This window comes from Gobio gobio (genome assembly GCF_949357685.1).
Source record: "Gobio gobio genome assembly, chromosome: 1".
Classification (NCBI taxonomy): domain Eukaryota; kingdom Metazoa; phylum Chordata; class Actinopteri; order Cypriniformes; family Gobionidae; genus Gobio; species Gobio gobio.
The window spans coordinates 78242695-78312251 of NC_137097.1; the positions used below are offsets into that span (position 1 = coordinate 78242695).

Here is a 69557-nt window from a genome sequence, read left to right on the forward strand (position 1 = left end):
CCCGGGTAGTCGTGGGGGCAAAAAAATCGGGCCTGGGAGGAGTTTGGTGAGGCCATGGAGAAAGACTATCGGTCGGCCTCGAAGAGATTCTGGCAAACCGTCCGGCGCCTCAGGAGGGGGAAGCAGTGCCCTACCAACACTGTTTACAGTGGAGACGGGCACCTGTTGACCTCAACTGGGGATATCGTCGGGCGGTGGAAGGAATACCTCGAGGATCTCCTCAATCCCACCGACATGTCTTCCGTTGAGGAAGCAGTGGCTGGGGACTCAGAGGTGGACTCGTCCATCACCCGGGCTGAAGTCATCGAGGTGGTTAAAAAGCTCCTGGGTGGCAAGGCACCGGGGGTGGATGAGATCCGCCCAGAGTATCTCAAGTCTCTGGATGTTGTGGGGCTGTCTTGGCTGACACGCCTCTGCAACATCGCATGGCGGTCGGGGACAGTACCTCTGGACTGGCAGACCGGGGTGGTGGTCCCTCTTTTCAAGAAGGGGGACCGGAGAGTGTGTTCCAACTATAGGGGGATCACACTTCTCAGCCTCCCCGGGAAAGTCTATGCCAGGGTACTGGAGAGGAGAATTCGGCCGATAGTGGAACCTCGGATTCAGGAGGAACAGTGTGGTTTTCGTCCCGGTCGTGGAACACTGGACCAGCTCTATACCCTTTCCAGGGTGCTGGGGGGTTCATGGGAGTTTGCCCAACCAGTCCACATGTGTTTTGTGGATTTGGAGAAGGCATTCGACTGTGTTCCCCGTGGCATCCTGTGGAGGGTGCTCTGGGAGTATGGGGTCGGCGGCCCCCTGCTTAGGGCTGTTCGGTCCCTGTACGACCAGAGCAGGAGTTTGGTCCGCATTGCCGGCAGTAAGTCAGACCTGTTCCCGGTGCATGTTGGACTCCGGCAGGGCTGCCCTTTGTCACCGGTTCTGTTCATAATTTTTATGGACAGAATTTCTAGGCGCAGCCAAGGGCCGGAGAGTGTCCGGTTTGGGGACCGCGCGATTTCGTCACTGCTTTTTGCGGATGATGTTGTCGTGTTGGCCTCCTCGAGCCAGGACCTTCAGCGTGCACTGGGACTGTTTGTAGCCGAGTGTGAAGCGGCTGGGATGGGAATCAGCACCTCCAAGTCCGAGGCCATGGTTCTCAGTCGGAAAAGGGTAGATTGCCCGCTTCAGGTGGGTGGAAAGTTCCTGCCTCAAGTGGAGGAGTTCAGGTATCTTGGGGTCTTGTTCACGAGTGAGGGAAGGATGGAACGGGAGATTGACAGACTGATCGGTGCAGCTTCTGCACAGGGTTCCCGCGGGGTCTTAAAAAGTCTTAAAATGTCTAAAATTTTATTTTTTAAATTTAAGGCCTTAAAACGTCTTAAAAACGGACAGATTTTCACCCGAGGTCTTAAATTTAATTTAGTTAGGTCTTAAAAAAAGTGTTCTCCTCGTTCATTTTCAGAAATGCTGGCTGCAGAAAGTTATTAACGTTACACTGTAGCAAAAAAGTATCGAATCGCGAAAGCGGAGCTCTAGAGTCTTTGCTGCGCCGCCCTCAGAGCGTTCGTTCGGTGTGTTGTAGTTCTTTCTGGGGGTGTTGGTACACGTACTCGGTGATAAAACTACAAATCCCGTGATAAATGCAATTACCTGCCCGCAAAATACTTCTACATTTAATAACGTTGTATTTTTCTGGACCTGAAGCGGGCCATCCTTCAGCGGGTCGGCCGGACCCCAGAACAACACCGTCAGAGGTTCCGGACCCTGGGCCTCGAAGAGTCCGGCCGGCCCTTCGTCTTCGCCCAACAGCTCCGGGACTCCTGCCGCAAATGGCTGATGGCCGATGGGTGTGACGTCGAGGGAATGATCGATCGTGTGGTACTGGAACAGTTCGTCGCCCGGCTACCGAAGACAACTGCCCAGTGGGTCCAGTGCCACCGCCCGGCGTCGCTAGACCAGGCCATCCAGCTGGCGGAGGACCAAATGGTGGCGTGCTCCGGGGTCGGCGAACCCCTTCCATCCGCTTCTCTCTCTCTCTCTCTCCCCCCTGTTGTTTCTTCCCCCTCTCTCCCCAAACCTGTCCCCCTTCCCAGGTCGCGGCGCAGGACGATACCCAGACCGGCGCCGAGGTGGAGGTCGGGGGTTCTGCCCAAGGCCACGGCGGCTCCCAGACCGGCGCCCCGGGGAGGGGGAGCGACAACCGACCCGTTCCCCTCCTCATCTTCTCCAGCACTCTCTCCATGCCAATTCCCCGACCCACTTCCAGCCACTAGGGCGGCGGGGAAGCCTGGGCCGGCTTGCTGGCGCTGTGGGGACCCCGGCTATTTCATCAATCGGTGTCCAGTGATGGAGGTGGGGACACTGATCCGGGTCCCCGACGCGCCACAAGCCGCCCCCGATCAAGCTGGCCTGTACCAGATACCTGTGAGTATCGAGGGGGGTACTTATCAGGCTTTGGTGGATTCGGGTTGTAACCAGACCTCCATCCATCAAAGCCTGATTCAGTCTAAGGTGTTGGATAACCGCCGCATGGTTAAGGTGAGGTGTGTGCATGGGGAAGTGGTGAATTATCCGGTGTTGCCCGTGGATATTCAATTTCGGGGACAAAAGCATAGTGTGGAGGTAGCAGTTAACCCGCACCTCCGGCATCCGCTAATTTTGGGGACCAATTGGCCATCATTTAATAAATTGTTGGGGCATTTGTGTGCGGATGCTTCTTGGGGAAAACATGTAAAGGGGAAAGAGACGGTTGCTCAGTCGGGAGAGGTGGATTCGGGACCTCCGGGGGCCGGTCCGGGGGAACAGAGCGGTCTGGAGATGCCCATTCTCACAGACCGCGATGACTTTCCCCTGGAACAGTCCCGGGATGAGTCGCTGAAAAACGCGTTTAATCAGGTCCGTTCCATCGACGGCCACCTCCTCCAGCCTGACCAGCCGCTCTCTTATCCCTATTTTTGTATTTTAAAGGATAGGTTGTATCGGGTGACCCAAGACACCCAGTCAAAGCAGGATACAACCCAGTTGTTAGTACCTAAAAGCCACCGGGAAATGCTTTTCCAGGCGGCTCATTCTAATCCTATGGCCGGGCATTTAGGACAAACGGCTACACTCAACCGTCTAATGGCCCGTTTCTTCTGGCCGGGCATTCACGAGAATGTACGCAGATGGTGTGCGTCTTGTCGTGAATGTCAGTTGGTGAATCCACCGGCCACCCCAAAAGCACCATTGTGCCCACTCCCGCTAGTGCAGGTCCCCTTCGAGAGAATTGGTATGGACCTCAACGGGCCATTAGAGCGGTCAGCACACGGGCATCGCTTTGCATTAGTTATGGTAGACTATGCAACGCGATACCCGGAAGCAGTCCCGCTCCGCACTATTTCGGCGAAAAGTGTTGCGAGCGCACTGTTTTCATTCATCTCCCGGGTGGGAATCCCGAAAGAGATTCTCACTGATCAAGGCACGGCGTTCATGTCACGAACGATTCGCGAACTTTACGAGTTGTTGGGCGTTAAATCGGTTCGCACAAGCGTCTATCACCCACAAACAGATGGCTTGGTGGAACGGTTTAATCGCACGTTGAAATCCATGATTCGTAAGTTCGTTCACGAGGACGCAAAAAATTGGGATAAATGGCTAGAACCTTTGATGTTTGCTGTTCGCGAGGTCCCGCAAGCCTCCACGGGGTTTTCCCCCTTCGAGCTTCTCTATGGGCGCCAGCCCCGGGGGGTGCTGGATGTCCTTAGGGAGGCTTGGGAGGAAGGACCTTCAGCGAGTAAAAATGAAATTCAGTATGTCCTGGACCTGAGAACAAAACTCCACACTTTGGGGCGGCTGTCAATGGAGAATTTGTTACAGGCTCAGGACAAACAGAGACAGCTATACAACAGAGGCGCTAGGCTTCGTCAATTCACTCCGGGAGATAAGGTACTTGTATTACTCCCTACGTCGAGCTCGAAATTACTCGCAAAGTGGCAAGGACCCTTTGAGGTCACACGGCGAGTTAGCGATCTCAACTATGAGGTGATTCGATCAGATAGGGACGGGGCACGTCAAATTTACCACCTCAACCTGCTAAAGAAATGGTCTGAGGCAGAGTCAGTGATGCTCGCGACGGTGGTGAGCGGAGAGGAGGATCTCGGGCCGGAGGCGGTTCAAAAACCTCAATCTCTCGCTCTGGCCCCGGGGGGAGACCACCTCTCGCCCTCGCAGCTCACTGACGTAAAACATTTACAAGCGGAGTTCGCTGACGTGTTCTCGCCCCTACCTGGTCGCACCGATCTCATCCAGCACCACGTTGAGACTGAGCCGGGAGTTGTGGTTCGCAGCCGGCCGTACCGCTTGCCTGAACATAAGAAAAAAGTGGTTCAGGAAGAATTAGAGGCTATGCTTGACATGGGTGTGATAGAAGAATCCAACAGTGACTGGGCGAGCCCGATTGTTTTAGTGCCTAAACCTGACGGCTCGGTCCGTTTCTGTGTGGATTATCGTAAGGTGAACGCGGTGTCGAAATTTGATGCTTATCCAATGCCAAGGATTGACGAATTGCTTGATCGGCTAGGGACTGCGCGTTTTTATTCGATGCTGGACTTGACTAAGGGTTATTGGCAGATCCCCTTGTCTCCAATGACCAAAGAAAAGACCGCTTTCACCACGCCGTTTGGATTACACCAATTCGTCACCCTTCCTTTCGGCCTGTTCGGGGCTCCCGCAACCTTCCAGCGTCTGATGGACAGAATTCTCCGGCCGCATGCTGCATATGCCGCTGCCTATCTGGATGATATCATCATCTACAGTGCAGACTGGCAGCGTCATATGCAGCACTTGCGAGCTGTCCTGAAGTCGCTGAGAAGGGCGGGGCTTACCGCCAACCCGAAGAAGTGTGCAATTGGGCGGGTGGAAGTAAAGTATCTGGGCTTCCACTTGGGTCATGGGCAGGTGCGTCCCCAAATTGACAAGACCGCAGCTGTTGCGGCCTGTCCGAGACCCAAGACCAAAAAGGAGGTTAGACAGTTCCTGGGGCTAGCGGGATATTACAGGAGGTTTGTACCTAATTATTCGGACCTCGCTAGCCCGCTGACTGATCTAACTAAAAAAGAGGTACCAGATACGGTTCAGTGGACGGAGCGGTGCCAGCAGGCTTTTACTCAGATAAAGGCTGCTCTGTGTGGTGGACCGCTCTTGCAGGCTCCTAACTTTTCTCTCCCTTTTCTTCTACAGACTGACGCCTCGGACAGAGGGTTGGGCGCGGTCCTGTCCCAGGAGGTGGAGGGTGAGGAGCGGCCGGTGCTGTACATCAGTCGCAAGCTCTCTAAGAGAGAGACGATGTACAGCACCATTGAGAAGGAGTGTTTGGCCATCAGGTGGGCCGTTCTCACCCTTCGCTATTACCTCCTGGGGCGGGAGTTCACCCTCTGTTCGGACCACGCCCCCTTGCAGTGGCTCCACCGCATGAAGGATACCAACACGCGGATCACCCGTTGGTATCTAGCTTTACAGCCATTTAAGTTCAAGGTGGTCCACAGGCCGGGTGCTCAGATGGCTGTGGCTGACTTCCTCTCCAGGAGGGGGGGGGGGGGGGGGGGAGGCTGCAGGCCGGATGGCTCCCCGGCCTGAGTCGGGCGGTGGGGGTATGTGGAGGAGGGGGCGTGGTTTTGCGAGGTCTGTAGCGGGAGAGAGAGAGCAGGGCCGAGCTGTTGGTAAGTGGGTCAAGTGCAAATGAGTAACACCTGTCTCTGATTGCAGTAATTGGCTGGAGAGACTGCTTATAAGCTGCAGCAGAGAGAGAGATGAGAGAGAGAGAGACTCACTGGGACTCGTATGCACACAGCCACGCAGAGAGGAACTGCTGATAAAACCGACGAAGTGAAAAGAGAGTTTGATTATTGTTTTATGTTTTTGTGCGATGTGCACACAGTTTATTGAGTGACCGAAGGAGAAAATAAAAAGAGCACTTACGAGTCCCAGAAAGCCGACCCTGGTCTTCTTCCTTCCCACACCCACAAGAACCAAAAACTACTACAGATATCTTCCCCAAATCGTGCATCCCTAGTTTATCCTATCTCCCTAGTGCATCCCCTGTTCAATCTCTATTAGGCTATTAATATGCTGTTTTGTAATCTATTCTATTTGAGGGCAAGTTTGTTTTAGCCTATTTTCATTTTGGGCCTAAGGTTTTGGGCATTTGGCACGTTGTTGGCTGTGGAGGGTTACTAATGTCATTGCTTTTTTTATTATTTCTTTGATTTAAATAATTTTGGTAATGCGTCGTATAGGTCTTAAATTTCAATCTTTATGGTCTTAAAATGTCTTAAAAAGGTCTTAAATTTGACTTTCTGAAACCTGCAAGAACCCTGGCCTTACAATATTGCGTTACTCCCAACACTGGTCGTGTCTAGAACAGAGCGTTTAACGACTAAGCTGTGTTTCTCCAGGTTTCTCTGGGCGATGCGTTAATCACGGCTGGAGCTCGCCTTAAGGTTCTGGATCTAAGCGATAACGCCTTTGGACCCGATGGTGTGAAAGGCATCGAGAAGCTGCTCAAGAGCGCCGCCTGCCACTCGCTGCAGGAACTGCGCCTGAACAATTGTGGGATGGGCATCGGAGGAGGAAAGGTGGGCGGGGTTTACGATGATGTCATGAAACACAACAGCTGGGTTCCTGAAAGAAAAACTCCATTAATTTTCTCCATAGGGGACTCAGATTCGGCCCACATCTGGGAGATGTTGGATTCCACACGTACCAGATGTGGGCCAGGGGGTGTATTACAGAAACCTCTTAACTTTAGAATCCTTATCCTAATCTTATCTGTTTGGTAACCATGGCAATTTCAGTTAGGACTGCATTTAGACAAAGGCTATTACAGAATGACATTTCTTAAGTGCTTAATCGTATCTTAACTATGGATAGGAAACGGGTATTACAGAAGCATCCTAACTCGACAAAAAATACTAAAAGCTGTCTTAACTTTAGGACAACCCTACTGGTGTCCTAACTTCAAAACTTTTTGAAATCCAACGGTAAAAATCACAGTACAAAAGCCTTTTTCCAGAGAGCGTTACATTTATTGATTATATAAGATGAAGAGCAGCGATGTTTGATTGTGGAGAGATTTTTGGAGGACCCAGAGGATGTGCTGTAATTTGATGATAAAATGCTTGTAAATAATCACAGACTCCCACCACAAAGGTTTTATCAGTTAGTTGACGAATTGCGACCAACATTACCAACGAGCCGTCACGGAGCATTACCGGTCGTTCTTCACTGGCATAATGTTGGTTTGACGCTGGAGGTTTGATATTCGCAAATTTAAGGACCGACTCTAAAGTTACATTCGACATTGGTATACCTACACATTTCTAACTTCAATAGGATTTGAACGGAATATGTAAAATGTGTGCATCAAACACCTAGATGAACACTTTACAGTTGGTTTTGATACTGGAAGTCGTCCCCTTCAAATGCTATTGACGTAAGAAATGTGTATAACAATGTCGGATGTAACTTTAGAGACGGTCCTTAAATTTGCGCATATCGAACGTCTAATAACGTCAAACCAACTTTATGCCAGTTCATTCTTCAAGTGACTAACACCTACTTTTCTTTTTTGCAAAAGGCGATTTATAAAACAGGCTTTAACTTTTCAACGGAGTTTCAATTTCTGCTGCACTGGAATTAAAAGCACGCCATTTTGATTTTAGGTTTACCTCAGAAGCAGTTTGCGCGTTGTTGGTTGCTTGGTAACAGACCTGACAGTTGATTACCGAACTCTATGGAACGAGTTAAGATTTAAGAACTACAGATAAGATGAGATTTTGTAAAATAGGATAAGAATCCTAAATCAAGTTAAGATTTGTTTCTGTTATACGAAATTGTGAAAAATCCTAAATTAACTTAATCAAATCTTAAGTTAAGACCTAAGATAGAAAGTTTCTGTAATACGCCCCCAGATCTGGGCTGACTTTATGTTGCTGTCTGGGGAATTGATTTTTAACGATAACTTAAACTGTTTAAAGGGGTGGTAAAACACATTCTTTTGAAGGCTTGATTGTGTTTGTGGGGTGCACTGTAACATGTGTTCATGCTTCGTTTTTAAAAAATTGCATTATTTTTTATATATTTGACCTTTGTTCTACACTGCTCTGTCCCTCCTTGTAAAACGGTCTGATGCTTTCCGGGTTCTATGAAGCCAGTCCCTCAAAAATACGCAGTGGGCTCAGATTGGTTAGCTGGCCCAGTGTGTTGTGATTCGCTAACCGCCTAGTGCACGTTTGTCGGAAACGCCACGCCCCTTACCTTTACCTGGAGGCTGTGCTTTGGTGAGTATTAGAAACAATGGCGTCAATAAAACCATACCAATCTGAGCCCGAATCAGACCCAGACCATTTTAGTGAAGATGATCGAGCAGAACCTGTTCAGTCCTCAAGAGTAAAGACTGCGGATCTATAGTGATCGCTACTGAATGGCACTGTTACTTTTGTATTTTTAGAACGATTATAGCCAAATATCTGTCGCAAGAACTATTAACCCAAAACGAACACTAAATATTGGCTTTACTAGTAGCCAAATCACACACAGAACCATGCTTAGCATGCCTGTAGATAAACAATACATAAAAGCTCTAATCAAAGAATCATTTACACTAATGCCAAGTTCGCTGTTGAGATTTTAACGTTAGTGTTTGTTAGGTGTTCGTCGGATAACGTTAAGTATGAATGAGCATTTAACAGACTGGTTTGCAGAACAGCGTTGTCATCTGTTAACTTCCTTGCTACAACGTACAATTAACAATACGAACAATTACAGGAAAACACATCGACGAAAAATAAATCACACTTACAGGTTGTGGCCCGTAAACAGCTTCTGTTTTTAAATCCAGCTTTCAGGACAAGCCGTTGTGCGAATCCTGCATTGAACTCGCGAAGACTGTGGAAGCTTTCCTACGTGAAATGTGCAGCGGGAGCCGTTGTTCATTCACACTGGCAGTGTATTATATTGTCCATATTGTATTATAATGGAATATTGTCCATTATGTCACATTTTCCAGTCTTCTCCTCTGACCCGTCTGTCTGTCTGTCTTGTGCTTTGATTTATGATGGGCAGCATATATCTGCTGCAAATGCGACCTGTTCCCCTCTGTCTCATACACACGTGCATATAGCATGCTGTATGTTAAACGCTCTGCAACGCACCCCCGTCCCTAGGAAGGCTGAACAAAGCAAGTACCCCAGACCTGCAATCCGGATGAAAATAACAGCGTTTCGTCGGCATTGCAGCAACACCACTCCAGCCTACTAACTATACCACAACAACTCTTCCCCACAGCAATACAAAATGGCCTCGCCCCCCTTATTTAATATTCTCGGAGGAGGGGTTTATGTAAATATTGGGGCTGGTGATGTCAGCAACCCTGGAGGAAAGTCTGTAGTCGCCTACTGGCCATTTGCTGTAGTCCTTAGAAATTGATTTCTTTAAAAGCAAATATCTCCCTTTGCTTTAAACTTTGAACGTTGTAACTTTGCAGATGTTGTTTACGCTCAAGCAGCAACATTACACGCAAGCTAAAGTTAGAATAGTGAAATCGTGGTTTACCACCCCTTTAAGACAGACGTACTGTGAGCTATGAGGTTGTTAATCGATGGTACAAATTTTTTAAATAGTCATTTTAACATAAGGAAATACAACCAAATAAATCGGAAAATGCTAAAAAAACAACAACATGTGAACTGAACTGTAGCGCTCTGTTATATTGTCAATCTTTATGCCAATGGTGATGTGGTGTTAGCTTTCCTGTAGCTCAAACAGTAGAGCATGGCGCTAGCAACGCCAAGGTCATGGGCTCGATTCCCAGGGAACGCAAGAATTGACAAAATGTAAGATGTGTACCTTGAATGCAATGTAAGTCGCTTTGGATAAAAGCGTCTGCCAAATGCACAAATGGTGATGTGGTGTGACTGTCTTCTGTAGATCCTGGCGGCGGCTCTGACGGCGTGTCATAGGGAGTCGAGTGCGATCGGCGTCCCCTTACAGCTGAAGGTGTTCATCGCCGGCCGGAACAGACTGGAGAACGATGGAGCCACGGCACTGGCGCAGGCCTTTCAGGTGCTGAATGACACAAGAACTAAACCTCAACTACAATATTAACCATTTTCTTGATTTCCGTTTATTTTAAAATCTACCTGTAAGCCAGCCGATGTTGTTTGGTCCATTGCGAACGTTATTCGGTTTCCCTCATCTGATTGGCTCATTGGCGAATGCTTTATCTTCTCAGTTGATTGGCAGTCTGGAGGAAGTGCACATGCCCCAGAATGGCATCAATTACCCAGGAGTCACGGCTTTAGCCACAGCTATGCAGCACAACCCACAGCTGCGAGTGCTCAACCTCAACGACAACACCTTCACCAAGAGAGGAGCGATCGCTATGGCAGAGGTACACTGTGCTTTAGAAGAAAAATCAAAAAATGTATAATATATATGTACAACCCCAAATCAGAAAAAGTTGGGACAGTATGGAAAACGCAAATAAAAAAAGATAAGACTTAGAAAGCAATATTTGGCATGATCCTTGTCTTTTATTCCCGCCGTAGTAAAATTGAAAATGTCCTGGAAAAGTACTGGAAAATGGTTGCTGAAAAAGAGTGGGAACCCTGTGTAAAGTCTCTTCGTAATTTCTTTCTTCCACCCCACTTGCACACACGCAGTGATGACGAGGGAGAACCTGAGGATGAGGACGATGATGACGATGAAGACGTGGAGGAGGAAGAAGAAGAAGAGGAGGAGGAGGAGGGAGAAGGAGAGGAAGAAAAGAGTGAATTAAATCAGGTTTGCTAAAAGCTGTAGAATTCAACGTAAACATGACGAAAGCACGAGAAGAGAAATAACCGTGTGTCTGTGGGTGTTTGTGTAGTTCTCAACGCCGCCTTCAGCACCTCGTACTCCAGACGTCTCGTCTTTCCTGAGTTTTCCGTCTCCAGATAAACTGCTGCGACTCGGAGAAAGGAGAAGCTCCCTCATCCAGCAGCAGGTCACACTTTACACTGAACACGCTACAGATCTGGCACCTCAGGCCTCGTGCTGAGCGTTTGCGTGTGTTTCGCAGGTGGACGTGTTGGACGTGAGTAAGACCGCAGAAGCGTTTCTGAAAATCTCCTCCGTGTATAAGGAAGACGACGCTGAGGTGAAATCAGCCGTGCTGGAGAGTATCGGTGAGATGACGTGCACATCCGTCACATCTGGATCTGAGAGTGACGATTAAACTGATTCTCGTGTGTCTGTGTGTTTCAGATGCGGTGCTGAGTAAAGCCTTCTTCACTCCGTCTTTCCAGGGTTTGAGTTTTGTCTCGTCGTTACTGGTGATGCTTGGACTGCTGAAGGTAAAATCATTCAGCGCATTGAGACTGGAAGCTGAAACTGAGCTAGTTTGCGCACACATGTATCGTTTTTTCTTGATGAATAGCCTTTCTCTTGGAAATTGTCACCATTTTACTGTATGTCGGCTTTGTCGATTTGTGCATTTCTATACTAGTTTGGGCTTTTACAATTGTACCGAACCATGTTCTCTTTTTAACACCAAGGACTCTCAAATATGATGATCCCATTGCAAACTCAATTTTTACGTGCATCGGCCGGCCGATATTTGCAATTTTTACGTGTATCGGCCGACCGATATATATCGGGCCGATATTTGCAATTTTTACGTGCATCGGCCGGCCGATATATGCAATTTTTACGTGCATCGGCCGGCCGATATATCGGGCCGATATTTGCAATTTTTATGTGCATCGGCCGGCCGATATATGCAATTTTTATGTGCATTGGCCGGCCGATATATGCAATTTTTACGTGCATCGGCCGGCCGATATATCGGGCCGATATATGCAATTTTTACGTGCATCGGCCGGCCGATATATCGGGCCGATATTTGCAATTTTTACGTGCATCGGCCGGCCGATATATCGGGCCGATATTTGCAATTTTTACGTGCATCGGCCGGCCGATATATCGGGCCGATATTTGCAATTTTTACGTGCATCGGCCAGCCGATATATGCAATTTTTACGTGCATCGGCCGGCCGATATATGCAATGTTTACGTGCATCGGCCGGCCGATATTTGCAATTTTTATGTGCATCGGCCGGCCGATATATGCAATGTTTACGTGCATCGGCCGGCCGATATTTGCAATTTTTATGTGCATCGGCCGGCCGATATATGCAATTTTTACGTGCATCGGCCGGCCGATATATCGGGCCGATATATGCAATTTTTACGTGCATCGGCCGGCCGATATATCGGGCCGATATATGCAATTTTTACGTGCATCGGCCGGCCGATATATCGGGCCGATATTTGCAATTTTTACGTGCATCGGCCGATATAAGGATGCTGCGTTCGCCGATATTTTTTCCCCTGCATTATTTACAGACAGGCGTCCACAGGGCAGCTCTCACCGTCTTCAAACTGTCTTGCTCTCCCTCCCTCGCGCATATTAATCAAAATCTATTGAGAATTGACACGATGGTAAAAGGTGGAAAGACTGAAGTTTCACGTGGAGCATTGGGAGATTTTTTCCTGAATTACCGCTGGTGTTGCTCTACAAGAGATTAAGTTAAGTGCACCTACACTCTAAAAAATGCTGGGTTAAAAATAACCCAAGTTTGGTTGAAAATGGACTAACCCAGCAATTGGCCTAAGTAATCGGTAAGCCCCACCCCCCTTAGCTACTGTTGCTAACTCGGACAAACAAACAGAGTTTCTATATCTTACAATGCACAGCTGTCAGTGTGAAAACCTTATCCCAAGATGTTTTTGGACACAGAATGTGGCGTATATCCCGTCCGAATGATGGCCAAACTTTACTGATGGTTTATGAAGTTTATTACATAGTTTTTCACTCAAACAAATCATCTGAGGCGTTCGATGGGAGGGGCTTACCGATAGGTCAATTGGGTTGTTTTAACCCAGCGATTGGGTTGTTTTAAGCAAACATTTAACCTAACCGCTGGGTCAAAACAACCCAATTGCTGGGTTAGTCCATATTCAACCCAACTTGGGTTATTTTTAACCCAGCATTTTTTAGAGAGTAAACATTAAATGACTAGGTTGTAAATAGTTTTAAATGAAGTATAGTACAGTCAGTGTGCACTTTATTATGTTAAATACTGTGTGCAATAGAGTAATTATTTTATTTATGCTTAAATATTTATTTTCAGAATTTATTTTCACCACTGAACTCTTTTTTTTTTCTTGTTCTACCTCGCCTGTTTTTACTATTTGTTAAATATTGTTTTTTTTTAGTTCAATAAATGTTCCTTTTTTAAATTGTAAATGTTAAATTGTTATCATCCTGATCATTGTGTCATTTTTATGATGTAAATTGAGGGAGCAAAAGCAGTATCGGCTCAAGAAAATCGGCAGCCCGTATCGCTCATCGGCTAAGGCTGATGAAAAAAAATCAGTATCGGCAGCGGCACTAAAAAAATCCATATCGGTCGATCCCTAATATAAACCTCTAAATGTTCATGTAGACCCCAGATTGCAAACCCCTGTCCTATTAGAAATTATTCTCTCTCTTTCTCTGTAGAGCGAGGACAAGCTAAAGCCGGTGAAGGTGGTCCCAGGTCACCTACAGTGTTTGGAACATGCCATAAAACAGAGTTATTTCCCCCGGGAAAACATCACTGTCCTCAATGCTTTCATGGCCAGGTAACTCCACAATCAAATGTTTATGCATGTGTTTATTCTTAAAGGATTAGTTCACTTTTAAATAAACTTTTGCTGATAATTTACTCACCCCCATGTCATCCAAGATGTCCATGTCTTTCTTTCTGCAGTCGAAAAGAAATGAAGGTTTTGGATGAAAACAGTCCAGGGGTTTCCTCCATATAATGGACTTCAATGGGCTCCAAACGGGTCAAGGTCTAAATGACAGTTTCAGTGCAGCTTCAAAGGTCTTTAAACGACACCAGATGATGAATAAGGGTCTTATCTAGACAAACCATCAGTTTCTGAGAGAAACCCAGCAGTATTTATGCTATTATTTTTCCTCTTATCAGACGAACGTGATCATCTCTGAGCTCCGCCATAACTTCCGGAGAGTGAGGTCAAATTCGTTTGTGGTCATAGATATATAGATCGTAGATGCCTCATTCTACTGATCCGTGCAGGCGCTAATGAGGCATCTACGTATACATCTATGACCACGATCTAATTTGACCTCCCTCTCCGGAAGTTATGGCGGAGCTCAGAGATGATCACGTTCGTCTGATAAGAGGTAAAATAATAGCATAAATACTGCTGGGTTTCTCTCAGAAACTGATGGTTTGTCTAGATAAGACCCTTATTCATCGTTTGGTATCGTTTAAAGACCTTTGAAGCTGCACTGAAACTGTCATTTAGACCTTGACCCGTTTGGAGCCCATTGAAGTCCATTATATGAAGAACAATCCTGGAATGTTTTCATCCAAAACCTTCATTTCTTTTCGACTGCAGAAAGAAAGACATGGACATCTTGGATGACATGGGGGTGAGGAAATTATCAGCAAAAGTTTATTTAAAAGTGAACTAATCCTTTAATATGTGATGACTGAATCTTCTCTTTATGTGTTTGATTATTCTTCCATGTGCAGGCAGAATAAATCGCTGGAGGTTTGCAGCAGCGCACGAGACCGCCTGAAATTCACCCTGCAGAACCTCACACCAGAGAGCTGAACACACACACTGCTTCAAAACACACACATTTGCTTAAACGAGTTCCACGTGATTTGACTTTTACCCCCAATATTGTTTTTTTTAAATACTATAATAAATAAAGACAACTGAAAAAAATAAAAAATATGTTGTAAAAATTTATGCTGTAAATTTGGTAACAGGCCTTGAAACGTTTCCAATAATTCACAACATTCAATTTAAAAAGCACTGATATTCCCAGGTTTGCACTTAAAATATTGTGTACTAATGATAAATATAGAAAATATTATTATATTATAGCAATTTTCATGTCTTTTAAGATTGTATACAATTCTGAAACTTAACTTATTAATAAATAAATAATTTAAGTTGCATAATATTATAATACTAGTAATGGAAATTACTATAATACAGTGATATTTTCTATATTGATCATTCATATACAATGAATATTTTCCAGTTTGGATCTTCCTTTAAATATTTAATTTGCTCTGCATGAATATCAAAGATTTTTAAATGGAATGTTATGAATTATTATGAATTGTTTCTGGGCCTATTACAACATTTAAAGAATTTAATTTGTTTTTTATTTTTGTTTTATTTCAATTTAAGTTATGTATTTATTCAAATATAGGATTTAATCATTCAGGTTACAGAATTGTATCCTTATTTACATCCTTAATTTCTATAAAACAATGATATCTGTATTTCTTTCATATACAATAAATATTTGTAAAATGTAAAACTGGGAATGATAATGATTTTCAAATTGAATGTTATGAATTGTTTCCAGGAATGTTACAAAATGTAAAGAATGTCGTTTTTTTTTTTAAATACTATAATAAATAAAGACAAAACTGAAAAAAAGTCACAAATATATTGTAAATATTGTTTTCTGTATATCTTGTAACAGGCTTGGAAACAATTCATAATAATTCATAACATTCGTAAAATTTTAAACTGGGAATATTAGTGATTTTTAAATTGAATGTTATGAATTATGTATATTTCCAGGCCAGAATTTAATAATTTAAAGTTTCTTCGACAGGATTGAGTTTCTTATTTCAGCCAATTGATAAAAATCATAATTTATAGAACAGAATTAACATTTTTATGTCAATATAAATAAATATGTGAAGTATTTTTAAAATATTAAATGGTAAGCGTGTGACATCATAGGACATGCCGTTAATTAATCTCAAACATTAAGTATCATTTCAAACTGCTGTAAGTAATGAAATGCATATGATCGTGATTTAACGGTTAAAGACTGTACAAATGCTACGGTTAAAAACTGCTTAACAGAAAGTTTCCGTACTATATACGGTGAGTAACTGTAATAGAGCTTCTACAGTGTGTGACAATAATATTACAGGACTGTCCATACATTTCCCATCATGCACTTCCATTTACAGTAAAACCATGAATACAATACGTTGCTTTACAATTTATTGAAAAGAAAAACAGTTGTATTACTGTTTAATTACAGATCAATATTGTAATTTTACATTTGTATGTAATTAAAGAAAACAGAATAAATACTGTATAAAAATGTGAATGCCAATGTCATAATACCGTTAATAAACAGATATTGTTAGTTTGTAATTTTTGAGAGCAAAAATCTATTTTCCATAAAATTAGGATTTTTTTTTTTTTTACAGAGCGTTTAAAAAGTATATAAATTTGTGTATATATATATACTTTTTACAAGCAGCCAACGAAACGGCCACTTTATCTACTAGGGCTGGGTAAAAAAATATCGATTTCTCGATTTTAATCGATTCTCACTTTTACAAAACAATATTGATTCTTAAATCCCAAGAATCGATTAGTCTATTTTTTGTACGAAATTCAAAAACATAAATACCGTTTAGGCGCTGTGGCGTGAGATCGCTCTGCCGCTCAGCTCAAGATAACCGGAGCAAACATGAACCGATCTTCTCTTCCGCATTAATACCAGTAACAGCGCGAAATAAACACGAATGAGCTTCTGAAAGTGTGTTAAAAGATACAGGACAACTTACCGAAATCCGTATCATGTCACATAGAATCGCTCAATCAGTGTTTCAACCGCAGAAAGACGTCAGTAAAACGGCTTGTAAACAATGTCATGTAACGTCACATTTACCTCAGAAAAACCATATCCAGTGTCCATAAAGTCGTCAGTCAGCTAGAAAAATGTACCTAAAAATTTGGTAATTATATGCACCACATTACATAGGATATTCATCGTCAATGTTCTTCAATATTTAATAAATCTGGCAAGTGGCACCCTTTAAATGTTTTTATTTTAAAAAAAAAAAACTAATTGGAGTAGAATTATGATTATGTAATTGTAAAGTTAATATTATAACTTTATTATTATATTTAAAAAAAAACATAATTTAGTGTCATTTAAGTCTTTGTATACAAATCAGTTAATTTTTACCTTCAATATTAGTAGTATCAACTGACTCCTATAGTTTACGACATTAGTTTTCCTTAGAAAATGTTCCATGTATTATACCTGATACATATCCAAAATAATCCATATTGAGTTGAATCGAAAATCGGATCGAATCAAAAGCTTGTGAATCGAATTGAATACCCAGCCCTATTATCTACTAAATTTGTGCTCTTATGTCCTTCCTGCGTTACCTTTTCATTTGGTATTTTCATACAATGTTATATATTCATTTGGGGAAATGTTTTACCTGCAATAAACTCATTATATTTAAATACGTTTGTTATTGTTCGCCAAGCACATGAGACGTTCTAATCGTGACGTCACAGTCGGACAGGGATTCTAACAGTGGAGTTCTGTTCTCCGGTTATTATCAGTTGTTCTTTACTCACTCACGGAAAGTCTTACTCGCGCATTTTACACACACAGCAACATTACATTTACAGATGCAGCCTATCATTATAACGATGGAGAGTCCCGTGGAGATGGAGAACAGCAGCGGTGAAGTGTTCGTGGACGCGATGGAGAGTTTACCGGAGGAGAGCAGCGACTCCCGTGCGTGCAGCCCCGCGGAGGCGGACCGCAACAGCCCAGCGGAGGCGGATGGCAACAGCCCAGCGGAGGCGGACGGCAACAGCCCCGCGGAGGTGGACGGCAACAGCCCCGCGGACGCGCAAAACCCAACAGGTAACGATGATATTAACGCTGAATAAACTCTCACAGCTCGCGCTCCATTCACAGATCGGCCACTCATCAGCGCGTGAGTGAGAGCGCGGTCCTCGTTACTAATTCGTTACGTCCGATCAGAGAGTCGGCCATTTTAAGCGCTGTAAATTCTGAAGCGCGAAACTTAGGGTGCTTTCACACTAGCAATTTTGGTGCGCACCCGGGCTCGATTGATGTCAGAGTTCGGTACGTTTGGATGATGTGAACGCGGTCCGTACCAGAGTCCGCTTTAAAAGGGTGGTCTGGGGTACGGTTCATGTGAACTCCGGTACGGTTCGCTGCTGATGTGAACGCAATCGTACTAAATCGCGGAAGTGAACCGCTATTAATGACGGATGATTTGATAAAAAATGTGTGTTTGTGTGTGTTTCACTCATTTTCCTGACGAGCATGACTGACATACTGCAAGCAGAGAGCTGTAAACCTCATTTCTGCTCGTCTTCAGCGTTTTTTAGAGCATTTGCAGTACATTTGCGGCATATAGACGCAAGTGCCATTAGAAACAAAACCAAAACACTAAAATATAAAAGTGAGGTGAGCAACACTATGCATTTCGCCGCCTTCACGCTCGCTGTCGTTACTAATGCTGCCTTCACGTGCTATCGGAAATTTCCTAATTCCCACTTTAGAAGTCGTGATTACGAGCTTGTTGCATCCAAGTGCTTTGTTGTAGGAGTGAACAGGAATCATGGTGGACAGTTGACACCAGGTTATTCTTGCCTATGTATTGGGAAAATCTTATTAAGAACCAACATTATAGTCCCCCATGCACCGACAACCATATAAACATTCCAGGTAGTCTGCTTTCTGCTGATTCTGTAATTTCAGTCAAATGCAGGCTATTTTCGCTGTGTACCAAACATACAATACGCTTCATATGATAACTCTTACATGTAAATATGTACTACATTAATTTCAAGACAAGACGACATAGCTGTTTTGGGGAAAAAAAACAATAAAACCACACCTGCCACAGCAGTCTAGTTCTCTCCGCCACCATGTTTAAAGCTTATGACACGCCCATGTCGGGAATTGGGGTATCAAAATTATTTCCGACCTTCCCAGTGGTAAACACGACATCAGAGGGCGTTCATGTGCAATTTTTACCTAGGAAACTCGTATTTACGATAATTCCGATAGCACGTGAAGGCAGGATAAGCAACCGGGTAAACAGCTGCTGCTTTGATGACGCAAATGCACCCCGGATCGGATCCAGATAAGGGTGCTTTCACACTTGGTTCGACTGCCTGGACCGAACCCGAGTTCGATTGCTCCCCCCTCCCCCTGCCCCCGCTGGACTGTGTTCATATTATATTATTTGGATCCGAACCGGGGTGCGTTTGCGTCATATATAAAACAATATATAAATATAAGGACTATTATAAATCGCACAGTGTGCACTTCATTTTAAAACACTCTCCGTCCACACTGGCGTTATCAAGTGATTTCCAAAATGTTCTAGTCCACATAAACGTCTGGACAAAACGCTAAATTCACCGCACGGTGCATGCGTTAAACATCATAAAAGCTCATAAACATGACCGTCTTCACAGTATACTACACTACGATGGTTTCAAATTGATCCGCTTTCGAAAGCTACGTTTTTGTTGACTTAAGACGTCAGTGTGGACGGAGTGCCAAAACGCAGAGAAAAATATATGTTTTCAAACGACAATATATTAGTGTGGACATGGCCTGTGACTACTCACTAAAGATTTTTTACATAATTGTATGTGTGTTTGACTAAGGGAAAGCACTTAATTTGTAATGTGCGAGCTCTTTAGGCTTGTGTGTGTGTGTTGTTGGTATCAGCACAAAGAAAACTCTCTCTTAAAGAGCTCCCATACCATGTATTACGAAATTCTCTAAAATCGCTTGCATGTTCAAATTGGCGAGGTTTAAAAAGATGCTTCCGTCAGCTCTCCAGAAGTGACACATTTAATAGGTAGTAGGGCTGCGCAATATATCGAAATTATTGAAATATCGCAAATGTACATATCGCAATATGCATATCGCAAGGGCATGCAATATCTGAATGATTTTATTAGGCTATTTCAACATTGTGAAAAGTGTACGTTTTAGGTCGACGCATATAGCAGAGAATAGACTGAGCACATGACTGTTACTCATGTGACTTGCTTGACGTTAAAAAGAGTTATTAAATGCTATAACTTGCGAAAAACAACTTGCAGTCTCGCGCTGTCTGACACACACACACCGAAACGTGCGCACAAACCGTTCATTTTTTTGTGTCTTATTGCACACTCGAACTGTCAAATACACACACAGTTGTGTCAAAATGGCTGTCAGTTATCTATATAAAAGATATCAGTTGGGGAAAGAAATAGATTTTACACACTTAAAGCAATATCGTATCGCATATCGAATATCGCATTATTTAACAAGGATATCGCATTTTTCTTCGATATCGCACTGCCCTAATAGGTAGCCTAGACTGTGAGAACTAGAGAAGGGAGACGTGCAGTATTGCTGAAATTACTTCCCACAAGAAAGTTCACAAATGCTTGATTTGATGTGATAATCTCTGATTAATTTAATAATAAACTATTGCGGTAATTTCCCGCTTCACAAACCCCAAACTTGCGAGAGTGAGTAAAATTATGCACAATACGTATGGGGTGGATTTAATATCGGTACTTCGGTATTAGATTGTTGAAGCCAAAATTGTGGTATGGAGCAATCCCTAGTTCGTGTCATCTTCAAGCTTTAGACGCTTATGGAAACACGTCCTAGTGACTCACATTATTTGATTTCAAACCTGCGCTGAGAATGATCACGAAGACGACGCCACTGGATGGCCATTTCAATCTGTTGTGTCTGGTGTTATACTGGCCTCACCTGATCTGGTGTGTTTAGTCTGTGTATTCACATGTTGTTGCTGTGTGTGTGTGTTTCAGACGGCTCCAGCTCTGAGGATTACTTGAATATAACAGATGAATACTTTGAGCGTAATTTTGAAGTGGGAGAAGAACTGGAGTATTTCCCTGGAGCGCATGAAGGAAGAATAAAGATGACCGGCCAAAAAGTATGTTGCTCTTTCTCCATGACCAAACGCTCTTCCTCTGGTTTCCTTCTGTGACCTTTGAGTCCTGCCATAAACATCAGAGTTTACAAGATGTCAAGACCTCAGTTTACTCACGTTTGCAAAAATGTGCTTTATTTTTTAGGTGTTCATCAGATTTATTGAGCGGCGCCAGCGTGGAGAAACGTTGACATCGGTAAGTTGACTTTATTTTCATGAAACTCTCTATTAAGAATTCAGTTTGAGATGTGACTGAACTAGACAGAGAAGCCTCAGTTGTGAATTGCTTTCGTCTCTCTTTTGTTGGGAGATTTGAAATGAGCTAACCTTTTGTCAATCTCTTCTCTTTAGTTTACCAAACCATCTAGTGATGAGGTGTCAGCACTGTTGAGACTGCAAATGCAGCCAACCTGCGAGCAGATCATTCGATTGCAGGACTGCTTTATAATGGGCGGGAGGGAAGTTGTAGTCATGGAGCAGCTACCCCCCTACATGACACTGGAAGAGTTTCTCAAGCTCAAAGGCAAACACGTGGAAGAAAAAGACGTTAAAAAGATAATGTTACAACTCATGACCGCTCTCAATTACTGCTGGGATCGGGCTGTTTATTTCCCGATCAAACTGGAGGGAATCTTGATCAACCCCAACACCCTCCAGATAAAAATCATGGACTTCAGTCGTGCCCAGTTCATGATGAAGAGTGAGTTGGCTTTTTGAACACCGGTCACTTTATAACTTTATGATGATTAATGATGTTTTACTAAACACTGGAAATGTATTGCTTGCAGGGACAAACGAAGCAAAACTAGAGGAGGTGTTAAGAGAGAGTACTAAACTACGAGAGGCGGTGAACTTGTACACAGTGATGGAGGCACTCGTGAAGAAAATCAGTCGCCCGTTTTGGTATTTTAGACGCCTGTCACCAGGTGAGATCAGTGATGATAGTGAATACAGTGATAAAATGAAATGTCATGGTAAAAGCAACCAATGCATTGTAACATTACTTTTAGGGCTGCACGATAATGGATAAACTGATAATCACGATGATTTTGCTCAATTATAATCACGATGATTCTATTGTAAGACCCGCTAAAATCGTTCCAATGGAGGCTAACGATCTGCGGTTGAAGGTTTCTGCACGTTTCAGATGGGCAGAATGGATTTAATTCTAATTTATCTTTAATCTGACTCCATTTTATCATAATCTCGAATTTAGGATAGAATGCCAATTGGTTGTTTGGTCATTTATATTTAATAGTTAGTCACACATTTAATCATTCGGTTTTAACCTTTTGTTGTAATTATACCGTTCCGTATTAGAGATACGGAAAAATGTAACAATTTATTATCAGTCAGGTAAATGTACAACCCCAAATCAGAAAAAGTTGGGACAGTATGGAAAACGCAAATAAATACAAAAGAAGTGATTTCTAAATTTACTTTGACTTGTATTTCATTGCAGACAATATGAACACAAAATATTTCATGTTTTGTCTGGTCAACTTCATGTCATTTGTAAATATGCATCCTTTCCTGTCATTCAGACCTGCAACACATTTCAAAAAAAGTTGGGACAGGAGCAATTTAGGGCTAGTAATGAGGTAAAATGGTTAAATAATGATGTGATTTGAAACAGGTGATGCCAACAGGTGATTGTAATTATGATTTGGTACAAAAGCAGCATCCAAGAAAGGTCTAATCCTTTAGAAGCAAAGATGGGCCGAGGATCGCCAGTTTACCAACAAATACGTGAGAAAATTATTGAAATGTTTAAAAACAATGTTTCTCAAAGAAAGAGATTTGGATATTTCACATTCAACAGTGCATAACATAATTAAAAGATTCAAGGAATCTGGAGGAATTTCAGTGCGTAAAGGACAAGGGCGCAAGCCTAAGCTGAACAACCGTGATCTCCGATCCCTCAGGCGGCACTGCATCAAGAATCGTCATTCATCTATAAGCGATATCACCACATGGGCTCAGGACTACTTTGGCAAACCTTTGTCAAGTACCACAATACGTAGTTACATCCACAAATGCCAGTTAAAACTGTACTGTGCCAAAAGGAAGCCCAATGTTAACAGTGTCCAGAAGCGCCGTCGACTTCTCTGGGCTCGGAGGCATCTGGGATGGACCATCACACAGTGGAAACGTGTACTGTGGTCAGATGAATCAGTATTTGAGCTATTTTTTGGGAGGAAGTGACGCCGTGTGCTCCGGACCAAAGAAGAAAAGGATCATCCAGACTGTTACCAGTAACAAGTCCAAAAGCCAGGGTCTGTCATGGTATGGGGTTGTGTCAGTGCCCTTGGCAAAGGTAACTTGCACTTCTGTGAAGGCACCATTAATGCTGAAAAGTACATAGAGATTTTGGAGCATAATATGCTGCCTTCAAGAAGACATCTTTTCCAGGGACGTCCATGCATATTTCAACAAGACAATGCAAAACCACATTCTGCACACATTACAAAGTCCTGGCTGCGGAGGAAGAGGGTACGGGTACTTGACTGGCCTGCCTGCAGTCCCGACCTGTCTCCATTAGAGAATGTGTGGCGCATTTTGAAGCGCAAAATGCGACAACAAAGACCCCGTACTGTTGCCCACCTTAAGACTTGTTTGCAGGAAGAATGGGACAAAATTACACCTGAAACACTTCATCACTTGGTGTCTTCAGTCCCTAAACGTCTTTTAAGTGTTGTGAAAAGGAATGGCAACATTAAAAAATGGTAAATGCTTTACTGTCCCAACTTTTTGCTGCAGGTCTGAATGACAGGAAAGGATGCATATTTACAAAGGACATGAAGTTGACCAGACAAAACATGAAATATTTTGTGTTCGTATTGTCTGCAATGAAATACAAGTCAAAGTAAATTTAGAAATCACTTCTTTTTTTTTATTTGCGTTTTCCATACTGTCCCAACTTTTTCTGATTTGGGGTTGTATAATGCCAATTACATAATCAATTCAAAGATAAATCACACATAATATCAAATACTTTATAGCAAAAAATAAGATATTGATACCTTATTCAAGACGCTCCGCGTTACGGGCCAACCTCGTTACAGAACTGCGTCGAACCTTTTGTCACACTTCCTTATATTGCTCAGACCAAGACAGAAACCTCTTTCAAATGGAAACATGATAACAAAGGGAATTTAAATTGAATCGATCTCCCATTTGCCTGGATTGAAAGAAGAGACCAAATGGCTCCAAAAGCCACACGCATCATAATATGCAAAATATGTCTAAGCTCTAAAAACTCTTATTACCTTCTTGTATACTTCTGTGGGGACGAGTTGCATTTCAAACGATATCAAACACATATAATACTGTATAGTGAGAATTGACATTAAAGCCAATAGATTTAGACTTCATTTAACCAACTATGATAACTTCGTTAGATGGTAAATCAATACAGAACACTTTGTAATCTGTATTCACATTAGATTTTAAAGCAACAGATTCAGATTGCCCTGCAAATTGATGGAAATATGAACTGAATTATTTGCGTTTAATAAACAAAATACGTTTTTTGAAATGAAGACAGCTTTTGGAGGGCATGCAAAATAATCCACGGCCTTTGTTGTTATTGTGAGTGTACACAAATAAAAGTAGACGGTTTATAGTTTATAATGCTGTCTTGCACTTCTGTATGGCTAAAAATGACGGAGTATTGTCCGATGTCATAAAGGAAAGAAATCCATCAGAATGCGCCGAGACCTTCGTCGGCAATGGGTTAAAGAAACCATAGCCTATTTAGTTTCATAGTTAGGCTATGTTTAAATATTAGCCTATAATATTATCATATGTTGATTATGAAAAGTGAGCAGCATGAGTAAGATATGCTACATCATAAGATGCGCTGGAGACATGGAGTGTGGTCAGACATGATTTTGACCACTTCATTAAGTTTTGTTTTCTAGAAAGTCTTTCTTTAAAGTGAATTTCGTTTTGTATAAATTCTATTTTAATTTTGATCAATGTTTCATCAACTAATTGCCTGTGTATTTAATAAATAAGAAGCAAACCAAGGTCGCCTGGAATGGATTGACGTGCGTAACTGGTCTGTTTTCCGTCTTTGAGTAAGGCTGAAACTAGCGTCTTTCTGTTTTTAATACATTTCTTGAATATATGTCTTAATTACAGGAGGCCTGTAGATAGTTATGATATTTGTGGCTGCACCGGGGTCTGTCATTACTAGGTTAAAGTTACGCCACTGTCCTTATTAGGAGAAAATGTATGTCTTTAAAGACGTAAGATCTTGTTTATTACGAGAAAAGATGTTGTCAAAAGACATAACATCTCGTTATTATGACATACTTGAGTGGAAAATAACATGTAGGCCCTGGCAGCAGTGTGTCACCGTACCAGTATATCCTTTTAAGGGAGAAGCTCTATTTGGGGGATTTAAGCTCTTCGCATGACTGCTTGTGGAGGCTCGTTACCAATGCAAGATAACGCAAATCCCAAAGAAAAAACATGTTTTGAGGATAAATAACGAGCGGGCCAATATCGTGACAATTATTTGTAATCAATCGAGAGAAGCAGATTTCGCGATTATAATACGATTAGTCGTGCAGCCCTAATAACCTTACATGATCTACAGATCTCAGGTGAGGACAAACATGTCTAATCCACTCTCTTCTGATAACTTTCACAGAATGCGTTAGTCTTCTTGAGCGGCTCAGAATAAAACGAGGGAGTCGGCTGCTTAAAATCTTGGACCGCATTTATGCTGACCCTTGGTTTAGAAGTCAGAGAAAAGAGTAAGAAAGAAGTAAAAGAAAGAAAAGGAGATGTTCCCCTGTTGGGCGGCTGCTCCATCAGTGGCTGTAGGATCACCAGCTCTCACCAATGGTCCACCCCTGCAGCCGAGCCGATGGCACGATCCCAACGCCATCCACAGCTTAAAGTTACACGGTGAGGATTGAGCATCAAGATGTGCAAGACAGCTTTTCATGTTTCAGCCAACATAGATGGAGGAGCAAAGTTACCCAAGCCAAGCCACAAATAGCGCTTTACATGTCTTTATAAGGACACCATTGTAAAAGCGCCAACGGGGACCGGATGGCAGTGCCTCTCTTTTCTTTTCCTCTCTTCCCTCTCTCTTCTCTGTCGCTCCTCATGCTTCCGTCTCCTTTCTCTCACCTGGTCTGTTCTGACCCACAGGTGCTGCAGATGCCGTGACTGGGGGTGTAGGGTGCAGTCTCGGGAGTACCCCTGACCTGCGACGGGGTTGGGGGGGTTGTCAGAGTTAGTCACGTTCGTTTGGGGGGGTCCGTCGCTGTATACGTCGTGTTACTGTCGGGGGGGGGGGGGGGGGGGGGGGCGACGGGTGTTGTCGGAGTTAGTCACGTTCATGCCGGGGGGGTGGTGGTTTGGGGGGGGGGGGGGGGGGGGGGTCCGTCGCTGTATACGTCGTGTTACTGTGGGAGTGGGGGGGCAGGAGGGTTGATAGGAGGTTCTCCTCTGTTTAAGTTGGGGGGTGGGGGTGGTTGTGAGGGTTTCTGTCGCTGTATAATTCGTGTTCCTGGGGGCAGGTTTGGGGTTGGGGGGGTTTCCGTCGCTGTATAATTCGTGTTCCTGGGGGCAGGTTTGGGGTTGGGGGGGTTTCCGTCGCTGTATAATTCGTGTTCCTGGGGGCAGGTTTGGGGTTGGGGGGGTTTCCGTCGCTGTATAATTCGTGTTGGGTTTGGGGCGGCTGGGGTTGATAAGAGGTTCTCCTCTGTTTAAGTTGGGGGGTGGGGGTGGTTGGGAGGGTTTCCGTCGCTGTATAATTCATGTTCCTGGGGGCGGGTTTGGGGTTGGAGGGGTTCCGGTGGGGGGGGGGTGGGGGGGGGGGGGTGAGCGGTGTAATGGGGAACTCCCACAGCACCCCCACCTCCTCGCTGGACAGGAGTTACTCACGGGATTGTGCTCTACACCCCCAGTCACGACGTCAGCAGGGCTCGGGGGTTAGGACAGACGAGGAGAGAGAACAGGAGACGGAAGCATGAGGAGCAACAGAGACCGTGAGAGGGGGGAGAGGAAAAGAACATAAAACACTGCCATCCGGCCATTTTAAATAAATACTTATCATCCATGTATTTTTTATTTTATTTATTTTTATTTTACTCAAACAGAAAAACTGATTCACAATCATTTATTTTTATTTGAAGTAAAGAGAACATGAACTAAATCGTTCAGAATGAAGAATACTCTAGTAACAGGTTATATGTCAACATGCAGTACTCAATAATATATTATTAGTAGGTTCTGAACAGTGTTGCCACAGTTACTTTGAAAAAGTAACTTAGTTACTTTACAGATTACCTGATTTTAAAAGTAACTAAGTTACTTTACAGATTACTTGATTTTAAAAGTAACTAAGTTAGATTACAAGTTACTTTATTAGTTACATTCATCAGTTGCCGACAACACCTCTGCAGCCTCAACATAAAAATGACAACCGTTTTTGCCAACACTTTATTGGAAGTGCATTTTTAACAGTAACGTCAACAATGTATCTCCTGAAATTGTATCTCCAAAAAAAAATCTTTTGACTAATTTTATCAAATCTAAACATGTTAATGAAAAGGTACAAATTACTTTGTGTTCTTATTAAATACATTTATGAAAAAAAAATTATATTTAATTTTTAATTTATATTTATATATGAATGTAAATAATTATATGGGCCTACACAAATAATATAAAATTACAAGATTTATAGTTTATTGTAAACGTAATGTGCAGCTCTGTAAAGGGACAACACGTGAGAACAATATATTTTTTAGTAATCTTTAAGTGCACAAAACTGAAAATATATGAAACGCTTCAAAACAGAGCGGCAACAAAGCGCTTATGCGGGTGCAGAATAATGCGCTTAAAGCAACATGGAATCAGAGCGCGCAGTGCAGCGCGAGTGCACATTGAAAAGTTCACGGCATAAAGAGAAGATGAGCGTTGAGCCCACAAATCCTAGTCTACTATGTAGCCTATATCGGTCCAAAAGTTCACTGATTATTTGTTTCTTCACAGTTTTAAATTCCGGTTATTGTGCGTGTGATGCTAATTCATAGTCCTTGTGTTGTCACCCGGTTAGCGAGCACAACATCTTTCAGAAACCGCAGAAACTTGCCGACAGACGGAGGCGGCACGAATATTTGACGGAGCGGCCGCCTCGTAATTCTCTATGCAGGAAAACCCCTGCTGAGACTCAACAAGAAAGCAAAAATATATATTTTTACTAAGGAAAATGACAAAAATACTAACTCACAGTGACTTGGATAAGTTACTTTAATCTGATTACTGGTTTGGAAATAGTAACGCGTTAGATTACTCGTTACTGGAAAAAAGTAGTCAGATTAGAGTAACGCGTTACTGGCATCACTGGTTCTGAAATGGTTCAAAATGTTGAAGTTTAACTTAACTAACTCTCATTACGAATCAGTGTTTTTGAACGAATCTCTTGAATGAATGATTCATTTTTTATAGTACATGTCGCCACCTACTGGTGTAACGATGTGATTGATACAATCTTTATTTGATGTGAACTCTTTTGATTGCTAACACACACATCAGTGTTTATATCCAAACCTCTGTGTGGTTGAAAAGACTGAAGCGCTTTCACACTGATATATTAGACAGCAACTTGTCTTTCAAAAACCGTGTTGCATGTTCATGACCTCTAGGCTGGATCGCTGTAATGCATTACTAGGTGTTTGTCCTGCGTCCTCAATAAACGAGGTACAGCGAGTCCAAACGCAGCCGCTAGAGAAAGTATGATCATAGAACACCAGTTCTATCATGTACACGGGTGACAACTAACTTGATTTTGCTTTGCTGATAAAATACTGGTCCTGGTAGTGAGTGCATCCGTTCAGGCTGTAAGGGTAAGGCAGGTCTCATTTACATCAAGGCCTCGCTCTTTGAAGTCACAGGTTGAGCTTTGTAGCAATCTTTGACGCATCTCTTTAGCCAAGCATTCACATGATGCATCTCATAATAGGGTGACCAAACGTGCTGTCCTGGCCCTAATATAACTATTTTCTATCCATTCAGAGAAGAACATGTTACTTTAGTATTTAGTATACTTTAGTAAACTTTACCAAAACCACACTATGAAAAGCCTTAAACAAGGCTTCAGAAGGCACTGATGCCCCGGGAATACAGAGATAACCCCTCGGGAAGCGCCTTTCATTTGCTTTCCACCAGTCTAGAGCTTGTACTAATGCTGTATTTGAATACCACGTAGCATATTTTGCAAGTTGAAATGGCCCCACAGAGTAGGAAAAACTTTAAAAACTACTTTTTTTCGAAATACGTCGGTGTAGACACGTGTGTGTGTGTGTTTGCAGGTGTCAACGCGATCCGTGAGTTAACAAATACAGCATATTTTTTCTTTAACCATGCAGCAAAAACAAAAAAAAAACGTTTAAACCGTTTGACTGATAGTATTAATCGGTCAAAATTCTTACTGTCGGTTAACGGTTAAACGATCAATATGAGCATCCCTAATCAGTGCACATGATTGCCTTTGTTTAATGCTTTGAACAGCAGCTACGCTAATTATTTTCCTTTTCTGTTTTATGTTGGGACGCCCATCCCGAGGGTACGAGAGAGTCCGTCAGCTCCAGACTGGATTCAGCCTCCATGAAGACTTCATAAAGACTGAAGATGACCATCACCTGTGAAGAGATGACCATACACCTGGAGGACTTCAGATGACCATCACCTGTGAAGAGATGACCATACACCTGGAGGACTTCAGATGACCATCACCTCCAACAATACTATCTTAAATAGTGAAATAAAATTCCTTTCTTGATGTGAGTTGTTCCCTCTCGTCTTCTTATTGGAAGGAAAAATACGATCGGGAGTTTTGATCATGCTGATTTGACCGCAATGAAGTTTAGCTGATCGGTTTCACACCACATGCGGAAGCAGTGTGGAGGCAGCGCAGAAGCTGTGTGTAGAGAGCACACTCAAAAAACAAAAAAAAGTACAAAATCGTACCTTTTAAGGTACAAGTGGCCGTCACTGAGGTGGGACCCTTAAAGGCCCGGGTATACTTCACTTACCGCGCCCGGACGCGTCACGCGCGCAGCCCTGTCCGCGCGTCTTTCAAAGTATACTACACAACGGATGCGCGCGGAGGATCGCGTTCGACACATGCGCAGTAAAAAAGTGTCTATGCTCCACCAGACATCGGAGGGCAGCACTGAGTCCTGTCATCAACGGGACATTCGCTGGGCATGATCGGAGAAGAATTGTAGTGCATCCACCATTGCTACATAGTTTGGAAGAAACACTGAAGAATCAAAAATTCTCTCTTTTTTTCCAAGCGTGTTGTTTTTAAACCGGTCTTTGCACACTCTTCTTCGACGGCTGAACACTGTGCTCAATACTGTGTTTATTGCCACCTAGTGGACTCTTCTGTACTGCTGGCGCATGCGCTGTTGCACGCGGACCGTCCGCGCGGTCACAAAATTTGGGCTGCGCGCGGACGGGGTGTGCGGCCGCCCACGAGCCCTCCGAGTGACGAAAATTACGTCATGCGGGCGGTGCACGAACGCGGACGGCCGAAGTATACCCGGGCCTTAAGAGTACATTGTTGTACCTCTAAGTCGGGGGTAGGCAACTTCGGTCCTAGAGAGCTGATGTCCTGCAGAGTTTAGCTCCAACCCTACTAAGCCACCACAGTATAAAACTCATGGCTCCCAGCATGCATTGCAGCATTAAGTATGTCACCACTGTTGAGATTCATATGCTGATTCTTGATATCTGTGTGCGTCGAAACTTTTTTTTCCCCCCTAGAATGTATTTCAAAATCAGAATTCAGAATGTCTGATCTGTGGCAAGAAAGTATTGTTGGTGAATATTACTTATTAATATTTTTAGTCAGTGATGAGGTTAGTCAAACATTTTTCTTCACGTAAATTTTTGTTTATGGCTTCTTTTGATTTGAACAGATTATGTGTTTTTGTTAACACCGTAACAAAACACACAAACTCGCATAAAAAGCGAAGAGTCAAACTGCCCAACTAAAGGAAACACTGATGTCCATAATGGCGACCAAATATTTTCAATAAAACCTCAGCGTCTAAACCTCTGTTAATTCTCAATAAGAGCTTCTACAGATGTCTTTCAGGGCCCAACATAGCCTACCCAAGTCAATGCATTTTTATTTTTTCCTTTTTGTATTAGTGTTTAAAATATTTAATTTACAATGAATTATATATATTTAAACATAAAATGTTGCTACCGTATTTTTTACGGTAAAGTTCTGGCAACCACAGCTTTTTTTACCGTAAATTTTACGAGGATTGTTTTTTACAATGTCAAAATGACATGCCCTCTAATGCAAACATTAGCCATTAAAGACAGAGATACAGCAAACAAGCGTCTCTGTTCATTAATAAATCAGTGTATAATGATTTACGAGCATGCGCATTGAAAAAGCAAATGCATGACTTAAAAGTAATTATAAAAATAATATAAATGGAGCTATAACGCAGTATAATATGATGCAGTATATGTCTTAATGAGTCTTTATGTATAGAATGGTAATAAATAAGTATAAATAGGGCTATAATTAATTATAAGCATTCATTCAAATGTTATAAAACTTACTGTGTGAACATATTTTAAAAAAAAAAATGGACATGATTACATTTTATTTTTGTGCTTTTTTCATAATAATTGTAAAATTGTTTAACTTTTCCCCTAAAACTTTCCTGTAGCAATAATCTGGCAAGTATCTTTAAACCGACTTAATTCTGTGATCCAAAGCATTTAATTATATGAAAACGTGCCATTTTGTGTCCCTCAGCAAAAAAAAAAAAGCTCTAAATCTTAATAAACCATAAAAATAAAATATTTTATAATTTAGTTTCCATAATATGTCTCATAATATAAAAATACATTAATTTCTGTTTCTTTTGTTTTTAAAGGGTTTTAATCACATTTTATAAATAATGATAGCAAACATCCTGGAATTACTTTAAATACTGTTATTGGACTTCCGCCTTATTTTATCTTATCCTTAACTGTTTTGTTACGTTTTAATTACATATCAATGTTGTAATTTTACATAAATGTGTATGTAATTAAAGAAAACAGAATAAATACTGCATAAAAATTATCATAATAATTAAAATAATAAACTTAAAATAACAACATCTGTTAATATACAGATATTGCTTGTAATTTTAGTTTTGAGGACAAACTTCCGTTATTTTCCATAAAATTAGTGCATTTAAATAGTACATAAATTAGTATTTTTATTGTATGTCTGATGGTTTGTCTAGATAAGACCCAATTCCTCGTCTGGGATCGTGCAGAGCCCAAAACATTAAATTAAGTTGCTATTTATTTGTTTAGTTATAATAATCAACACTTAAATATAAAAACACTGCACATATTAAGGCAGGTTTTGCATTTGCACTTATAAATCTAATTATACAATTGTTTTTCCTACTCCAATTCAGGTTTGTTTTTAACTGCAGAGAATGAAAAGGAGAGAAAAAAAGAGAATAAAGACTTAAACTTGTTTCTCTTTAAATGCGTTTGTTATTGTTCGCGAAGCCACAGGCGACGTTCTAATCGTGACGTCACAGTCGGACAGGGATTATAACAGTGGAGTTCTGTTCTCCGGTTATTATCAGTTGTTCTTTACTCACTCACGGAAAAAGTGTTACTCGCGCATTTCACACACACACAGCAACATTCAGTTTTCAAACGCAGCCTATCATTATAAGGACAGAGAGATGGAGAACAGCAGCGGTGTAGTGTTAGCGGACGCGATGGAGACGGACCGCGATCAACCGTGGCCGAGCGTTGTTGCGCCGAGCCCAGCGGACGCGCTGAACCCACCAGGTACTGATGGCATTAGTTTGAAGACTTTTTCATGCGATTATGTACTTGTGTAAAGCTCAAATCCGTGGTTTGTTTATAAAGAGAGCGCCTATTTGAATATTTTATCGGGCGTTTTCGGAGTTGTGAGACCCAGCGGCGCTCCGCGCTCGTTAACGCCGGCGAGGGCAGCCTTTCCTCGGCCAGTCCTTCTGCCGTCTGCCGCTGGCTCTGATGTCTCTGTGGAGGTTAAACATGAGATTGTTTTAAATGTGAACAAAAAGAGGCAGGGTTGTGTTTTATGGGTAACTGTAACAGTTTCCTATTAAGCTCAAGTACCCATTAAGCACACTACTATCTTTGAGCTCAGATTATAAGAAGAAAAAACATATTTATCATCCTACTTGATGTCTTAACCAATTGATGTGTTTGTTACTGTACACCTACTGTAATTTCAAACTAATCAGACCATCAGACACTGAGATATTCATGTGTTCACACTGAGATATGGGTATTCATGTGTTCATTCTGTCCGGCGGCCATTTTGTAAGCTGTCAGAAAACTTTCCCCTTAAAAGAGTATATATATATTTTTTTTTACATGTTTAAGCCTTTATTTGTTGGATAAGTATCACTTCTTACTGCAAAATTAAGAGATTGATGTTTAGACTTTTGTATATTATAACCCGGAGCTTGGATGTGGGAAATAAAGTTCGATCCAAAAGATAGTTTTAGCAACATGGCGCTGATTCTAGCTTTCTATCTGTATAATGTCACTAATATATCACTTCACAGGCATTACTGGCGTGTACTTTTAACCCCATTATAATATTAATGTACAGTTTATTGATGTTCTGCTGTAATTTTTATTGTGCGGTGACACTACTATGAAAATCACAGCTTTCATAAAGAAACTTATAATTTCATAGATATTTTCAATAATAGCTGGTCATATTAAAATATGTATGAACTTAATACGTGACCTAGAATATTTGTTTAGCAAAATTGTCCTTTTAAATTGAATTTAATAATATGTATTAATGGAAAAAAGGCTCTAATAAAGCTCAGCTCATCCACATTAAACGTCCATATAAATACTTCATAAACAGACTTTAAATATTAACTCATGGTTGTCACTTCAAGTTAATCTTTATAAAATTATTATTTTAAAAAGATTTTTCCCAAAAAAACATGATGTGAGCTTAATGTCCCCGTTAAGATCAGCCAGACTTTTTGCATTTAATGATGTAAATCTTAATCTAAATGCAGTTGTCATTTAAAATAACATTAAATATCATTGTGTGAGAGATCTTTTATTTTAACATAACTTCTTGTACCCTGTGCACTAAAATGTCTCAATGTAGATTTTGGTGAGTTTAATAGGTACGTTTACCCTACATTAAATGTGTTTTGTGTGCCCATTTGCTCAAATAGCAAAATAAAAACGCCACAATAGTGATTTCACAACTTTCATAAGAGGGAAAAGAGAGCGTGAGATTGATAACAGCCGTGAAAAGAGAGAAAGATGTTAATTTTTCCCATAGATGCTGTATTAGAAACGCAGCGCTCACTTGTTTTTTGTGATGCAAAAGTAATAAAATACAAAGTATTAGTGTTATAAATGTACATACATTTAAAATATATACCGATTCACGAGCTCGGGAACAGATAGAGAGATCCGTTTGAATAACGTTCAGCCATTTATAAATGATTAGTTAATGTTATTAATATGTGGTATGCTAGCGATTTATGTGTTGTAAGTTATTTAAACACACTGCGTGATTTACTCTATTATATCATTTAATATAGTTCATAAATATCACACGAAGAGTGCCGTTTTCTCCAGGTATATCAGGTTAAGCTAAAGCTTCAAATAAGTGTTTATTTTTTAGTTTATTTTTTTCAGTTAACATTTATTTAATTTCAAGTAATGAAGTTTTTTTTAAATGGTTTTAGTGAACTATTATAACCCTGATACTTCATTGAATATGTGTCAAATACTGGTCTTTCCTCCTGACTTTGAATTAAATGGGAATGAAATTAAATACAGTTTATTGTGTTTTAGTACATCGTTTTTATTTGTTGACGAAAATGACCGTACGTTTTCGTCATAGTTTTAGTCATCCAACACTAGTTTTTATTTAGTTATCATCTCGTTTTCGTCAGTGAAAAAAGGTTGTTGACGAAAATGATGACGAAAATGATGACATTATTCCTCAACGAAATGAACACTGGTGAGCAGTGGAAGCCGAGCTCTGCACACACTCCACACAGTCGCGACACCTTATACCGATATATCGTGCCTTCTGTGCTAATGTTTCTAACCAATGTTCTTTTGCTTGCAGAAAGAGACAGGCGGAGGAATGGCGGTGTTTGGAAGGCTATAGGACGTGCCGTCCGAACCTTCGCATCTAAAGTGTTACCAAAGCCATTCGAGCCAGTGAGCTATCAACCTTTGATGAGTTTGCCTAGCAGTCCCTGCCTAAAGAGTGAGTATTCGACAGTCCGTAAGTCTCCAGTTATTACCACTGTATTCTTTTTGCTACTGTACACACACACACACACACACACACACACACACACACACACGTTATCCTGCATCCACCGCACTAACGTTAGCTAGTTCGTCAGACGATTCAATATACCAACAACCCCCTGCTGTGACGTTAATGATAACAACATGTGCTACTTTTACTTCATAGGTAACGCTACAATCGCTCATGTATTCGGTACGTTCGTATTAGGGATGCGCGGTGTACCGGTACTGGGAAAATACCGGTGTATATTTTATCTAAAACGGTGCAATATCATGGTTTTTTCACACACACACACACACACTAGGAAACATTAGGAAATATTTAAGAGATCATTAATTTAGTTGTATACATGTGTGCATATATTTTGTTCTCATGTCACAAGTAATATCAAGGTTTATTTTGATCTGTTTTACATGATTCTTTTGTAGTGAGGTTTTTGGTGAAGTGTACTAAAATAAATATCATCACCTGTGTATATTAGCCCACTTCTTCTTGACGCTGTTTCCTGATGGTTTATAAAACAATTACTCCGAGTCGCCCTCTGTCGTTTCAAAGAAAAAGCACAACGGCGAGCGCGTCGAGTATAAACGCCTTGTCCGTTTGGGGAGGAGCATCCAGTCTCAACCTAGCATCAATTTTCGCTAGCACGGACTCGGAGCTGTGATTCACAACGAGCAGAGGCCTTTGCCGTTATTGTGAGTGTACACAAATAAAAGTAGAGAGTTTACTGTTTATTATTACTTTTTTATTAGGCTATTATTATTTTTGAACAAATCTCTGTTTAGGTCTCTGTGTAAGAACGCCGACGCGCATAGATGTTGGGTTTGCCTAACTGAACTGTCTGCCACAAGTTGATCTTGTAATAAAGGTCTCATCGAGGAAAAACACGCTGTATTTTGTATTCATTGCATTTTTGAATTATAAAAGTTAAATAATTAATTTTATTATAAAAATGTTAATGATTAATCGATAGTCGATCGTTAAATCTCCCGACGATCGACTAAGAAAATTGAATCGAATGCCCATCCCTATTTCCGACAAACGTGCACTAGGCGGTTAGCGAATCACAACACACTGGGCCAGCTAACCAATCTGAGCCCATTGCGTATTTTTGAGGGACTGGCTTCATACAACCCGGAAACCATCAGACCGTTTTTACAAGGAGGGACAGAGCAGTGTAGAATAAAGGTCAACTATATAAAAAATAATGCAATTTTTTAAAAACTAAGCATGAACACACGTTACACAATCAAGCCTTCAAAAGAATGCGTTTTACCACCCCTTTAAGAGATGGACAGGTGTCAATCAAACCATTTCATTTAGACTTTTATTTTCTTTTAGCACTGATAAACGCACATGCGTAAGATCGTCTCGTTTAAATATAACGAAATCTCCAGCGTTCAACCAGTGACGTTTATATCACATAATATCTGCACTAACACTATTGCACTATTTACAGGTGATTCCTAGACTATGGACACTTCTATGTTCTTTGGTCATATTTTTAAAAATACATATAATTTTGGACAAAGTCTTCTTTCTTTCTTTGTCAAGCTAACAATAAAAGCACACAGTATCGACACATCCACTGGATGGCCATTTCAATCTGTTGTGTCTGGTGTTATACTGGCCTCACCTGATCAGGTGTGTTTAGTCTGTGTATTCACATGTTGTTGCTGTGTGTGTGTGTGTGTTTCAGACGGCTCCATCACTGGGGATGACTTTCGTATGAGCTTGGAAGACTTTGAGCTTGTTTATGAAGTGGGAGAAGAACTGGCGTATTTCCCTGGAGCGCATGAAGGAAGAATAAAGATGACCGGCCAAAAAGTATGTTGCTCTTTCTCCATGACCAAACGCTCTTCCTCTGGTTTCCTTCTGTGACCTTTGAGTCCTGCCATAAACATCAGAGTTTACAAGATGTCAAGACCTTAGTTTACTCACGTTTGCAAAAATGTGCTTTATTTTTTAGGTGACCATCAGATGTATTGACCGGCGCCAGCGTGGAGAAACGTTGACATCGGTAAGTTGACTTTATTCTTCATGAAATTCTCTATTAAGAATTGGTTTGTTAAATTTAGCTTGAGATGTTGTGAATTGCTTTCATCTTTAATTTCCCTCACTCTTTCATTGGGAGATTTGAAATGAGCTAACCTTTTGTTCATCTTTTCTCTTTAGGGTCACGCAAATGTTAAGTTTACCAAACCATCTAGTGATGAGGTGGCAGCAGTGTTGGCACTACAAAGGCAGCTAACCTGCGAGCAGATCATTCGATTGCACAGCTCCTTTACGGTGGGCGAGAATGACATGTTAGTTATGGAGCATCTACACCCCTGCTTAACATTGGGGGAGTTCATCAGCATGGACGGCAACCACAAGACTGAAAAAAACATTAGAAAGATAATGTTGCAACTCATGACCGCTCTCAAGTACTGCTGGGATCGGGCTGTTTATTTCCCGATCAATGTGGAGGATATATTGATCAACCCCAACACCATCCAGCTGAAAATCATGAACTTCAGTCGTGCACAGCTCATCGTGAAGAGTGAGTTGGCTTTTTGAACACCATTAATCATCATAAAAAAGTTATAAAGTTATAAAAACCAATGTTTTACTCAACACTGGAAATGTATTGCTTGCAGGTAGAGCTGAAGCAAGTTTAGAGGAGTTGTTAAGCGAGGATGCTAAAATGCAACGCTCAGTGACCTTGTACTCAGTGATGTCGGCACTCGTGTGGAACCATTTTGGGATAAAGGATCACCTGTCAAAAGGTGAGATCATTATCATTATTGTTATTGAATGCAGTAATGAAATGAAATGTTCATGTCATAAAAACAGCAACCAATGCATTGTAACATTACCTTTAGGGCTGCACGATAATGGATAAACTGATAATCACGATGATTCTATCAAAAAGGGTGATGTAGTTATGGCCATTTTGCATGTTCTTTACCAACCTACACTTCACCCAAAAGGCCTGTAGGTGGCACACCGACTTCATTTAACCAACTATGATAACTTCGTTAGATGGTAAATCAATACAGAACACTTTGTAATCTGTATTCACATTAGATTTTTAAAGCAACAAATGAGACCAACCACAGATTCAGATTGCCCTGCAAATTGTTGGAAATATGAACTGAATTCTTTGCGTTTAATCAACAAAAAAATTTTTTTTAAATGAAGACAGCGTTTGGAGTGCATGCAAAATAATCCACGGCCTTTGTTGTTATTGTGAGTGTACACAAATAAATCTTGCACTTCTCTATGACTAAAAATGACGGAGTATTGTCCAATGTCATAAAGGAAAGAAATCCATCAGAATGCGCCGAGACCTTCGTCGGCAATGGGTTAAAGAAACCATAGCCTATTTAGTTTCATAGTTAGGCTATGTTTAAATATTAGCCTATAATATTATCATATGTTGATGATGAAAAGTGAGCAGCATGAGTAAGATATGCTACATCATAAGATGCGCTGGAGACATGGAGTGTGGTCAGACATGATTTTGACCACTTCATTAAGTTTTGTTTTCTAGAAAGTCTTTCTTTAAAGTGAATTTCGTTTTGTATAAATTCTATTTTAATTTTGATCAATGTTTCATCAACTAATTGCCTGTGTATTTAATAAATAAGAAGCAAACCAAGGTCGCCTGGAATGGATTGACGTGCGTAACTGGTCTGTTTCCGCGGTCTTTGAGTAAGACTGAAACTATAGTGTCTTTCTGTTTTTAATATATTCAAGAAATGTATGTCTTAATTACAGGAGGCCTGTAGATAGTTATGATATTTGTGGCTGCATCGGGGTCCGTCATCACTAGGTTAAAGTTACGCCACTGTCCTTATTAGGAGAAATTGTATGTATTTCTCGTTTATTACGAGAAAAGATGTTGTCAAAAGACATAACATCTCGTTATTACGACATACTTGAGTGGAAAATAATATGTAGGCCCTGGCATCAGTGTGTCACCGTACCAGGTGACCTGTAAATGCGACAAAATTGTTTCCATTGCAGTTTTGCAAAAATGTCCTTTTTCGAATTGCCTGAAAAACCACCTTATGCGAGCGTAAAAAACGTTTTTGCGAAATTGACGCGTTTCCATCGGGCGTATTTCAATTTGCGCAATTTGAAGGGTAATGGAAACGCGGCTATTGAAGCAGAATTTGGCACGTTTGTTTTCAGATCATCAGCACTTCTTCTGCATTTAGAGGGAGCGCGTGCACACAGTTGCCAGACTGATAAAGTAAAACACCGGGAAGAAAGAATATCCTTTTAAGGGAGAAGCTCTATTTGGGGGATTTAAGCTCTTCGCATGACTGCTTGTGGAGGCTCGTTACCAATGCAAGATAACGCAAATCCCAAAGAAAAAACATGTTTTAAGGATAAATAACGAGCGGGCCAATACCGTGACAATTATTTGTAATCAATCGAGAGAAGCAGATTTCGCGATTATAATACGATTAGTCGTGCAGCCCTAATAAACTTACATGATCTACAGATCTCAGGTGAGGACAAACATGTCTAATCCACTCTCTTCTGATAACTTTCACAGAATGCCTTAGTCTTCTTGAGCGGCTGAGAACAGATCGAGGGATGTGGCCGCTTGATATCTTGGAGAGCATTAACGATGACCCTTGGTTTAGAAGTCAGAGAAAAGAGTAAGAAAGAAGTAAAAGAAAGAAAAGGAGATGTTCCCCTGTTGGGCGGCTGCTCCATCAGTGGCTGTAGGATCACCAGCTCTCACCAACGGTCCACCCCTGCAGCCGAGCCGATGGCACGATCCCAACGCCATCCACAGCTTAAAGTTACACGGTGAGGATTGAGCATCAAGATGTGCAAGACAGCTTTTCATGTTTCAGCCAACGTAGATGGAGGAGCAAAGTTACCCAAGCCAAGCCACAAATAGCGCTTTACATGTCTTTATAAGGACACCATTGTAAAAGCGCCAACGGGGACCGGATGGCAGTGCCTCTCTTTTCTTTTCCTCTCTTCCCTCTCTCTTCTCTGTCGCTCCTCATGCTTCCGTCTCCTTTCTCTCACCTGGTCTGTTCTGACCCACAGGTGCTGCAGATGCCGTGACTGGGGGTGTAGGGTGCAGTCTCGGGAGTACCCCTGACCTGCGACGGGGTTGGGGGTGTTGTCGGAGTTAGTCACGTTCGTTTGGGGGGGTCCGTCGCTGTATACGTCGTGTTACTGTCGGGGGGGCGACGGGTGTTGTCGGAGTTAGTCGGTACGGGGGCGGCTGGGGTTGATAGGAGGTTCTCCTCTGTTTAAGTGTGGGGGTGGTTGGGGGGTTTCCGTCGCTGTATAATTCGTGTTCCTGGGGGCGGATTTGGGGTTGGGGGGGTTCCGTCGCTGTATAATTCGTGTTCCTGGGGGCAGGTTTGGGGTTGGGGGGGTTTCCGTCGCTGTATAATTCGTGTTCCTGGGGGCAGGTTTGGGGTTGGGGGGGTTTCCGTCGCTGTATAATTCGTGTTCCTGGGGGCGGATTTGGGGTTGGGGGGGTTCCGTCGCTGTATAATTCGTGTTCCTGGGGGCAGGTTTGGGGTTGGGGGGGTTTCCGTCGCTGTATAATTCGTGTTCCTGGGGGCAGGTTTGGGGTTGGGGGGGTTTCCGTCGCTGTATAATTCGTGTTCCTGGGGGCGGATTTGGGGTTGGGGGGGTTCTGTCGCTGTATAATTCGTGTTCCTGGGGGCGGATTTGGGGTTGGGGGGTTTTCGTCGCTGTATAATTCGTGTTCCTGGGGGCGGATTTGGGGTTGGGGGGTTTCCGTCGCTGTATAATTCGTGTTCCTGGGGGCGGATTTGGGGTTGGGGGGTTTTCGTCGCTGTATAATTTGTGTTCCTTGGGGCAGGTTTGGGGTTGGGGGGTTTCCGTCGCTGTATAATTCGTGTTGGGTTTGGGGCGGCTGGGGTTGATAGGAGGTTCTCCTCTGTATAAGTTGGGGGGTGGGGGTGGTTGGGAGGGTTTCCGTCGCTGTATAATTCGTGTTCCTGGGGGCGGGTTTGGGGTTGGAGGTTCTCCTCGGTATGTGGCGTTGGGGGGGGGGGGGTGAGCGGTGTAATGGGGAACTCCCACAGCACCCCCACCTCCTCGCTGGACAGGAGTTACTCACGGGATTGTGCTCTACACCCCCAGTCACGACGTCAGCAGCGCTCGGGGGTTAGGACAGACGAGGAGAGAGAACAGGAGACGGAAGCATGAGGAGCAACAGAGACCGTGAGAGGGGGGAGAGGAAAAGAACATAAAACACTGCCATCCGGCCATTTTAAATAAATATTTATCATCCATGTATTTTTATTTTATTTTTACTTTACGCACAATCATTTATTTTTATTTGAAGTAAAGAGAACATGAACTAAATCGTTCAGAATGAAGAATACTCTAGTAACAGGTTATATGTCAACATGCAGTACTCAATAATATATTATTAGTAGGTTCTGAAATGGTTCAAAATGCTTAAGTTTAACTTAATTAACTAACTCTCATTACGAATCAGTGTTTTTAAAGGAATCTCTTGAATGAATGATTCATTTTTTATAGTACATGTCGCCACCTACTGGTGTAACGATGTGATTGATACAATCTTTATTTGATGTGAACTCTTTTGATTGCTAACACACACATCAGTGTTTATATCCAAACCACTGTGTGGTTGAAAAGACTGAAGCGCTTTCACACTGATATATTAGACAGCAACTTGTCTTTCAAAAACCGTGTTGCATGTTCATGACCTCTAGGCTGGATCGCTGTAATGCATTACTAGGTGTTTGTCCTGCGTCCTCAATAAACGAGGTACAGCGAGTTCAAGCGCAGCCGCTAGAGAAAGTATGATCATAGAACACCAGTTCTATCATGTAGACGGGTGACAACTAACTTGATTTTGCTTTGCTGATAAAATACTGGTCCTGGTAGTGAGTGCATCCGTTCAGGCTGTAAGGGTAAGGCAGGTCTCATTTACATCAAGGCCTCGCTCTTTGAAGTCACAGGTTGAGCTTTGTAGCAATCTTTGACGCATCTCTTTAGCCAAGCATTCACATGATGCATCTCATAATAGGCTGACCAAACGTCCTGTCCTGGCCCTAATATAACAATTTTCTATCCATTCAGAGGGGGCATACTTTAAATGTATTGAAATGAATAAGGCATCTTTGAGTAAACTTCGAGTATCTCAGCTGAGTATCCTGGTTTTCACTAATCAAAATATGGTCACTATCTCATAACCTTGTACTCCAGTTATATCAGTGCGAGGGATGTTCATTTCGGCAACCGCCGGTCATTATCCGATTATTAACCGTTAACTGATAAGATTATAATATTGAATTGGCATTAAATAAATATACAAATGACGAATGTCTGTGACCCGTTAAAAAGACCCGTTTTTTTCACGGGTTTATTTTACCGTGCAAACAGCAGCACACAGAACAGAACCTGGATTCACACATTATCACATGTACACGTCAGCGTTTCTGACAACAGAGAAAAACAGAATAATATATAAATAAAAGAAAAAAATAAATAGGCCCTACACTAAATATTTTTCACTGAAATAATTAACAAATTAAGATGACAAAAGAAAGCACACGGAATCTGTTTGATGCTTTGAAGAACCGGAATAGTTTTTTTTCGTCAAATAAAAATAGCAGGCCGACCTCAATCCACAGCTTGACTGGATTTTATTTTTTTAACATCCTCTCAAGCCTTGTTTATACTTTCGTCTGGCTCCACAGTCCGTTTGGGGCGACTCGGGAGTAATTGTTCTATAAACCATCAGGAAACAGCGACGAGAAGAACATGCGTTATATTAGTATTTAGTATACTTTAGTAAACTTCACCAAAACCACACTATGAAAAGCCTTAAACAAGGCTTCAGAAGGCACTGATGCCCCGGGAATACAGAGATAACCTCTCGGGAAGCGCCTTTCATTTGCTTTCCACCAGTCTAGAGCTTGTACTAATGCTGTATTTGAAAACCGCGTAGCATATTTTGCAAGTTGAAATGGTCCCACGGAGTCGGAAAAACTTTAAAAACGACTTTTTTTCCATTGCTTCATTTTGCGAAATATGTCTGTGTAGATACGTGTGTTTGCAGGTGTGAGTTAATACAGCATATTTTTTCTATAACCATGCAGCAAAAAAAACTTTTAAACCGTTTAACTTATAGTATTAATCGGTCAAAATTCTTTCTTTCTTACTTTTACTTTTCAATGATTGTCTTTGTTTAATGCTTTGAACAGCAGCTACGCTAATTATTTTCCTTTTCTGTTTTTTGTTGGGACGCCCATCCCGAGGGTACGAGAGAGTCCATCAGCTCCTGTCTGGATTCAGCCTCCATGAAGACTTCATAAAGACTGAAGATGACCATCACCTGTGAAGAGATGACCATACACCTGGAGGACTTCAGATGACCATCACCTGGAGGACTTCAGATGACCATCACCTCCAACAATACTATCTTAAATAGTGAAATAAAATTCCTTTCTTGATGTGAGTTGTTCACTCTCTTGTCTTCTTATTTGAAGGAAAAATAGTTTTGATCATGCTGATTTGACCGCAATGAAGTTTAGCTGATCGGTATCACACCACATGCGGAAGCAGTGTGGAGGCAGCGCAGAAGCTGTGCGTATAGAGAGCACACTCAAAAAACAAACAAAAAAAGGGGTACAAAATTGTACCTTTTAAGGTATAAGTGGCCGTCACTGGGGTGGGACCCTTAAGGGTACATTTTTGTACCTCTAAGTCAGGGGTCAGGACAATGTCACCATTGTTGAGATTCATATGCTGATTCTTGATATCTGTGTGCGTCCTGTGGGCTCACCACCTGCAGGAGGGAGCGTAAGGGGCCGGTGCATAGCGAATCGGGCAGCAGTCGAGGGCGAGGCCCCCGACGCCCTGATCTCTGGACACGGAATCTGGCTTTAGGGATGTGGAATGTCACCTCGTTGGCGGGGAAGGAGCCTGAGCTTGTGTGGGAGGTCGAGAGGTACCGACTAGAGATAGTCGGTGTACTGGCTTCGTATCCAGCAAGCTAAACACTTTACTCAATAACCAGTCTTGACACAGAAGTCGTCGTTCAGATTTACTGAATAAATGTGTAAAACTGTAAAACAACACAAAACAAAAAGAATACATAAATAAACTGTTACATGGTAAGTGTTGAGTCCAACAATATTAATCAGGAGACGATCATACAAAATGTTTACACAATACAAATGTACAACTATGAATTTCCCAATTCTGCATTATGAAACAATTACTTTTACATGCAGTCCCTCATAAGCTTACAAATAACATAATTAAGAATAATTAACCGCCACTTACAGACAGTGCCTCGTTTAAGAGTTGTAAATGCGATGGACAGCAAATTCAGCATGCACTTCCATGTGTTGAGCACGTTCTTTTTAACCCAACCCTGGAAACTGAATAAAATAAATTCAAGCAGCAGAATATAAATTTACCAGCAGGGGGAGCAAAAACGCTAAAATAAATGCTAAAATTGGCAAAGTCACAACACTCCCCGTCTGGTATCCCAAAGATACCATTTACCCTAGCGATTACTGGACTAAACAGCCTGATCTGAAGACAGGAGGTATACTAATTCAGAAATAGGTCTGAGATAGATTCTTGTTGTTCCATGTTGAACCGTTTTCACCTCCACTTTCCTTACCATACCGTCTGTACTGGGAATAGCCTTCACAATTATCCCCATTGGCCACTCATTCCTCTTGTTTGTCTTTGAGAAGTACAATGTCACCTTCCTTGATGTTTGGATGTTTGTGAACCCATTTGCGACGGCTCTGAAGAGTTCCAAGATACTCCTTCCTCCACCTATTCCAGAATGTTTCTGCTAAGGATTGAACCCGTTTCCATTGACATTGGAGCATGTCTTTCTTGCTGAAATCTTCTTGTGGAGTTGGGAGACTACCAGCTTTTTGTGTCAAAAGCATAGATGGTGTTAGGATGAAGGGGAATTCAGGATCTGTGGAGACTGGGACCAGAGGCCGTGCATTAATCATGGCTGTGACCTCAGACATGAATGTCACTAAGACTTCATGAGTCAGCTGTGTGTACCTGTTTTCCAGGAGCATAGAATCCAGGATACGCCCTTGTTATACCAATCATACGTTCCCAGACACCACCCATATGAGAAGAGTGTGGTGGATTAAAGACCCAGGAACATCTTTGCTCAAGCAGGTATTCTCTCACCTTTGTTTGTTCATTCTCACTCATTTTAAGCTCTCTAGAGGCACCAACGAAATTCGTCCCACAGTCGGAGCGCAGCTGCTTGGCAGGACCTCTAATAGAGAAGAATCTTCTGAGAGCATTAATGAGACTTGAGGAAGTCATTGACTCAATCACCTCTATGTGAATTCCTCTGGTACACATGCATGTGAACAACACTGCCCACCTTTTGCTATTCGCTTGGCCACCCCTTGTGCGTCGTGAGATCACTTCCCATGGCCCAAACACATCTAAGCCGACAAAAGAAAAGGGTGGATCCATCTGCAGCCTTTCCGCTGGCAGGTCAGCCATCTGTTGTTCCTCCATCTTGCCTCTTAATTTACGGCAAATAACACACCTCTGGATAATACTGCTAATGCATCGTTTAGCCCCAATTATCCAAAAGCCATTAGATCTTATGGTGCCCTCTGTAAGATGTCTGCCCTGATGCCGCACACGTTCATGAAAATGTCTGACCAGTAGGACTGTGATGTGGTGGTGAGCCGGGATGATGAGGGGATTTGTTTCTTTATCTCCTAGCTCCGCTTGTCTGATGCGTCCACCAACTCTTAGCAAACCATTGCTGTCGATGATTAGATTCAACTTTAAAAGTGGACTATGTGAGGGAATATCACCCATGGAAGTGATACATTTCATCTCATATGAATACACCTCATGTTGTACACTCTTGATGATGATCTCTTCTGCTTTCAGGAGGTTGCTTACAGATAAGCCCTTTGGGCACAAATGCCAACCAGTGCACTATCGTCATCTGTTCCAGTGAAACAATGAGCAATGTGCTGCAGCCGAGCTACGGCTCTGACGACTGTTCTCCAGTCTGAGAATTGCTCAAATCTTTTGGTACCTAACTTATTCAGGTTGACGTGGGTAGACAAGACTTTAACCTCTGGGTGCACTTCAACATCTTCATCGGGGTCAATAAGGTTAAATGAGCTTGGGCTATCAGAGAGCCGCTCTGGTGGATAGTGCAAAAATGAAGGTCCTGTGAGCCAGGTTGTGGCCTCAAGCTTGGCAGATGAAACAGAACGAGAGCCATGATCGGCAGGATTTTGCTCAGAGGAAACATACCTCCATTGTTCAGGCTGAGTAGAATGTCTGATGCGCTGCACTCTGTTGCTCACATAAACATGGAACCGTCTTGACTCATTATAGATGTATCCTAATGTGGCAGGCAACAGGTTGCTTAAGAGTAAGAGAGCTTGAGCAAGAAGAGAAAACGAGTCGACTACGCCACCCTGGTCACTAAGCCAGGGAAGTATCCTATTAAGGACACAGGTCCGATTCTCCTTTACACAGAGACTCTGAGACGTGGGTGAAACAGTACAAAATGTTCTTTATTTAGACAACAATAATAAAATACTAAAATGCAAGGCAATTGGGCTCAGTCATGACTCACAACACCAAGAAAAGTCTATCAGGACTTGTGGTTACCAGAGCAGGATGAGCTAGTGCCAGACTTTGCCAACCTCAGCAATGGGCAAGGGGCACCCACACGTGCACGACACTGCACACTCACGCCAACCAAGATCAATCACTGTGGGTGGTGGATCACACACACACGGTGCATCAAAACCCAACACCAAATAGGGCAACTAGCCCTCCTGCTCCGGACTCACAATACCTGAAACACAAGAAAACAAATAACAATAAAAAAAGAATAACTCTTACACAGGGGTGCCCAATTTACCAGACACCATAAACAAAAACAACAAAGAAAAATATGATCCGCTCAACCCTGCATTTGGTTATAAACCTTTTACCAGGTCACTAACCTGTCCCGGCTTCGCAGGCCAATTTCCACTCACAGCCGCCTGGACAGGCAGAGGATCACTCACAATGATTATTAAAAGGAATTATTCACCACACAAATACATACAAGGGCAACCCCAAAACAAGCAGAAAATACGGGGAAGTTAATCAAATAAACAATCACACCATAATAAAGAAATCAAATAAATCACACCATAATAAAGACAAATAAATCAACTAAATCACACCACAATAAAGGAAGATAAATCAAATAAAATCACACCATAATAAAGAAAGATACATGAAATAAATCACAACAAGGGGACATAACTTAAATAAACATCAACGAAGGTGCAGTTGTGCACCAAAGCAAACGCACTCCAACAAGTTGATGAACCAAGAGTTAAAATATCAGGAACAAAACAGCAGAATGAACGTCCCAATCCGAGCAGCAGTCTTCAAGTGCTCTTATACTGGCCACTTAATTCACCTGCAAACAGCCTATATATAAGCTAAAAATATACGTTGTATTAAATCCTGGTTATACAATGATCGCACATACCAATCAGGTAGAGATCGCTCCACTCGTCCGTCGGCAATGAGATGAACACGGTTTACAAAGGCAAGCTAGAATACACAGATAACCCCATTAGCAAACTATATATACAAATATATATGCAATTTGAAACAAGTGTGGCTACAAAAAGTCCGAAATGAGACCTACCAGGAAGCCAAGCAGCAATATGCCAGAGTGCAGTGTAGATGTAACAGGTGTTATTTCCAGCAACGGCGCATTTGTCAATAGCGGCCAACACTCAGCACAACGTGCGCTGATCAACAAACGCCCAGCACCTGACGCGAGTAACACGGTTAAGCGTTTAAAGTCCCATAAACTTGAGCAACACATCACAAACAGTCACTACACTCACCTCCAGCCAGAACACCAGAATGACAGCAGAAGAAAATGACGCGCTAGGAAGGCAGTCACACATTAACGCCATGTTTGGTGACAAAACAGTCACCTTAATATACCCGCATGAATGAGACGCTGATTAACCGCAGGCCTGCAGGGCGGAGTCACACGCAGAGAGGATGCCACGCAACTTCAGCACTTCACTACAATCTACCCCTCCCCTTTGCATCGTCGCCCCGACGATGAACTAAACAACCACAGTCTTCAGATCCAAGGTCTGAACGCCACGGTTACAGAACGGGACACTGAAGGCACTACCCCCAACAAGGGTCTAGGAAGGTGATGGAGATTTGAATGTCGACCCGCAGTCACCCTTCCAGTCCTTCGCAATCCAACCTCGCTGCCCCCAGGCCCATCTTCCGACCCCACGGATTCAGCCACAGGACTAATTTCGACACTACGGATTTCCTCGGGATTAATCACCCTTCCCATGTGGACCGGGTCTGAAAACCTTGCTGCCATTGGCGGAGCAACTTGCTCTGGTGAAAGTAGCCTTACACCACTGGGACCCCCTGGGAAACTCTCAGGACACACCCTCACCAGATCCACCTCCTCTTCCTCCTCTTCCTGCACTGACCCAGGAACCACAGGATCACTCAAGTTACTGGTGGGAACAGGGCCCAAGGACTCCTTCTGGATCCGACTCTTCAGCTGCGAACGATGAACAGTTTTTACTGTATTCCGATTTCCCACTGGCGCTACAGTATAAACCGCACCTCCCTCTCGAGGGGCTCTCACTACCTGGTAGACGACGGAACTCCATAAATCGTTAATCTTGTGACGACCCCTTACCCCGTAGTCACGGAGGTACACCAACTGGCCCTCGGCCAGGGGTGCATCCTTTACCTGCTGATCGTGCCTTTCCTTACGCCTTGCAGCTACCATCTGTAAACGTTCCCGCGCTCCTTCAAATGCCACCTGCAGCCTAGTCTGATGTTCGAGGACCCATTCATGCACCGTCCCTGCCACTGGTTCCTGTACCCCCCCCAACAAGAAGTCAACGGGCAATCGGGGTTCTTGACCAAACATTAAAAAATGCGGCGATTCCCCGGTGACTTGATGAGGGGTAGTATTATAGGAAAAGAGGAGCTGGGGAAGACAAGACACCCAGTCCCTCTTTCTGGAAACAGGTAGGGTGCGCAACAGGTTGTGCAGAGTTCGATTAAAGCGCTCGCACTGACCGTTACCTGCTGGGTGATAGGGTGTGGTGCGAGACTTACCCACATCATATAGACTGCAAAGCTGGCGGAGCAGGAGAGATTCAAAGTTTCGCCCCTGGTCAGAGTGGAGGCGACTGGGAACCCCAAACTTATAGAACCACTCGGTTACTAAGGTCTGGGCTACCGTTTCCGCTCGCTGGTCCCTAGTCGGCACGGCAAGGGTGTATTTGCTAAACACATCGGTCATTACTAACACATTTTCCATCCCTGACCTAGAAGGTTCCAACACCGTAAAGTCGATGGCCAAGATTTCATTAGGCCTAGAGGCCAACAAATGACCCATAAAGCTTTGAGCCAACGGACGTGAATCCTTAGCTACCTGACATCGCTCACACTCTTGACACCACTGCTCCACGTCCGATGACAAGCCAGGCCAATAACATCGCTGTCTGACTAATTCAGTGGTGCGCTCGATGCCCTGATGCCCGTGTTGTTGATGTAACTGCATGAGGACATCAGACCGCAACACGGCAGGCAACAGTAACTGATTCACCTCCTCTCCCCCGCTTGGAGTTTTAACCCTACGATAGAGCACCCCCTCCTTCTCTAACAGGCGATCCCACTGACGGAGTAATACCACGGCCGGAGTAGACATGCATCGCCGCTCCTCCGGCCCAGGACGGGCCTTACGCCTCCAAAAGGTAAGAACCTCAGAAATCACAGAATCTTCCTTCTGTAACCGACCCAAATCAGTCGTTGAATAACCAGGCATTGTGGTGACCACACGCTGTACTGCCTCAACAACTGGCTCCATCTCCACAGCTTGCCGTAATGACACGGGGACCACCGTCCCTGGTAAAAATTCACCTACTGCCCCTGGCCCTGATGGATTCTGCCGGGAAAGAGCGTCAGCATTCTTATTACTCCTTCCAGATCGATACCGGATCTCGAAGTCAAATGCCCCCAACTGGGACGCCCAGCGCTGTTCCGCCGCCCCAAGTTTCGCTGAGGTCAGATGACTGAGAGGATTATTATCGGTAAAAACCACGCACTTGTTACCCAATAGGTATTCCCGGAATTTCTCAGTCATGGCCCACTTGAGCGCAAGAAACTCCAGCTTCATGGAGCTATAGTTATCCATATTGCGCTCAGTGGGCCTAAGACTGCGACTCGCATATGCAATAGGACGTACCCTCCCCTCGTGCTCCTGTGAGAGGACTGCCCCCAACCCTCCATGACTAGCGTCCACCTCCAGGATGAAAGGCAGCGAGAAATCCGCATATGCGAGCACCGGGGCCGTGGTTAACCTCCCCTTTAATTTCTCAAAGCCTGACTGACACTGTTCATTCCAAGCACCCTCAAAACTTAACCCGGTTCGTTTCTTAGACTTTAGTCTCTCCCGAGAAAACTCAGCCACCAGCCTATGCAGGGGAGCTGCCAATTTAGCAAACCCCTCCACAAAACGCCGGTAGTAACTGGCGAACCCGAGGAATGAGCGCAATTCCGTGACGTTAGATGGACGACGCCACTGAGCCACAGCTTCAATCTTACCAGGGTCGGTCGCAACACCCTGGGCTGATATAATGTGGCCCAAATACCTCACCTCTGTCTGAAAAAACGCACACTTCTCCATCTTAACCTTCAGGTTCTCGTGCTCCAATCGACCCAAGACCACCTCCAGTCTCTCTAAGTGCTGCTCTACAGAGGAAGAAAACACAACAATGTCATCCAGATACAAAAGTAATGATTGACACTGCTGGTCGCCAAATAACCGCTGCATCAGTCGCTGGAACGTGCTGGGGGCATTGCAGAGCCCAAACGGCATCCGATTCCACTCGAATAACCCGAATGGGGTGCAAAAAGCGGTCTTTGGCTTATCCCCCTCAGACACGGGGACCTGATTGTACCCGCTGGTTAAATCCAAAGTGGAAAACCAGCGGGCACCAGTCAGGGCGTCCAGCGACTCCTCGATTCGAGGCAATGGAAATGCGTCCTTCCTCGTTTTAGAATTTAATTGACGGTAGTCTACACACATGCGCAGACTACCGTCCTTTTTTTTCACTAACACAATTGGGGAGGCATAGGGGCTGCAGCTCTCTCGCACTACCTGAGCATCCAACAGCTGATTGATGTGCGCTCTTACCACTTCATACTCAGATGGGGGAATTCGACGGTACCGTTGTCGGACCGGGGTGTCATCTGTGAGTGGAATGTCATGTGCAATGATATTAGTGCACCCCAAATCCCCTTCATAAGCAGAAAATACCGACTGATACTTCACCAGGAGAGCCCTAGCCTTACGTTGTTCCTCTACGGATAGGAGGGACAAATCCAACGCGTCAATCTGTCCTGGAACTGTTGGAATACCGGCAGGAGCAATAGACCACACCTGACAGGAAGCAGACTTCACTTCAGTGACACCTGGGGGCAAACTGACCACATTCACATTGGTTAAAGTACCTATTACTCTGCGAGGGAAGAGCAAAACATCAGTAACCCCTACATTAACCACTGGAACATACACAGTGCCCTTAACCACTTGAACCAAGGCGGGAGAAACCAATAACCCCATAGGTAGTCCTAATTCTGGAGGTTCAAAGAGTGCAATAACGTTGGAATACTGCGCCGAACAAGTTGCGGCTACCAGTTTAAGGGTGCCACCGGGTATGCGGTATGCCCGAGAACCACGGGTCTTAACTTGACCCGTTTCCCCAACTGGGGGACGGGTGCTAGTTTGATGACAATATTGCAATGCCTGAACAACAAAGACCGGAGCATTCAACACTGGCGGGAACTCAAAAAGAGAGGGGCCATGTTGTCCCAAGAGCCCCTGGTAACACTTACCCAGTACATTCATCCCCAAAACTCCAGGGACCTTAGCACACATACCACCCGGGGGGTCTTTGACTACCAGCACACCACATTTCGGTACTAATTTCCCGCAAAGCTCAACATCTAGTTCCATGTACCCTATATAAGGAATGGAGAGTCCGTTCGCAGCCTTAAGTTGCAACCATTGACAGGTCCTAAGGCGTTCCTGTCCCCATGGCTCAAAATACTTTAGAAAACAACTCTCCGTAAGAGTAGATACCATAGACCCGGTATCTATCAAGCACGGTACTGAAATGCCACCAACGAGAGCGTTAATATGAGGGCATGGGGACATTAAATTTAACATGGGGTCAGGAATATGCAACACGTCTGAGCCGATGTTCTCCCCAACCGAGCTGTGACTCTGCAACTCGGCGGGCACTAGTTTTCCGATAACTGGCCTGACTGATGTAACTCCCCCTCACTGGCCCTAGTATCTGTACTAGAAGCCGGTACCCGAAGTCGAACACGTTCCCCGTCACACTCCCGTGCAAAATGACCCGGCCTTTGACATCTTCTACAAATAACCGGACCATTACGAAAAGGGCGAGGCTGACTACGAGAACGCGGAAAGGGGTCCTGTAACTGAGCTACATTTTGTGCAAGTTTAGTTAGCTGCTGCTGCTGCAATTTTAACATCTCTCTCAGCTCACTCATCTCGGACCGCTGAGGAGAGTCACAACCAACCGAACGAACACCCTGTACGCCGTATTGAAAGCCATGTGCCGAGGGGAGAGAATGACTGCGACCTCTTACCCCACCCAGCATGCCCTCCTGTTCCCACCTAATAGCTTCTCGGCGAACCTCCAATAAAGTGGCACTAGGTTGACGGCGAACCAACTGTTTAAGATCGCGGCGAAGAGCACTATCAGCCACATGCTCCACGAATTGATCACGAAGCAAGGTTTCGGAATTTGGCATATCACTAGGCGATTGCTGCTTGACTCGCTCCAACAGACTCATTAACGCAAGTGAGAATTCCAACAGAGTCTCCCCATCATGTTGCCTCCTGGAGAAAAAGGCCTCCTGCAAGGCAACATATGATTTGGAGCATCCATATAATTCTTTCAAAGCCGTAACGATCTTCTCAGGATCTTCCCGCTCCGCAGCAGGCCTATACTTTATCTCATCACGTGCCTCACCCTCCAAATTATCAAAAAGAAAGAAAGCCTGGTCTGCTACGGACAAATGACGGGACCGCATGCAGGCCTTTGCCTCCTCGACCCATTCGTCAATCCCCACCCCAGACCTACCATTAAATTTAGGACACCTTCGGTCCCTTGGTATAAAAACATACCTTTCCGAAGGAATGGCACCGGCATCAATAGCCGGAAGGGGGGCGAACGACGGGACAGATACATTGGGAACATGGCCGAGGTCCGAAGGTCCTGCAAGAGCCTGATCTTGCCGCAGCTTTGTATTATCTGCGCGTAATTGAGCTACAAGCTCCCTCAGCTCCTGTAGTTCATCCTCCATTTCTGCAAAACCCAATGAAAGAGCAACTACCCCAGAACGTTACCTGTGGTCACAGTCCACGCTGCTGTCTTGTTCCCAATAAAAAAAAATAATAAAAAAAAAATACATCCACGTCTCAGCTCTAATGAGAAAAAGGAGACCCTGCCGACTACGCCAAATGTGGCAGGCAACAGGTTGCTTAAGAGTAAGAGAGCTTGAGCAAGAAGAGAAAACGAGTCGACTACGCCACCCTGGTCACTAAGCCAGGGAAGTATCCTATTAAGGACACAGGTCCGATTCTCCTTTACACAGAGACTCTGAGACGTGGGTGAAACAGTACAAAATGTTCTTTATTTAGACAACAATAATAAAATACTAAAATGCAAGGCAATTGGGCTCAGTCATGACTCACAACACCAAGAAAAGTCTATCAGGACTTGTGGTTACCAGAGCAGGATGAGCTAGTGCCAGACTTTGCCAACCTCAGCAATGGGCAAGGGGCACCCACACGTGCACGACACTGCACACTCACGCCAACCAAGATCAATCACTGTGGGTGGTGGATCACACACACACGGTGCATCAAAACCCAACACCAAATAGGGCAACTAGCCCTCCTGCTCCGGACTCACAATACCTGAAACACAAGAAAACAAATAACAATAAAAAAAGAATAACTCTTACACAGGGGTGCCCAATTTACCAGACACCATAAACAAAAACAACAAAGAAAAATATGATCCGCTCAACCCTGCATTTGGTTATAAACCTTTTACCAGGTCACTAACCTGTCCCGGCTTCGCAGGCCAATTTCCACTCACAGCCGCCTGGACAGGCAGAGGATCACTCACAATGATTATTAAAAGGAATTATTCACCACACAAATACATACAAGGGCAACCCCAAAACAAGCAGAAAATACGGGGAAGTTAATCAAATAAACAATCACACCATAATAAAGAAATCAAATAAATCACACCATAATAAAGACAAATAAATCAACTAAATCACACCACAATAAAGGAAGATAAATCAAATAAAATCACACCATAATAAAGAAAGATACATGAAATAAATCACAACAAGGGGACATAACTTAAATAAACATCAACGAAGGTGCAGTTGTGCACCAAAGCAAACGCACTCCAACAAGTTGATGAACCAAGAGTTAAAATATCAGGAACAAAACAGCAGAATGAACGTCCCAATCCGAGCAGCAGTCTTCAAGTGCTCTTATACTGGCCACTTAATTCACCTGCAAACAGCCTATATATAAGCTAAAAATATACGTTGTATTAAATCCTGGTTATACAATGATCGCACATACCAATCAGGTAGAGATCGCTCCACTCGTCCGTCGGCAATGAGATGAACACGGTTTACAAAGGCAAGCTAGAATACACAGATAACCCCATTAGCAAACTATATATACAAATATATATGCAATTTGAAACAAGTGTGGCTACAAAAAGTCCGAAATGAGACCTACCAGGAAGCCAAGCAGCAATATGCCAGAGTGCAGTGTAGATGTAACAGGTGTTATTTCCAGCAACGGCGCATTTGTCAATAGCGGCCAACACTCAGCACAACGTGCGCTGATCAACAAACGCCCAGCACCTGACGCGAGTAACACGGTTAAGCGTTTAAAGTCCCATAAACTTGAGCAACACATCACAAACAGTCACTACACTCACCTCCAGCCAGAACACCAGAATGACAGCAGAAGAAAATGACGCGCTAGGAAGGCAGTCACACATTAACGCCATGTTTGGTGACAAAACAGTCACCTTAATATACCCGCATGAATGAGACGCTGATTAACCGCAGGCCTGCAGGGCGGAGTCACACGCAGAGAGGATGCCACGCAACTTCAGCACTTCACTACACTAACACCACTCTACTATCCGTGTAGAACCTTATTCTATCTGGCTTTAGATGAATCTCTTCTGTAATGAGTTCAGTTAGTTCAACAGCTAGGACTGCAGCACATAGTTCCAGCCTAGGCACAGATAGATCAGGTTTTGGAGCCAACCTTGCCTTGCCAAGAATAAAGCCTACCTCTGTGTTGCCATTCTGATCTGAGGCTCTCAAGTAGGCAACAGCTGAGATAGCCTTCATGGAGGCATCAGAGAAGACGCATATTTCAGTGTATTCGGCTTCAGAAAGAGGAATGGATACATACATGCGTGGAATGGTCAGACTTCTCAAATCTTGCAGCGAATGACACCACCGTGTCCACTCTTCATGTCTGTTCTCAGGGAGTGGTGTGTCCCACTCATGTGTCTGTGATGAGAGTTCTCGTAAGAGTAGACGTCCCTGAATTGTGATTGGTGCCAGAAATCCAAGGGGATCGAATAAGCTGTTCACTGTTGAAAGCACTCCTCTGCGTGTGTATGGCTTTTCAGTGTCAGGCACTTGGAAGGTGAACGTATCCGACGTTAGATTCCACTGTACTCCCAAGCTTCGCTGATCAGGTAAGTCATCTGTGGAGAGGTCAAGGCATTTGATGTCCTTAGCCAAATCTTCGTTAGGAAAGGCATCCATTACTTTGGCTCTGTTTGCAGCGATTTTATGAAGTCTGAGGTTTGAAGCAGCTAGTGCCTCTTGTGTCCTTTTTAGCACATCGATTGCCTCTTCCTCTGTAGGAAATGACTTCAAGGCATCATCTACATAGAAATCTTGTTCAACGAATTTCCTCACATCCCTGCCATACTCTTTCTCTTCTTCTTTGGCAGCTCTGCGAATTCCATAAATGGCCACTGCTGGTGAAGGGCTATTCCCGAACACGTGAACTCGCATCCTGTAGTCCACAACCTCCTTAGTCAGATCATTGTCGCGATGCCATAGAAAGCGCAAAACATCACGAAAATCCTCCCGGACCAAGAAGCAGTGAAACATCTGCTGTATATCTGCCATGATGGCAACAGGATTCTTTCGAAATCTTATGAGGACTCCTAACAGGCTATTGTTAAGGTCAGGGCCAGACAGCAGTACATTGTTAAGAGATACTCCATCAAACTGTGCACTAGAGTCAAATACAACTCGTATTTGGTCTGGTTTTTTGGGATGGTACACCCCAAAGGATGGTAGATACCAGCTCTCTTGGCCATCTTGTAAAGGAGGCGCCAGCTCGGCATGGTTATTGTCGAGTATTCTTTGCATGAACTCTGTGAAGTCATCTCTCATCTTTGGTCGTTTGTCAAGGTTGCGACGGAGAGACATGAGACGTCTTTTAGCATATTCTCTGTTGTTTGGTAAGCGTCTCCTTGGCTTACGAAATGGCAATGGCGCTACCCAGCTGTTACTCGAGTCCTTGAAGAATTCCTTTTCCATGATGTCCAGAAATAACTGATCCTCAACAGAAGGTGCAGATTTATTGTCATCTTTGGTCTGCTGAAAGACTGACTGGCCAAGTCTGCAGCTTGATAGGCTTCCTTGACAGTGTGGCAAGTGAGATGGCTTTTGGAACTGGGTTTTCTCATCAAACGACTCCTTCAGTACAATGTGATTATTGCATGGACTGAAGTAGCTTGGTCTGCCATTCTCTAAGATGTGTGTTCTCATGCAATTCACCGGAGAGGGCTTGTGACACTTCCCTAGACACACATTTCCCACAATGACCCAACCAAGGTCCAATTTTTGGGCATATGGAGCATCATGGGGATCGTTAAGTTGCTTGCGGACTTTATGTGCTCTTATTATGTCTCTTCCCAACAGGAGCAGTATTTCAGCATTAGGGTCAATAGGTGGTATCTTGTCTACTATCACTTTTAGGTGACTATGGTGCAAGGCAGCAACAGCGGTTGGTATTTCATCTCTGTTATCTGGCATACTATTGCATTCGATAAGAGTAGGAAGTGGAAAATTGATCTCACCATCTGCAGACTCAATGATGAACCCATGAGCTCTTCTTCCAGTTGCTTGAACTACTCCAGCACATGTCTTTAATGTGTATGATGAAGAGGTTCCTTGCACATTGAACATGTCGAAAAATTCTGATCTGGCCAAAGATCTATTACTCTGCTCATCTATTATGGCATAGATCCGCTTGCCTTGGTTGGGGCCGCCAGCAGGAAAAACATTCACAAGGCATATTTTGGAGCATGACTTTTCACTAAATCCTTTGCCACAAACCTTGGTGCATTTTGATGACACTTCTCCACCACAAGACTCCTCTTCCTCCCCGCCATGCAGTGTGGGAGGTGTAGAACCAGAACGCCACGGCGCTGGGCCCGGGTGAAGAGCAGCCAGATGTTTGTCACTTTCACATTCAGAGCATTTGATTGACACATCACAATTCTTAGCCACGTGTTTGTTTGATGAACAGCATCTAAAACAGATGGACAGCTCCCTTAAAATCCCTTTCCGTTCCTCTAATGGCTTTTCTCTGAAGCCTCTGCATTTTTTGAGAGGATGAGGTTTACGATCTATTGGACATTGCTTATCGAACTCATTGATCGCTCTCTGAAGATTGTTTGCATGAGAGAGATTAAAGGAGGGCATCACATCTGTTTTATGGACAGAGACAGGTTTATGAACATGGGTGTGGCTTTCACTGTACCTGTTCTTTTCACCAGGGTTTATGGAGGGTGAGGAAAAATTGAAGCTTGGATCATTGCGTGCTCTTGCTTCTGCACACACAAACTCAACAAAGAATGAGAATGGTGGGAAAGAAACTCCATAAGTGTACTTGTAGTGTGAACCCTGCATCATCCACTTTTCTTGTAGTCCAAAGGGCAGCTTTTGCACAATAGGATTAACCCCTCTGGCTGTATCAAGATAAGTAAGCCCAGGTAGATCACCCCCACTCTTAGCAGCTTCTATCTCTAAAAGCAAGTCTCCTAGTTCACGAAGCTTATGATGGTCTTTAGCCGATAACTTTGGAAAAGTCTCCAATTTTGTGAAGAGAGCCTTTTCGATAGCTTCTGGAGATCCATAGGTCACATCCAGTCTCTCCCAGATCAGTTCAAGACCAGCAGGTAAATTTCTCACATTCACAGACTTTATGCGACGGGCATGATCTGCTGAATCTCTCCCCAGCCACGTAATCAATAAATCAAATTCCTCACCTGCTGTAAGATCAAGGTTCTTGATGGCGTTGAGAAATGATGATTTCCAGGCCAGATAGTTTTCAGGACGATCATCAAATTTGTTAAGCCCTGATGTCACTAGCTGGTTTCGTGCTAAAAACTTAGCTAGGTCATACGTGGCTGCATCATGTCTAAAGTGATGAGTAGAATGATTCGTGTTTCGAACGGGATGGTGAATGGGAGCAGCTGGACTCTTAGAATGGTGAGGGAAGCTATGTGAAGACCGGGGAAAAGGCGGATTAGACTGATCTGCAGTCTCACTGCCATGGTAGTGACCGGCAATCCAAGAGGACAGTACACGATACCCCTGTGGAGAAGGCTTTTTTTCTCTGTCATCCTCCACATTTTTGGATAATTCAGTCTTTGCATTCTCTTTGGTTGGTACAGTGTCACTAGGTTCACTGTGTTGTTTTACATACTCTTCAGTACGTTGCCTAGGACTTTGCTGTGGAAGGTGGATAGATGAACCATGATGTGATCTTTTTACCTCTAGTTCAGCGACAGCAGCTTCCATTACTGCTGCTTCTGCCATAGCAGCTTCCGCTTCTCTCTCTTTTTCCATTGCGTCTAATGTTGCTTCAAGGCGAGCTTTCTCTATTTTAATTTCCATTTCCTTTTTTGCAAATGAGGCTCTTGCCTGTGCAGCTTCTGCCTTCGCTCTTGCTTTAGCTGCTGCCATGCTGACCGTGGACATGCTGGAAGTCACGGAACGTCGAGATGAAGCTGACTGACTTTTTTCATCTTCCATAACTGATTCGAGCTTGATAACCGTGTGGAGAGTCTGCAGTCGTCGTGTTAGCCCCTATGCTGTGTATGACAATAGCAGGTGAAGTCCAGCTTCCATGATAAACAGCTCTTGTATGAAGCTTGTCTTTTTACTGTACTGGCTTCGTATCCAGCAAGCTAAACACTTTACTCAATAACCAGTCTTGACACAGAAGTCGTCGTTCAGATTTACTGAATAAATGTGTAAAACTGTAAAACAACACAAAACAAAAAGAATACATAAATAAACTGTTACATGGTAAGTGTTGAGTCCAACAATATTAATCAGGAGACGATCATACAAAATGTTTACACAATACAAATGTACAACTATGAATTTCCCAATTCTGCATTATGAAACAATTACTTTTACATGCAGTCCCTCATAAGCTTACAAATAACATAATTAAGAATAATTAACCACCACTTACAGACAGTGCCTCGTTTAAGAGTTGTAAATGCGATGGACGGCAAATTCTGCATGCACTTCCATGTGTTGAGCACGTTCTTTTTAACCCAACCCTGGAAACTGAATAAAATAAATTCAAGCAGCAGAATATCAATTTACCAGCAGGGGGAGCAAAAACGCTAAAATAAATGCTAAAATAGGCAAAGTCACAACAGTCGGGCTCACCTCCACGCACAGCTTGGGCTCTGGAACCACACTTCTTGAGAGAGGCTGGACTCTCTACCACTCTGGAGTTGCCCATGGTGAGAGGCGGAGGGCTGGAGTGGGTTTGCTTATAGCCCCCCAGCTCAGCCGCCATGTGTTGGAGTTCACCCCGGTGAACGAGAGGGTTGCTTCCCTGCGCTCTCGAGTCGGGGATAGGTCTCTCACTGTCGTGTGTGCCTACGGCCCAAATGGCAGTGCGGAGTACCCGGCCCTCTTGGAGTCTCTGGGAGGGGTGCTGGAAAGTGCTCTGACTGGAGACGCAGTCGTTCTACTGGGGGACTTCAACACCCACGTGGGCAGTGACAGTGACACCTGGAGGGGCGTGATTGGGAGGAACGGCCCCCCTGATCTGAACCCGAGCGGTGTTCTGTTATTGGATTTCTGTGCTAGCCATGGTTTGTCCATAACGAACACCATGTTCAAGCATAAGGGTGTCCATCAGTGCACGTGGCACCAGGACACCCTAGGCCGGAGGTCGATGATCGACTTTGTGGTCGTCTCATCTGACCTTCGGCCGTATGTCTTGGACACTCGGGTGAAGAGAGGGGCGGAGCTGTCAACTGATCACCACCTGGTGGTGAGTTGGATCCGATGGCGGGGGAGGAAGCTGGACAGACACGGCAGACCCAAACGTACTGTGAGGGTCTGTTGGGAACGTTTGGCCGAGCCCCCTGTCAGAGAGATCTTCAACTCCCACCTCCGGCAGAGCTTCGACCGGATCCCGAGGGAGTCTGGAGATATTGAGTCCGAGTGGACCATGTTCTCCACCTTCATTGTCGCTGCGGCCGCTCAGAGCTGTGGCCGTAAGGTCTCCGGTGCCTGTCGAGGCGGCAATCCCCGAACCCGGTGGTGGACACCGGAAGTAAGGGATGCCGTCAAGCTGAAGAAGGAGTCCTATCTGGCCTGGATGGCTTGTGGAAGCAGCTGACAGGTACCGGCAGGCCAAGCGGACTGCAGCCCGGGTAGTCGTGGGGGCAAAAAAATCGGGCCTGGGAGGAGTTTGGTGAGGCCATCGAGAAAGACTATCGGTCGGCCTTGAAGAGATTCTGGCAAACCGTTCGACGCCTCAGGAGGGGGAAGCAGTGCCCTACCAACACTGTTTACAGTGGAGATGGGCACCTGTTGACCTCAACTGGGGATATCGTCGGGCGGTGGAAGGAATACTTCGAGGATCTCCTCAATCCCACCGACATGTCTTCCGTTGAGGAAGCAGTGGCTGGGGACTCAGAGGTGGACTCGTCCATCACCCGGGCTGAAGTCATCGAGGTGGTTAAAAAGCTCCTCGGTGGCAAGGCACCGGGGGTGGATGAGATCTGCCCTGAGTACCTCAAGTCTCTGGATGTTGTGGGGCTGTCTTGGCTGACACGCCTCTGCAACATCGCATGGCGGTCGGGGACAGTACCTCTGGACTGGCAGACCAGGGTGGTGGTCCCTCTTTTTAAGAAGGGGGACCGGAGAGTGTGTTCCAACTATAGGTGGATCACACTTCTCAGCCTCCCCGGGAAAGTCTATGCCAGGGTACTGGAGAGGAGAATTCGGCCGATAATGGAATCTCGGATTCAGGAGGAACAGTGTGGTTTTCGTCCCGGTTCGTGGAACACTGGACCAGCTCTATACCCTTTCCAGGGTGCTGGAGGGTTCATGGGAGTTAGCCCAACCAGTCCACATGTGTTTTGTGGATTTGGAGAAGGCATTCGACTGTGTTCCTCGTGGCATCCTGTGGAGGGTGCTCTGGGAGTATGGGGTCGGCCCCCTGCTTAGGGCTGTTCGGGCCCTGTACGACCGAAGCAGGAGTTTGGTCCGCATTGCCGGCAGTAAGTCAGACCTGTTCCCGGTGCATGTTGGACTCCGGCAGGGCTGCCCTTTGTCACCGGTTCTGTTCATAATTTTTATGGACAGAATTTCTAGGCGCAGCCAAGGGCCGGAGAGTGTCCGGTTTGGGGACCACGCGATTTCGTCACTGCTTTTTGCGGATGACGTTGTCGTGTTGGCCTCCTCGAGCCAGGACCTTCAGCGTGCGCTGGGACGGTTTGCGGCCGAGTTTGAAGCGGCTGGGATGAGAATCAGCACCTCCAAGTCCGAGGCCATGGTTCTCAGTCGGAAAAGGGTGGCTTGCCCGCTTCAGGTGGGTGGAGAGTTCCTGCCTCAAGTGGAGGAGTTCAGGTATCTTGGGGTCTTGTTTACGAGTGAGGGAAGGATGGAACAGGAGATTGACAGACGGATCGGTGCAACTTCTGCACAGGGTTCCCGCGGGGTCTTAAAAAGTCTTAAAATTTCTAAAATTAAAAAAATTTAATTTAAGGCCTTAAAACGTCTTAAAAACGGCTAGATTTTCACCCGAGGTCTTAAATTTAATTTAGTTAGGTCTTAAAAAAAGTGTTCTCCTCGTTCATTTTCAGATATGCTGGCTGCAGAAAGTTATTAACGTTACACTGTAGCAAAAAAGTATCGAATCGCGAAAGCGGAGCTCAAAGCGGAGCTCTAGAGTCTTTGCTGCGCCGCCCCCAGAGCGTTCGTTCGGTGTGTTGTAGTTCTTTCTGGGGGTGTTGGTACACGTACTCGGTGATAAAACCACAAATCCCGTGATAAATGCAATTACCTGCCCGCAAAATACGTCTACATTTAATAACGTTATTAAAAATAAATTTTTCTGGACAGAATGAGGCAGACATGCATTGTTTTATATTATTCTAAACAGTGATAAAGTCTGCACTCAATCAGCACTGCATACCTTATTATTATGACAATAGTGAAGGCTTGAAGAACTCAAATACACCATAGCTTGATGCAGTCGTATTTATTGTCTTCGTTTCATCAGTCAAAGCGTTTCTATCTTCAGTTTATCCTACATCGCTAGCTTCACATTAGGGCTAAGGATTACTTCTCTGAGGGAAATGTGGAGTTTCTGCTCGTGGGCGCCCTCTGGCTTCCAGTATGAATGAAAGTCTGGGTAACAAATATGAAAAATAATAGTTCTCTCTAAATAAATTTATATGACAACCCATATGTTTTTCTCCAATGTACAGTTTTTCCCCCACAGTGGATGCATAAGAGGCTCATATTTCATAATAAATACATAGACTTTAAGAAATTTATATCACAGATAAAAAGCACAGAATTTTTTTTTTTTTTTACAATAAATCTTTAGACCTTTCTAATGATTTTTAGTCATAGGCTGTCTGCATATTAACAGGTAACCCAGCAGGTTTTTTTTGTAAAATAAGTTTTCTGTAAAATATAAATGTTATTTTATTAGTATTATTATTATATTGTTATATTTATTCTTAAATACTCTATTTTTAATTTTTTAATATTTAAAATGTTATTGTAATAGTAATATTTCTAATTTTGTTAAATATTTGTATTTATTGAATATAATCATTATTATTAGTCTCGTTAATATATAAACATTAATATATAAAATGTTATATGCATACACTTTTCATTTGTAAAAAAAAAATTGCATTTTAACCAGAATAATCACAATTAGATATCTTCCCCAAATCGTGCATCCCTAGTTTATCCTATCTCCTTAGATCATCCCCTGTTCAATCTCTATTAGGCTATTAATATGCTGTTTTGTAATCTATTCTATTTGAGGGCAAGTTTGTTTTAGCCTATTTTCATTTTGGGCCTAAGGTTTTGGGCATTTGGCACGTTGTTGGCTGTGGAGGGTTACTAATGTCATTGCTTTTTTTATTATTTCTTTGATTTAAATAATTTTGGTAGTGTGTCGTATAGGTCTTAAATTTCAATCTTTATGGTCTTAAAATGTCTTAAAAAGGTCTTAAATTTGACTTTCTGAAACCTGCAAGAACCCTGTCTGCAGTAATGCAGTCGATGTACCGGTCTGTTGTGGTAAAGAAGGAGCTGAGCTGCAAGGCAAAGCTCTAGATTTACCGGTCAATCTACGTACCTACTCTCACCTATGGTCATGAATCCCCCCCCCCCCCCACAAAAAAAATAAAAAAAAATTTTCTCAAGAGAGTATATTTGGTGAATATTATTTATTACTATTTTTAGTGGTGAGTTTAGTCAAAACATTTTTCGTCATGACAGTTTTTGTTTATGGTTTATCTTGGTTTGAACAGATTATGTTTTGTTAACATTGTAACAAAAAACACAAAATCACATAAAAAGCCAAGAGTCAAACTGCCCAACTAAAGGAAACACTGATCACCATAATGGTGACCATAAAACCTCGACATCTAAACCTCTGTTAATTCTCAATAAGAGCTTCTACAGACGTCTTTCAGGGCCCAACATAGCCTACCCAAGTCAATGCATTATTTATTTTTCCTTTTTGTATTAGTGTTTAAAATGTTTAATTTACAACCAATTATATTAATTTAAACCTAAATTGTTGCTACCTTTTTTTTTTCTTCGGTAAAGTTCTGGCAACCACAGTTGCTGTTTTTTTTTTTTTACGTAAATTTTACGAGGATTGTTTTTTACAGTGTCAAAATGACATGCCCTCTAACGCAAACATTAGCCATTAAAGACTGAGATACAGCAGACAAATGTCTCTGTTCATTTATAAATCAGTGTATAATGATTTATGAGCATGCGCATTGAAAAAGCAAATGCATGACTTGAAAGTAATTATCAAAATAATATAAATGGAGCTATAAGGCAGTATAATATAATGCAGTATATGTCTTAATGAGTCTTTATGTATAGAATGGTAATAAATAAGTATAAATAGGGCTATAATTCATTATAAGCATTCATTCAAATGTTATAAAACTTACTGTGTGAATATATTTAAAAAAAAAAAAAATCATGGACATGATTCGATTAAATTGGAAGAAAAAAAATTGAAAATTTAATTTTTTTGCTTTTTTCATAATAATTGTAAAATTGTATAACTTTTCCACTAAAACTATCCTGCAGCAATAATCTGGCAAGTATCTTTAAACCGACTTAATTCTGTGATCCAAAGCATTTAATATTTATGACCGTTTAAGTCAGAAATAAAATTTTTAGGTTCATCCATCTACTACACTTTTACTATAATAAAGCCGTACGGTTAATTTTCGTAAGGGTGGAGATTAATTAGATGTGCTAGCACACGTACGTCTGTTAAAGATCACTTCATCTGCAAACATCGGACAGACGTCTTTAAGATGCCAGTAAACATAAACGTATCTTAAAGACATTGTTTAAACGTCTATTTGACATCTGACAGGAAACGTCACACGAGCAAACACTAAAAAACGTCTCCAAGATGTACGTGCGCTATCACTTGCTGTGTGAACACACACACAAATCATGGACATGATTCGAAAATGTTAAATGGTCCTGATAAATAGTCACACTTTTATTGTCCAAAATGAATGAATTGGGAAAAAATTAGAGAAGAATCTCCTCTAGTGGAAGCGTTTGGTACTGCGCACAAACAACGCTCATTTTTTTTAGATGTCAACCTCATTTTTTCAAAAAAATTATTTTTTGACAAAAAAGATTCAAAGATTCGTTTTTTGACAGTTTTAGGGTAAAACGTGTTTTGGAAATATATAGCCTACTTCAGTCTAGAAAGTTGTATTTTTGTGCAAATTTTATAACTATTTTCAAGTAAAAAAAAATGGTTTTGACCAACATGCGAACAACCAGAACCAGAGGATTACACAACAATTCAAGTCCATGCGTTCAAACCTTTCCATAAACAGTAGGGGAGAGTGGGGTAAGATGAGCCAGTGTGTAAGTTGACCCACTCATGTGACCATATATTTTGGAACCACCCATAATTTCTGCCAGTCTGTGAAAAAGAGAAACACATGAGATGAGTGGAAGGCACTCGTTTACTTTAAAAAGAGTTTTTGGCTCGTTATAAAGTAAAATTTTAGCGTAACGGATGTAATGACTGTCTTTAGCTAATGACTGTCTTTATCAAAGCTAATGTGTCCATGTCTAAAATATTTATGCAACCATGCAAATCATATTTAGCTAGCTAGTTTTGTCCAAAATGGCCACTGTGGGGCAAAGTGAGCCAAATGATGTGGGGTAAATTGAGCCAGCGTTTTAACTTACATCAGGCACTGTAGTCGAGTTAAATCTCTGACGTATAAACTGGTATAATTTCAATGTAAAAGCCATATCTTTAGAACCGTATTCTGATCATTTATGGGTCATTATACGAAAATTTTGCCATTTTGTGTCCCTCAGCAAAAAAAAAAAAGCTCTCTAAATCTTAATAAACCATAAAACAAATAAAATATTTTATAATTTAGTTTCCATAATATGTCTCATAATATGAGAATAAATTAATTTCTGTTTCTTTTGTTTTTAAAGGGTTTTAATCACATTTTATAAATAATGATAGCAAACATCCTGGAATTACTTTAAATGCTGTTATTGGACTTCGGCCTTATTTTATCTTATCCTGAGGACCACATAAGTTTTAGAAATGGCTCATCTTACCCTACTCTCCACTTTTAAAACATTTACCCTCACGAAAATTCACCGCGGTTTTACTATAAATAGCTACTAGTAAAACTGCACTGCAAAAAATGCTTTTCTTACTTAGTATTTTTGTCTTGTTTTCAGTCCAAATATCAAAAAAATCTTACATTAAGAAGCATTTACTAGACAAGCAAAAGTTTTTGTCTTGTTTTGGGGGAAATAACTCAAAATTAAGGGAATTTTTGCTTAAAATAAGAAAAATAATCTGCCAATGGGGTAAGCAAAATAATCTTGTTTTCTGTTTGAATTAAGATTATTTTGCTTACCCCATTGGCAGATTATTTTGCTTATTTTAAACAAAAATTCTTTTAATTTTGAGTTATTTTACCCCAAAACAAGACAAAAACTTTTGCTTGTCTAGTAAATGCTTCTTAATGTAAGATTCTTTAGATATTTGGACTGAAAACAAGACAAAAATACTAAGTAAGAAAAGCATTTTTTGCAGTGTGCTATTGTAGTTTAATGGCATTCGTAGTAAAACTGCTTATACAAAACAAATCAATCTGCCAAAAAAAAAAAAAGGTTAGTACACTTTTATAGGTTATTAAAACCATCATGTCCATAATGGAGCCTAAACAATCAACCGAATATAGTATTTCTCTTTTTAAGCACTATTTAAGCTAAACACATAGCGACCTTAAATTAGTAGTTCGTTTTGCAGAAGGTTTATGAAATCTGTGTGGTTTTAGTTTCAGTTGAGCCTGATTTGGATGCTTTTAAATACCATAATGAGAGGACAGTGATGTTTTTACTTCACTATTGAACTTATGCGGTTAACAATACATTAAATCCGTTTGAACATTTTAGTCTAAAAACATTATTATTTAGATTAGCTGCAATAATTCAGTCAGCTGTGGGCTGTTTACAGGATCTATTCTGACATATGTAATGTGTGTTAATGACTTATTAATGAATGTTATTATGAAGACGCGCCCCGGCGTCTCCCAGTGCGCGCGTCCTCGATGACATCACAGGGAGCGGACGCCAGCGCACGCGCCGCATCGCATCGCGGAGCTACATCATGCGGGATTTCACGCGCCGGGAGCTGCGGATGAGCGGGATCCACTGAATAACGTGAGTGTGAGTGTGTTTTACTTCAGGAGATGATCTGTGTGAAATCAGAATCATCTGTGGAATCATCCGCGCGCGGCGCGACGCGACGCACTGCAGCGCGCCCGCGCATCATCTCCACCAAACGTATCAGAGGCGCGCTCTCGTTTGAGTCGGTATCAATAAAGAGACAAAAGTGTTTGTATTGTGAAGTCTCTGATATAATCATACGGCGGCAGATCTTCTGGATATCATCATCAATGACATCATGTTGTCTGACGGTTGGTGGACAGAAGCCGGTAAATCGGTTGGGCCTGATCGCTTTATGTTTATTAAATCTGTTGATCTCTGATATTTAATAAAAACTAAGAGCGATTGTTTGAATTGAGAGCCTTTATATGCGTAACGATGGGTATTACGAAAATATGATTTGATATTACCATGTTTTTGGACAGATTACCATAGTATTCTTTTAAGTACATTGCGTCTTGTAAATATAATGGTTTGTATGCGACGAACCACCTCAATATGACATGTCTTCGCTTTCCATTGTTTTGATTTTTTTTTCGTTGGCTGGATGCTCTTTAAAACTCAGTATATTTTATAAATAATATCAATATTCAAATGTAAGTTTGGAAAATGTGATTTTTATCTTTTCGTGTGTATGAGTGAAGTTTTAAATATTAGATGCTGCGGTCTCTAGAAGAGCCGGTTGACATGGCAACACTGAGACTATCCACTTCCTGGAACACACACACACACACACACACACACACACACACACACACACACGGTTTAGATGATGTCATTGATGCTTTATCATCACTGCAGGATATTCTTACACATCTCGGAGAATACCGCGGTATATTACTATTACTATTTTAGGCTCATTATTGTCACTGAACCTCTTAACGCTATGATTGCCGTTTGTTGTTGTTAGCATTGACTCCTCCCCCTGGTGTTTGGCGTGCTCTGATTGGCTCTGGTCCGCAGATGGCTGTGCTGTGGAGGAGGGCCGTGTCTCTATTGAACGGCTCTCTGGTTGGCATGGCGCCGGGGCCCGGGGTCGCTACGGTGGCCCCTGAGGGTCACAACCGGTCGTGGGAGACTCCAGTGGTCGCCCCGGAGACGCCCATCTTCCTGATGACCGCCTCGGCTCGGACCATCTCTGGGATCTTCACCTGGACGGCACTGCTGCTCACCTGCCAACAGGTCACACACACACACACACACACACACACACACACACACACACACACACACACACACACACACACACACACACAGATTTACATGTTCATGGATAAGTGCTGCATACATTAAACAAAGAGTAATACACATGAAAATATGAATATGAATGATGTGTGTGTGTGTGTGTGTGTGTCAGATCTACATGCACCTGCGGTTCTACAACACCCCTAACGAGCAGCGGCACATCGTGCGCATCCTCTTCATCGTGCCCATCTACGCCTTCGACTCGTGGCTCAGTCTGCTCTTCTTCACCAACGAGGAGTACTACGTGTACTTCGACACCGTCCGCGACTGCTACGAAGGTCAGCCTCAGACTCTGTGTGTGTGTGTGTGTGTGTGTGTGTGTGTGAGCACACTCTCCAGCTGAAGCGTGACTGTTATCTTCAGATGTGATGTGCTGCATTATTGATGACTAGAGATTAGATTAGAGATGATAAAAGTGAGTGGGTCCAATATCACTGATCGTAAAAAGTGGGTCTTGTCCCGCCCACATACAATGGTTCCGACGCACATGGTTCATGTTAATCTCAACATTTACTAATACACTTTTTAAATCCTGAGTATCTGTT

The 69557-nt window shown here is 42.9% G+C and overlaps 2 protein-coding genes and 2 long non-coding RNA genes across 9 annotated transcripts in view; 2 read left to right on the forward strand and 2 right to left on the reverse strand.

The window, feature by feature from the left end:
- Positions 1 to 2511: 2511 nt before the first annotated feature.
- Positions 2512 to 14696, forward strand: LOC307123252 (ran GTPase-activating protein 1-like; the record flags this gene model as incomplete). The annotated part of the gene is made up of 10 exons (XM_079811727.1): positions 2512 to 2520; positions 6414 to 6593; positions 9946 to 10080; positions 10250 to 10408; positions 10636 to 10800; positions 10886 to 11002; positions 11078 to 11183; positions 11263 to 11351; positions 13562 to 13683; positions 14607 to 14696. 10 exons carry the CDS (start codon positions 2512 to 2514, stop codon positions 14686 to 14688), a joined length of 1164 nt encoding a protein of 387 aa, XP_079667853.1. The 3' UTR covers positions 14689 to 14696.
- A 32107-nt stretch (positions 14697 to 46803) lies between these two features.
- On the reverse strand, positions 46804 to 48317 carry LOC307125664. Its single transcript, XR_013816405.1, has 3 exons — positions 48168 to 48317; positions 47963 to 48090; positions 46804 to 47865 (listed from the first exon to the last, which is right to left on the reverse strand). It is a non-coding gene; the product is annotated as an uncharacterized lncRNA (long non-coding RNA).
- Positions 48318 to 54027: 5710 nt separating this feature from the next.
- On the reverse strand, positions 54028 to 55541 carry LOC307125660. The gene is made up of 3 exons (XR_013816402.1): positions 55392 to 55541; positions 55187 to 55314; positions 54028 to 55089 (listed from the first exon to the last, which is right to left on the reverse strand). It is a non-coding gene; the product is annotated as an uncharacterized lncRNA (long non-coding RNA).
- A 12095-nt stretch (positions 55542 to 67636) lies between these two features.
- The window catches only part of tmem184bb.1 (transmembrane protein 184Bb, duplicate 1), a 13671-nt gene continuing 11750 nt past the window's right edge, over positions 67637 to 69557 (forward strand). Inside the window, exons 1-3 of one of the 6 annotated variants that reach the window (XM_079815501.1) lie at positions 67637 to 67767; positions 68731 to 68949; positions 69125 to 69290. In XM_079815501.1, coding sequence (XP_079671627.1) covers positions 68731 to 68949; positions 69125 to 69290 — 385 coding nt within the window. In that variant the 5' untranslated portion in view covers positions 67637 to 67767. Of the gene's footprint in view, positions 67768 to 67813; positions 68037 to 68677; positions 68950 to 69124; positions 69291 to 69557 lie in introns of those variants that run through there. The other 5 variants (XM_079815500.1, XM_079815502.1, XM_079815499.1 and 2 more) reach the window with 5 other exon arrangements.